Below are 60948 nucleotides of genomic sequence, written 5' to 3' on the forward strand. Positions count from 1 at the left end.
TATTTCTTGTAATCTGTTCTGGAGGAAGTAAAAGAAAAGGAAGATGAGGGAAGATGATAGGAGGGAAAGGGATAAGAAACTCTGGGAAGAAAAACAGATAACAAAGAGAAAAGGAAATATTGTTAGTTTACCAGTAGGAGTGATATTCAAATTATTAGCGAGAGTCTAGTCTGCGCTCCACACAGGGAGAACGGTTTGACTGTCACGAACTGGTCCACTCACACTGCTGCATTCCTATTGAATGTCAGCCTGTTTTCAGTCTATTTTTTTAAATTTTTTAAAGATTTATTTTTATTTATTTATGCATACAAGAACTGGGGTGCAGGCCAGAAGTACAGGGGGTAAGAGGATTACCAGAGACAGAGTGGGGAGCAGAACAAGTGGATCTACTGAAATACACTGCTGAGGGGAACAGTAGGGGAGACAGGAGAGGTCTACTGCTCCATGGGGGTAGCTCCCTGGCTGGGGATCAAACTCATGCTGCAGTGGCTGGTGATAGTTTGATAACTGAGACTTTAGTCCCTGCACCACCAGGGAGGTCCCTATTTTCAGTCTCTCTTTATGAGAAAGGATGTTGTTGGGAATGTTCTGGCCACCACTTTGAGTCTTTATGTACATTATCCTCTCATACAGAGCACATTTCCTTCTGTCCATCTGTCAAAACATGTCTGTGCCTGTCTTCCATGAAGCCTTTCCTAGTTGTCCCAGTGAAAATAAAATTTCTTATCTGTATCCCCTTAGTTGTTCTTCCATATCTCTAAGATAGCACTTATCATAAATGCTATGATATCATTATGCTGCCTCATAAGATAGCAATTGTGTATCTTTGAGGACATGGACTCTACCTCCACAGTACTTAACATGGCAGACATGACATTGGAGTCCTCATCTGGCTGTATTCAAAGAAGGACTCTTTGTCACCACAGGGAAATTTCCAGAAAGTTCTGGAGTTAGAGCAGCCAATTACCTTTTGCCACTTGAGGTTGCCGATATGCTCACATCCAGAATCTCAGCAATTAATTGAGGGGAGAAGAGGCAGATTTCCTTGACCAGTCCCTCTCAGGAAACATGGCGCTCAAGAAAGAGCTGGCCTGATTGCAAGGGATGCCCTCTATTAGTGGTGAAAGCAGAACTAGTTATAGGAACAAGTAAGTGACATCAGAGAGGTTTCAAGTGGTCATACTCTCAGATACCTCAGGGGATACTAGATGGTGCCTTAGCAAAAAGACCAAAAAGTTCTTTGTTTTGGAACATCATGTATATTCAGTATAATCGTTTAGTCATTTATTCAACACTAGTACTCCTGTGGCCAGAAGTATGGGATATTGGGAGATTATAATATAGGATAATACACGTTGTTGGGAAGGTTGCAATGAAATGGTTACTCTCTCAGACTGAAACACACACTGCTGAACTGAATTGAGCTGAACCCACTAGAGGGGTCTGCTCAGGCTGCCATAGCAAAACACCACAGACTGGGCGGCATAAGAACAGAAATTTATCATCTCTCAGATCTGAAGACTAGCATCCAAGATCCAGATGTCAGCAAGGCTGGTTCCTTCTGAAGGCTCGAAGAGAAGGGTTTGTTTCAGGATTCTCTCCTTGGCTTCTAGTTGGTCATCTTCTCTCTGTTTCTTCATATTGTCTTTCCTCTATGCTTATCTGCATCTCGAAATTTCCTTTTCTTATGAGGACACAAGTGTAATAAATTAGGGCCCATCTAAGGAACCCCATTTTGTCTTGGTTACCTCTTCAAAGGCCCCACTTCCTAACAAGATCACGTTCTAAGACAAAGGGATTAGGACGTCAACATTTGAATTTGGGGAAGACATGATTCAACCCTAATACCCATCCACATTTTAGGGGATAATCTGAGTTAAATCTCAATGTCATCAGATAGCCTTGAACTGCTTCTCTGGCCGTGTTGCCTATGGACTACTACACAGCATTATCCTTAGGAGCAAAAGTGGCAAGAACACCAGCCACCACAGCAGAGGTAAAATAAAAGATGGCTTGTTCCTCCTGCAAAGAAGGTCACAGTCTTCCGAACCTGGGCTTCTATTTTCCTGTGTGGATCCCAGCAGCAGAGAGACGGTCACCACAAACAGTGACCGGGATAGCTGACGCTGGCGCAGAGTGCTGCCAAGACAGCCTGAGAAAAGCAGAAGCCCCATCCTTTAACTATGCTGCCCAGCAAGAGAGACTACACATATCTAAATGCCTCTACCGAACCCCAACTGATAAAATCATTAAACAGGACACCACGAAATAAAACATGCCAGTCTGAATATTGAAACTGAATTCTCCAACAAGTTCCCAGAAAGGAAATGTCTCAGTGGCAAACATGTAAAAAATGTTTCTCACATACTCCCTAGTTTCAATCCTTTTCCAAAAAGAGAAGTGCTGTAGCAGAAAAGACAGCATTGAACAAAATGAGGATCTGAAATGTAGATGCACTGTCTTAAATGGTCCATCACACATTAATTCTATCATTAAGTTAGTGCATAATGATAGAGCTATTGAACAAGAAATGATCTCATTTGGGAGTATCTGACTCAAAAGTTACAGTTAAATATAGAGATACAGAGATATACAGTTCAAATTACATGTGTGTGTACATATATGTATATATGTGTATATAGCACATTATACACGCACAAACATATATACATTCAATGATTTCCAATTAGACAAAAACGAATGGGGTCCTGACTATAAGCCTGCCTTTTCATTTGTAAGCTTCAAAGATGTCACTATAATGAACACACTGGGAGAGTTCTTGTGTGTGAGTGTGTACAGTATAAGTTGGCAAGAAAAATTCTGAGGTTAATGGTTGAGAGTGAATGAAAGAAGCCAAGTGATTCAGCTGCCAAATTTTGGTGTAAAAAAAAAAAATACAGGGCTTCCCTTCAAGCCCCAAATGTATCTGGTGAGTATTCTGAACCTCATCAGAAGTATGAACCAAATGACAAATGCATCAAGCTTTACCTCTTAGCAGTCACCTGGCGGAAGTTGTGCAGGATTCACGGGCTAGTTCCTGACCTCTAGTGGCAAAGTTATAATAAGGCCCTCAAATATATCACACTCAGTTCTGAATTATTGTCACCAGTGAGGAGAGAATCTATCCCTGAAGGACTAAGAGGAAGACAGTCACCCACAATTTCAAAGGGAATTTCTCACTTTGGCTCTAGGTGGTTCTGGGGTATTAGTGAACCCTGTGGTTGACTTTCACTTAAAGGCTGATTTCGACCCTCATGCAAACAGGCCTTATGCAAGAACTCCAAAGAGAGCAGTAGTCTTGGCTTTGCATTCAGACTCTTTCTTCCTCTCCCCAGCTTCTTTGGAGTACTAGTGATTAGGAGAAAATACAAAAGCAAGCAGCAAGGACAGGATAGAAAGGTGTGAATAATGGGTGTTGATACTGATACAGCAAAGAAGGACACGTCTCTCTCTGTCCACCAGATCAGTGTTCCCATTCCCTTTTTTACCCTCTAGGTGTAACAACCTTGTTTTCTGACATTCCAAGGGAAAAGACCACAGCTTGGAAGAGAACATCAGACTTGCTGACTGACCACCAGGTCATAACAAAAGCAAGATCAGCCAAATCTCCAGGTACTTGTGTTAGGAGGATGGACATGCGACCCCTTGCCTGCTCTCCCTCCTACCTCCTTGTAACTCTCGATAAATATCCCTGCGCTCTGCCAGAGAAGACGACGTGGCTTTTCAGAAGCTAGTCTGCTGCACTCCTCAACAAATTAAACTAATTTCCTTCTCCTCAAACTGTTTCCTTTTATTGGCCAAGGAAACCATGACCAGCATTCGGTATCAGTAGAAGTACTAACAAGTGCACAGATGTCACTGAGCATTTGCTGGGAAACTCCACAACTTTCATTTCAAGACTCACTTGTGGTGAATTTCACCTATTTAACACATATAGCACACATTTCTAGTCCTTCGATCGTTATCCATGTATGTTACACGGTTCGTTGTTCACTCACCATTTTTCCTTTCTTTTTTTTTTTGTTTTTTTTGCAGGGGGGGGTTGGCTTTTATTGTTTTTTTTTTTTTTTTTACATCGTTGTTCATTTCTAAACAATATTTGCTTCCCCCACCCCCTCAGGTGTAGTCCCCATGGAGTTTCCTTCACCAATGCATCCGTGCACCATCGCCTCAGTCCCCTGTGCTCCTCCCTCCCTCCCTCTGACCCCTCTCCCTCCTCCTCCCCTGCAGGATGTCTCTGGTTTATAATTGTCTATTTTTGCTTGCTGTGTTTTGTACTGTTATTATTTTTTTACACTGATGTCTTATTTGGTTCCCCTATATTCCTGCTATAAGTGAAACCATCTGATATTTTTCTTTTTCCCTCTGGCTTATTTCACTGAGCATAATTCCATCTAGCTCCATCCACGTTGCTGTGAATGACATGAGTTTATCTTTTTTGATGGCTGAATAATATTCTGTTGTGTATATATATGCCACATCTTCTTGATCCAGTCATCTATTTTTGGGCATTTGGGTTGTTTCCAGGTTTTACCTATTCTAAATAGTGTTGCAATAAACATAGGGGTACAGGTGTTCTTTTGAATCAATGTTTCTGTGTCCTTTGGGTAAATCCCTATGAGTGGAATTGCTGGATCATATGGAAGCTCTATGTTTAGTAGGTCCAGAAATCTCCACACAGCTCTCCACAGTGGTTGGACCAGTCTGCACTCCCACCAGCAATGTAGGAGAGTTCCTTTTTCTCCACATCCTCGCCAACATTTGTTGTTGCTAGTTTTTTTTAATATGTGCCATTCTTACTGGTGTAAGGTGGTATCTCAATGTGGTTTTGATTCACATTTCCCTGATGATAAGGGATGCTGAACATTTTTTCATATGCCTGTTGGCCATTTCCATTTCCTCTTTGGAGAAATGTCTTTTAAGTTCTGCCCATTTCTTGACTGGATTGTTTACTTTGTTTTTGTTGAATTGTATGAGTTCTTTGTATATCTTTGTGATCAGTCCCTTATCCATTGTATGGAGTGCAAAAATTTTTCCCAATCTCTCTGTTTTGGTTAATGTCTCTTTTGCTGTACAGAAGCTTTTCAGTTTGATGTAATCCCAGGTGTTTATCTTTTCCTTGATTTGCTTTGCTTTGGGTAATGAGTCTTTAAAGATGTTACTGAGATGTATGCTTTGTAGTTTTTTCCTTTCTACCTGACTTTCTCCTTTCTTGAGATCTCTGTTCTCATTAAGTCCTTTAGTTAGAGTTCTCATCTCATAGGGGGCATGTGAGTGATATATTCTTGGAGCCTTTACATTTCTACATTCCTTTCACCAGAGAAGGTAAGTAATGTTTGAGCGAAGACTTCTTGTGTTGCATTCCTTTTCTCTCAACAGGTGTAGATGTTATTCCACTGTCAGATGCCAGTCTGATTCTTTTATCTTTGTAAATAATTTCTCCTTTCTGTCTAGAAACTTAAGATCTTTCTCTTCAAACCTGGGATTCAGGAACTGTCAGAATTTAAGTTTAGGTGTGTACCTTTTCTCATAAGCCCTGCCTAGAACTCGGTGAGTGCTTTCAACTGCAGATATAAGTTTTCATTCAGCCCAGAAAAATTTGCATCTATTAAATTCGATTTTCCCCATGGAACTCACTCCAAAACTAATCACAGATCTCCTAGCTCTGTCCTTTCTTCTTCCATCAGTCAAAGTACCAACTTCAGAGTTTAAAAAGACATATTAATGCTTCTTTGGATAATATTGGATCATCGCAGATACCAAGTAAATGATCCGATTATAACATTTGGTATCAGAAAGCAGCCTAAAGTGAAATATGAGACATATATATAAGCATGATATATATGCATATATATGTATACATAAAACTTGCAGACTAGATAATTCAAATATAATATTTTTCACTATATAGATGGTTTCCATTTATGATTCAACCTACAATATGTTGACTTTATAATTGTGTGAAAGTGACAAGCATTCAGTAGGAGCCACATTATTCCACTCTTTAATATTATGTGTGTGGCCGTGAGTTACAGCTCCCAGTCAGCATTTTCAACCTATGATATTTTCAATTTATAATACATTTATCAGGATGTAATGTATTATAAGTAGAAGAAAATCTTTTTTAAATATGTATCTTAATGTAATTGTATCTATTTTAACTAACATTCTAAAAGCAATATACTTGTTTAAAAAAAATCTGTTCAGACAATGGAAGTAAAATCTGTCTCTCCTGCTTTATAACTCTTCAGGACCAACCCCTAAGGTAACATGCTCTTTGTAGTTTCTTAGAGAAACTTTGAGAAATTCAAGTGTAATAGGGATAAAAAGTATTACTGTGGTTCAGGGAAGACAGAGGGAGAGGGATGAGAGGGAGGGAGGGAGGAGCACAGGGGACTGTGGTGAATGTGATGATGGTGCACGGGTGCATTGCTGAAGGAAATTCTATGGGGACTACACATCAGACTACACGTCCTACTCTAAGGAAGCAAATATTCTTTAAAAATGAACAATAGGGGCCTCCCCGGTGGCGCAGCAGTTGAGCGCTGGGTTGCAAAGCTTCCCGCAGCCTCTGCAGCACCGGTTCGATCCCCAGCTGCTCCCCGGCCACCAGAGGAGGGTCCCACATGGCGCGCAGACCTCTCCTGCCGCCCGCTGCTCCCCTCAGCAGTGTACTTCGGTCCTTCTGCCTGCTCTGCTCCCCGCTCTGGCTCTGGTGAATTCTCTCACACTCCCGCGCTTCTGACTGTACCCAGTGCTTGTATAAATAAATAAATAAATCTTTAAAAAAATATTACATGTAAAGGAAACTATGACTACAGGCTTCTTTTTAAATAAATAAATAAATAAATAAATAAATAAATAAATAAATAAATAAATAAAATGAACAATGATGTAAAAGATACAAAAAGTATTACTGTGGGAATATTCACAGCTTCCTCTAGCCTCCTATCTACTAACAAAAAATTCTGCTTGCACCCTGACCACTTCCCATTCTTATGCTCCTTCTTCCCACTGCCTGACTCTGCAGATAAGATGAATGGAGAGGAGGGGACTTGCATGTAAAAAGGCTGAGGTAGGAGATTTATATCCAAAAGACCCAGGGCCACACACTGGGGGTGGAGGGGAAGAGAAATGAAAAAAAAAACAAAACAGAAAGATGAGACCTAGTGCTAGCAGAGATAGCAGGTTTTGAGGAAAGGGAGAAAGAAAGTGATATGGAGGCCGGGATGACAGAGTAGAAGGCAGAAAGACTGTGGGAATGAGACGTAAAGACGTGTAAAGTACAAGGGGTTCCATATAATTTCATTGAGGAACAAGAATCAAGATTAGGATTACCTTTACTATCTTCTGAACATGACAGCCTCTGAGGTTGAGACATTAGGCTCCAGGGACTCTTCCGTTTACTCCATATGTGGGTTTGCATGTGAATGCATGCCTGTGTACACAGAGATGCACGCCAGTGGATCCATCTGCATGTCTCCTTATAAAGATCAGAATTAGGATCCTACTCTAAGTACATTTTGCACCTTTTTCTTTTTCTCTTAAACATATAGATTGGTTTGTTTGTATCCTGCCTACTTCCTAAAATGATTTGAGTGAGTTTACAATGAAATGACAGGCATGTGATCTAAAACTGATAGACTCCAAGGACAGGAACCACAAAAATATAAGAGTAAAAGAGAAATTATGTTCAGAAATTCTAGCTAATGATTTCAGAATAAGGAGGAGGGAAGTTAACCCAGGGTTTACAAGGACAGTGAGTATTTCTCACTGTACAGCTCAATTCACTTCATACGTATAATTTACATTCAGGGGAGTTTCATCAACTCTCAATTGTTTATGTAAACAGGGGAGCCCAAATAATTCAAAATAGTGGGTAATTTTAAAGTATATTTTAGTGGTTTTCATGTATTCAGATAATGAACAGAAGTAACTTCAAACAAAGCAGTGACGTTCCATTGCAAAGAATTGTTTCAAAAGATGAGAAACTGCCCCTTCCTGTAAACCCCTCAGCTCCTCCCAATGACCCCATCCATCTCATCTCTCTACTTCCTGCAAAACAGCAGATTAAACCAGAATAATCCTTATAAATCTTTGGTCAAAGTGGCACGGTGGTGAGTCAGATCCTATCACGATGAAGGATGGAGACCAAGCAAATAAAGAAAACATTTTTTAATCCACCCCTGCTTCCAGCAGACTGGCTTTCAATCTTTCTCTCTACTCAGCTGCTGTCACCTTCCTGAGCAATATGCACATAAAGCAGATGATCCAGAAACTGGTATCAGTTCTGTGACCTTCTCCAACCTAGTAACCATCATCTTTTCGTTCAGCCACACATCAGACTCTGTTAGGGGTATCTATACTCTTAGTATCTTGAATTCCAAAATCCTCTCCCTTCCCACAACCTCCTTCCACTTTCCCTCTCCCTCACTCTCCGAATTCTCTGTACCTCCACAGCCCCTTCACTCTCCTCCTCCACCCCCCCCCCCAGCCTATCTGGCTACTCTAGATTCCACTTGACTCCTTGCCCAGTCTGTATCCCTCAGTCAACCATTTCAACCTGAAGCTTACAGCAGCCTAAATTCCTTCTCCCTTCCTACTCACGTGACTCTCTACCACCCCGTCTGCCAGTCACTAACCTGCTTCACCCAACTGGTATCTTTGTTTCTCCTCCCTGAGTCCTGAGATCTGCTGAATAACTTAACAGATACAATAAACAAGCATCAGATTCTTTAGGATATTAGATCTCAGTCTGAAACCTGGTTCTGCTATATATTAGCTGAGAAAGCTTGGGGAAGTTACATCATCTTTCTGAATGTCCACTTTCTAACTTGTAAAATGCTTTCAGCTACATGTATCAGGAAACCCAACCAAAAGTAGCTTTTTGCCCCCATAACAAGGTGGCTAAAGATTGGTTCTAGAATTAATTCAGACTCACTGATGTCATCAAGAATAAAATTCCCTTCATCTCTCTGCTCCGTCATCCTGCAATTGACTTGGGCCTTAGGTTTATCTTTTTAGATACAACACTAGCAACTGCAACCCCAGTTATCACAAAGACACAGTCATATTGAACAGTGGACTTTGTCCAATGTGCCTATGTAAAGTGAATCCTCCTAGGGAACTTCTTGAGTCCCATTGGCTTAGTCATATATCCACCCTTTCACCAGTCACTGGCAAAGGGAGATGGTGTTACGGAGCAGCCCCGATATAAAATGGGTTGCCTGGTTGTGGGTCCTCACCCGTGCGCTTAAAAGGGACTTATTAATACTCCACTACAGGCACACACAAAAGGTTAATGAAAGGTTTATTTACAAGGGAAAGGGAATTGAGGAAATGTACAACTCAGGGAGAAAATAGGGAAATAAAGTCTTTAATGCTTCCTACCTGCTCCGCCAACCTGGAAACGCAAAGGCACTCTGAGAGCTGGCCAACCGCTGCGAGCTGGCGGAGAACCAAAAAGGGAATCCCCTAAAGCCCACGTGTCTGGCTTTATACCAAACCTGGCTGCTTAACCCCACCCTCAGGTCCCAGCAAACTTCCCTTTGGTGGTGATGGGATTTGTAGTTCCCAGTGTCTTTTGGCTTTGGTCTGGAGTTGGGGTGGAGTCCACAAAGCCTGTATGGAATTAGCTTTAGGACATCCTTTCCCCCTAACAATGGCATTACCATGATTGCCTCTTCAACCATAATTCACCCTCTGGAGCTAGAGAGGGGTCAAAATTTCCTCAGCACACTGCCACCAGGTACCTGAACAAAGAGTTGTGACAAGAATATCTATTGGGGGGGGGGGCGCCCCTGGTGGCACAGGTGGTTGAGCGCAGCACTGTGAAGCTGTCCGCAGCCTGTGCAGTGCAGGTTTGATTCCTGGCCGGCCAGGGAGATACCTACATGGCGCACATGCCCGCTGCTCCCCTCAGCAGTGTTTTTGGTCTGTCTGCCTATTCTGCTCTCTGCTGTTTCTGGTGAATCCTCTCACCCCCCCACACCTCTGGTCTGTACCCCAGTTCTTGTATAAATAAATAAATCTTAAAAAAAAAAATCTATTGGGGAGGCCAATGATATCTGCTATATGGGCAGTAATACCTACCCCACAGAGAGGTTATAAAGATTAACTTGGATACATCTGAAAGTACTTAGTGGTGCCTGGAATATGGTAGGCCTGATGGTTTTTATGTACACAAATTCTTTGACCCTTTTTCCAATTCCTCTCACGTTGAATGTGGACTGAAATTAAGTGACTTGTTTCCAACAAAAAGAATTTGGCAAAAATAATGTATGACTTCCAACAGTAGGTCATAAAAGGCATTGCATCTTGTTTTGCTCCCAGGGATTAGCCACTTTGGGGTAAGGTGTCATGTTCCAAGGACACTCAAGTAGCCTGTGAAGAGGCCCATAAAGGGGAGAAACTGGAATCCCACCAACAACCAGGACCAAACTTCAAGTTCACTGAGTCACCACCTTGGAATTCCCGTTCTGCCAAATTTAAATGACTGGTGCCCTAGGCAACATCTTGGGTGCAACCTCTTGAATGATTTTGACTTAGAACCTCCTAGTTAGGCCACTCCCAGAATATTGGAAATTCAGAGGATAATATTCAATGTTGTTCTAAACCATTAATTTTGTAGTACTTTTTTAATACAGCAATAGAGAACGAATATAGATTTTGGCACCTAAAGAAGGTATTGCCATAACAAAAATGAGGGAGTAGTTTTGGAAAACAGCAGTGGAAGAAAGCTGCAGGACCCTTGAGGAGAGAGACTCTGCGAAATCTTAAAGGGCATTGAAGGATCTGCAATAAAGCCTCACGGGCTTTGAGAAGACTGCCGGTAACATAAGGTTCATCAGTTTACTACAATAGTCCAGATAAAATGTATCTTGGTCTTCTCCCTGAAAAACTCTAGGTCTGGTCCTCCCCGGTGGTGCAGCCGTTGAGCGCTGGGTTGCGAAGCTGCCCGCAGCCTCTGCAGTGCCGGTTCAATCCCCAGATGCTCCCCGGCCACCGGAGGAGGGTCCCACATGGCGAGCAGACCTCTCCTGCCGCGCCCGCTGCGCCCCTCAGCAGTGTACCTCGTCATTCCGCCTGCTCTGACTCTGGTGAATTCTCTCACCCTCCCGCGCTTCTGACTGTACCCAGTGCTTGTATTAATCAATCAATCTTGTATAAATAAATAAATAAATAAATCTTTAAAAAAAAAAAAAATTCTAGGTCAGAGCTTCTTAGACCACTCCTCAAAAGTAGTACAGCAGCATGTTAAGTGCACAGGTTTTGAACCTCATTGTCTTGATTTGAATATTGGTTCCATGACCTCTTATCTGTGTAATCGTAGGCAAATTGCTTAATCTCCTTGTGCCTGTTTCTCTCATTGCCTTGTTACATGGATTAAATAAATTGCTGCATGTAAATTTACAAGTAAAAGATGATGTCTTTATGGCATTCAATCCCAATAGGGGTAATTTTTTTTTTAATATATACAAAAGGTTTTATATTAAAGGGCAGGTTTACTATAAAAAGGAGGGAAACAGACACGGTGGGCAGAAAAAGCTGCCCCTGAAAGGGACAGGTTTGTGAAGAGAAACACCTGTATGGGCACAGGTGGGCAGAAGGGCTGCTGCCCCCAAAAGGGTACTTTTTAAGGTATGGTCATCTGCATTAAAGTCAACTGGGGTATTTATTTAAAATGCTGAACCCGACATAATGAGATTAAGGAAGCCTTAGGGAAGGGAGAAATTTGTAATTTAAGCACTTTGCAGATGATTTTTTTAAAAGATTATTTATGCATACAAGAGCTGGGGTACAGTGCAGATGATTCTTGTTCAGATTTAATAAAAGTTTAACCACTATTCTAGGGAAAGACACTCCAGAAAAATAATTTTGACATGCATTATTCCCCACAATTAATTCATTTTTGTTTTCATAAATAAGGTACATGATACTAAGTTTATCGTGGACATGTGATACCTTGGCATACTTTCACATATCCCGGTTGACATGCAAGGATTTGGGGGATAAATATGTCGATTTTATTGCTAGTGTCTGAGAAGTGAATATTGGATAACTCATCATCCAACTCCACTTACTTCTAATGAGCTATTGTGTACTATAGAGGCTGGCAGGTTGTAAACTACATTTCCCAAACATCTCCACCTCTCCCCTTCACCATCCCTTGCAGGTAAAAATATAGTTTCCAGTAATTGGATACACTTTTATGAGACGGAAGCAGAAGTTGAAGGCCGTAGATCTACTGTGATGGCTAATTCTGCTATTAAGTCAAATTGTGAAGATAATCAGGTTTTTCTGGAACACTTTCCCGGTGTCTAATCACCAGCTCTGGCTATGCTGAGAGAGTTGTGATGGTGCCACAGTGGCCATCAGACTCCTCCTCACCTTTTAATTACAGCAGAGGTGGCAGATTTTATGGCAGTTTAATTCCTCAGTGCTCTGGAAGTCACTTCCAGAGCTGATTCCACTTCTCCAACTCTTCTATAAACTTTTTAATGATACTTTTTATAGTAGTTTTTTTAAAGATTTATTTATTTATGCATACAAGAACTGGGGCACAGGCCAAAGGTGGAGGGGTCGGGGAGGGAGGTGAGAGGATTCACCAGAGACAGAGTAGGGACCAGAACAGGCAGACTGACTGAAATACACTGCTGAGGGTAGCAGCGGGCGAGTCAGGAGAGGTCTGCTATGCCATGTGGGTTGCTCCCTGGCCAGGGATCAAACTCGTGCTGCCGTGGCTGCGGATAGCTTCACAGGTTGTGCAGAGACTTAACCTCTTGCACCACCAGGGAGGCCCCTATAATAGTTTTAAATTTAGGGCCTCCCTGGTGGCACAAGAGGTTAAGTCTCTGCATTATGACACAATCCATAGCCACTACAGCACAAGTTGGATCCCAGCCAGGGAGGTGACCCACATGGTGCAGCAGACCTCTCCTGACTCACCCGCTGCTCCCCTCAGCACTGTGTTTCAGTCTGCCTGCCTGTTCTGGTCCCCACTCTGTCTCTGGTAAATCCTCTCACCTCTCCGCACCTCTGGCCTATACCCCAGCTCTTGTACGCATAAATAAATCTTTTATGAAAAAAAGGTTTTAAACATATTCCAAAGCAGAGTATAGTTTAACAACCCCAGCTTCAAATTTACCAAGGCAGACAAATCTTATTTCATAGGTAACCCACAACCATTTTATCTAATATTCAAATAACTTTATGTAAATATTTCAAGATGTATCTCTCCTTCAAAAAGTAAAGACTATCTTAAAATTTAAAACACATCATGATGCCTAAAAAAAGCTCCTTAAGGAATGTTCACATTGCCCGTTGTCATTTTAAAAATTGGTTTTTGCTGAACCTGCACCCAAATAAGTTTAGCAAGTTGCAATTATTTGCCTCTTAAGTCTTAGCATATAGGTTCCTTTCCTGAGTTTCTTTCCCTTTCTGACAAAACTGTATTTGTCCCAGTCTGAATTTTGATGGTTTGTATCCCACATGGGGGTATTTGACATATTTGTTTCTCCTCTGTAATCCCTATAAATTGGTTGTTGGATCTACAGCCTTGATCAGATTTAGGTTCCACTTGGTTTTAGTTTTGCATCACACATGTATTGGGCTACAAATCTTTTCACACAGTACTGTTTTCAAGGTTTACCCATGTTGCCATGTGTACATAACCACCTCTGCTTCTAAACCCTGCATAGCCTTCAATAGCGTATTATCAACTGCCTTCACATTTCCCCCACTCAAAAAGCCCTATTACCCCCAATTTGCTGCATCTTTGTAGCCCATTGTAAAAATTTCTTTGGGACATATCCAACAATGATTGGTGTGCCACAGGATATACAAATATTGAGCTAAGTCTTACTTGATTGCTCTCAGTTCTCTCACAAGTGTTCATTCCCATTAGTGGTGCATGAGTAAAGCTTAATATTATCCAGTTTTGCATTTTGCCAGACTAATAAGTATGAGAGAATATCTCATTATTTTAATTGTACTTATTAGGAATAAAATAGGGCATCTCTTTATTGGCTTATTGGTTTTTTGTTTCCCTTCTGTAAACAAAAATATTGTGAAAGTAGAATTTGACTACTTTCCTACTAGAATTTATTTCTATAGTTCTTCTTATATTAAGAAATTCGTCACTTGTCATTTAGACACTGCAAATATTTTTTCCTAATGACATTCTTCAGTGGGAAAAAACCTTTTTGTCCTCAAATTTATCTCTTGTCTTATGGCTTCTTTCTGGGTTTTTTTGTTTAATTTAAATTTTATTTTTTATATTCCCCTTACAATTACAACCCCCTTATTTTGACCCCAAGCCCTCCTTTCCCCGCCCCCCACCCCCCATAGAGTGTCTCTGGTTCATAGTTGTTTGTCGATTTTGATATTTTCTTTCTTATATTCTTTTTCCTGGTCCCTTATGTAAGTTTTCTAGATTCCTGCTATGAGTGAGACCATCCGGTATTTTTCTTTTTCTTTCTGGCTTATTTCACTGAGCATGATCCCTTCCAGCGCAATCCATGTTGCTGCAAATTGCATGTGCTTATCTTTTTTGAATGCTGAGTAATATTCCATGGTGTATATGTACCACATCTTCTTGATCCAGTCATCTATTTTTGGGCATTTGGGTTGTTTCCAAAGCTTAACTATTGTAAATAGTGCTGCTATAAACATAGGGGTGCTCTTTCTGGGGTTTTAAGTTCCTCCCCACCACTATGTAACAAAGATGTTTTCCAAAATTACTTCTATTTAAGTGGAATCTCAGATACCACATATTAACATGAATACCAATTTCAAAGTTGTCTAATTGTGGGGGAAAATAGCCAATGGCAAACTTAAGAAATATTCTATGTTAAGGTTCATCCAGGTTCAGAAATGAATTCTTAAAACTTATCTTTCATTGCCAATTTTATATCTTTTTCTGTCATTAATTATGTCTTTAATCCTTCAGGATTTCACTTAGATAATTGTTTGGAAAAACACCAGGTTTGATAGAAATACATTTTCTTGACCTTAGGTGGCATGATTCCAGTATCTTTTTGCTTTTAAGTATGTATGTGCTTTAAAAAAATACTTTATCAGGACCTCCCTGGTGGCACAAGGGGTTAAAGCACCACACTGTGATGCAATCCTCAGCCTCTGCAGCACGAGTTCAATCCCCGGCCGGCCAGGGAGCAACCCACATGGCGCAGCAGACCTCTCCTGTCTCGCCCGCTGCTCCCCTCAGCAGTATACTTCAGTCAGTCTGCCTGATCTGTTCCCCACTCTGTCTCTGGTGAATCCTCTCACCCCTTGCATCTCTGGCCAGTACCCCAGCTCTTGTATGCATAAATAAATAAATCTTAAAATAAATAATTAGTTGAGTCCCTTAGAGACAAAAGATACAAGGATGTGAAGCAATAAACCTAACTAATCCATTTATCTTATTCAAAAATGGACTCCTGTTTGCTAGAACAAGAGAAGTTAAACAAGAAGAAAAGCTGTGGCACAGAAATAACATTCTTGTGATTCTTTACCCTGAAATTACAAAGTTATGCATAAAAATACCTTTTAATATTTAAACCACTAATCCTACCACATCAAATGAAAGATTTCCTCACACTGGACTGTGGCTAAAGTATTTTATTAAATTAAGTATGTAATTTGCAAATGGTTTCATAAGAAATTTTAAAAGCAAAGTTATAAAACATTTTTAATAAAAAAGTACAGTTAACAGCAAAATTACATTTTTTTATAGTACAAATAAAAACATTTTGTTTCTGGTATACTGGCTGACATTTTTATAATATATTCTCTAAGATAGCTGCAATATTGTATTTTAACAAGAAGTCTGATGGTTAATTCAATCATTTGTTAATAACAGGTTCATCATTTGGACCATTAAAGTCAATCGCTCAACTTTAAGGAAAATAATATAATTTGTTATCATATAATGTGAAGTTATAAAAGGCTCTTGAAAATGTAGATGTGTTTCTAGCCTGTTTCTCTATTAAATTCTGTAAAGAGGCATTAAGCAATACTGTAAACTTGAATTACACTTTAAAAATAAGCACCATTAACATACATTCTACAAAACTTACTTTTACCTTTTAAATGGCACTTCTGGCCACACAAACATTTAGATGTTTTCTTCTTTACCATGTAAACAAAAATAAGCAATATTTAACCACCACACAGAAAAATTATCAAACTTCACCTCATTGCACAATGGAAAAGCACTTAGAAAAAGCATTTGGAAAAAACAGCACACATCATTTTTGTCTTTTTTATATATACATTGTCATTTTTTTTTAATTGAGAGCAGTTAAAACATTGTCAAAGCAATTTCCTGAGTTCAAATTTTCCAATTTCCAGCTCAGAAATAATTCAATCTTACTATTATATGTGTCCTTTTTCTAAACATACAAAAAATAAGAATTTAAAAAGAAAAAGACTGAAACAAAGGACTGGAAACAATCCAACAGTACTGTTTAGCTTGTCTTCTCAAAAGATATTAGAATACACAGTTTAAAGAATGTTAGGATTTCCACTATATGTCCTATATTTAAAGGCTATAGAATTGCAAATGTATAAAAACACTGATAAGTTAAAAAATATCAACTTAAAAATAACAGAGATATGAACAGCCAATAAATATAAGGCCACCCACTTCTATTTCTCATGTTGAATCAAGGAAGTGAATGGATTTAAAATACTGTTAAGAATCCCCTCAGTCCTATTTCACATTAGTTCTCTTTATTCCCCTTGTAGATATTGTTAAGAGACCACTGAAAGGATAAAACTGTTACTAAAACCTTCAAAATACAGAAATGTTGTACTTTTAAAATACTATCACTCTTGGGAACAGCCCTCTAGAGAGTCATGTGTTGGCACAAATACACTAGTACATGAAAACTTAGATAATCCAAACACTCTTTACTTTGATACACAGAATATTTAGACATGAGCAAGGAGAAAAATTTGATAATCCCCAAACTATCTTTACATTTGGCATATGTGATTTAGAAATGGGCATAACAAGAAAGGAGAGATTATAAAATTTTCTTTCATAATTATGTGTCACTTAAATTATGTCAGATAGTAGGATGGGAGGCAGTTTAGGATTAAACAACTTCATAAAACACTTATGATGCTCAAAATTTGCCTATGTATTTATAAATAATGATTAAGAAGAAATATCACTAGATTTACCAAAATAAGACATAAAATTAAAGTTAATAAAGTATAAAAGCATAGCTTCTTACATTTGATTTCTACCCACAAAATACATCACTTGTTCTTTTTCACTGCTTCACATTAATTATGATATTGAAATAAGTCTAGCTGAAGTGGTCAAAAAGAGATGATCTTTTTAAACTGAGTGAGGAAATACAAAAGCACAAAGAGTGAGTATGCAGCTGCACATACTCTAATAACTCCAGGTTTTAGTATTGTTATTCAGATCTCTTAAATCAGATTGATTTATAAATAGAAATACTTCATTAACTAACAATTACAGTTTTGTAATAACTTTTTAAAAGAATTACTTTTATTTTTAATATATACAATTCTTCTAGGCATTACAAAAACATGTCGAACTGTTGGCTTTTTTCTTTTAACAATTACAAAAAAAGAATGTGAACAATACTTCAATGCCAATGACTAACCATTTCTAAATAAAAAACAATGTGTGTGGAAATAAAATTCAATAATACAGCTCCTCATTAAAAGCATGCTTTTGTGATTTATAAAAAAAACATGGTTTTGAATTTTATTTTCAAGTAATGTTTGTTCTTTTGGGAAATCATTCAGTAATTCAGGATTCTTTCAGCAACAGCCCAAATTCCACCATTTTTGATCTAAATGATTTTTTTAAGCATATCAAAAAGCAACACAATTGTCTGCTAAAGTTATATATGCTGAAAACATTCTCCATTCCAAAGTCAAATATATTTAAGCCACTGCCTCATATTGGAAAATTATACTTTACAACATTAAACCTGTGTAAGTGAAAATATAATTAACACACTAATAGGACATTTTAGTTCACAAAAAAAAAAACAAAAGTTAATGAAAGTTTCCCTTCAGAAAGTTGACTTTTAAAAATAAATGTAAAAAACTTTTAAGATGTAAGGATTCCTTTTATGATTATATAAAAAATGTTTTCTACATTTAAGTTAACAGGATTCTGATTTACTGCTGTTTAGAAGTTACATGCCTTAAATATAAAATATAGCTCTTTAACACTGTCCTGAATACCACATACACAGTTCTAGAAGCAGTTCTATAAAACAGCAACACTTGGTTGATACCTAACCATTTCTCCTTCTCTCAAATCTTTTAAGTCGATAGAAGGTATAAAACTGCAATATAATCTCAGATCCCAACTTTCCTCCCAGAAAATGCAAACACACAAAAGAAAGGAATAAAAGGTCATATACAAAACAGAAAAAAGTACAATACTATGTTTTCCTTTCTGCAGGATATAATAAAATGAAATGATTTTTATGTATTTAGTTTTGAAATCAAAACACATTCAAGAGTTTTTGTTTTATCTCCTTACTAACATTACTCCTTCTATTTCTTCTTTTTTCACAAGTCTTTGAAGGTTACTAACCAGGTCTCATAGCATTTTAAATACCTTTCATGGAAGTCATTAGAATTTTAGTAAAGGTTAAACAATTACTACAAAGGTAACATTTTCTCTCCGAGAGAATCAGAGCACTTCAAACTTTAAAAACTGCAGCTGATAATTTTCTTAGACATTTTGTAATCAATAAAAACCTCTAACATTTTTAACAGACAACATATTTGGTATTTAATTTAGTAAAAAATTAAATTCTTGCACTTTGAAAAACATCATCATAATGTTTTTCTGTTTTATAATGACATTATTTCTAATAAAACTCATTTACTGTAAAACTGACTAAATTACTGCAAATAAAACTAATTCTAACCTACAAACCTTCACACTTCTAAGTCAAGGACATTTATTTTACTTTAGCATGACTTTCAAGCACCCTGGTTTAATTTCAGAGAACCTGCAGAAATGAGAAAAGAATTATTTTAAAGATAAATTTCACAATGATAAAGAAATACATCTTATAATCAATCCCAAGGACCTATGCTAAATATATCATCAAAGTACTCTCCTTTATTAAGTCAATAAAAAGTCAATATTCAGGACCAATATTTATGCTTTTGTTCCTTTTAATCTATTGTAAAAATAAATACAATCCTAAAGCTAAGGTTTACTCCTAAATTAGTAGTTATCACAATTGGAATTTTCTAAAACTGTCAAGCCTGAATTTGACCTTCATGAAAAAGAACATGCTGTATAAAGGATAAGATGATGTCTACATTACTTTATTTTTGTGCATTAGTCAGTGCCAAGAAGAAATCTCCAATATAATAGGTTACTGATTCATCAAGCCATGAAATCTTTCCATTTCCTCAGTCTGAAATTTATTTAAAGAAACAATGGTCTCAAAAATCGATCATTACTCCCAACATGATATGGTTTTGGTGTAACTACCCCTTTTGCTCTAACTACTCCTGACAGAAACGTCATCTGTTTTCAGGCTCAGAATTAAGCTACTAGTCTAGCAACACTTTAATACATGGCATAAACAAAATACGCTACCCTAATTGAAGCTAGAACTGAGAGAAGAAGGGTACTTCATGATAAACCTTCTCTGAGAATATATCTATCAACAGATCTTTATTTTTGGACATTTCTTTTCATTTTCTATTACTGAATAATAATCACCTAATGTTTGTCAGCTCAGATCATTAATGACATTTAACTTATATTTAGTAAGATGCATAAATTCATCTTATCTGGTACATTTCTGCTAACATTTAAACACAACCAAATTATAACTATATTTTAGCAGAAGCCATCAGTTCCTTACAAAACCCACAAATACATTTTTTTCTTTCAATGAAATAAAGCTTAAATTATGATATGGATAATTTGATTATGCTGGATAATACATTATCAAAGAAACCCAATTATATTTTACGTTCCTTTAAGATTTCAAATTTATGATAAAAATTTATCAGATGATCATATCAACAACAAACATCTCCTCCCCACCATTTGTGATTTAATGGACATCATAAATCCAGCAGAAAATTTTACATTATAATTTAAGCATGGATTTCCAAAATCAGATGGCTAAATTTAGTTAACTATTTTAACACTTCACTGTGAGCATATTTCAGTATTTACTAGCTATATATGGGTAACTGCCATTAGCAACAACAGAAATCTATACTCACCTGAAACTATGGCTTGTGAGGTATTTAATGACGGCTGGTTTGATGCGAGCAACTCCTCCCTGGCTGTGGTTTCCTCTTCCCGTAATCACAGAAAGATAGGGCTTACCTCCACTCTGCTTACATTCTGTACAACAGAAATTGGACCAGTTAAAACTCATTTTACATTCTCAACAGAAAGTAAACCTTAACTACTCAAACACATATGAAATCATTTTCATGGATATCTAGGAATTTATTGCTTCAAAAAGACCCAAATTAATATTTCAAAATACATATTTTATCTATGCTGTAAGTATGGAAGATTCATAGCAATTTATCTGCTTAAAGACTATAGTGGGACTTTTTCCCCTATAGGGAGAGAGGGAGATCTTCAGCTCTCTCTGAAAGGATAATGACTAATAATATTAATGACACCTTCCCTGCCACTCCCCTCATTATTAGGTCATTTATTTACACCATCTCACCTTTCAATAATTCACTTACTACTCTGAAAAGGTTCTCTAGTTGATTCACAAGCCTCAAAAAAAGGATATTTGTAGAATGAATTAATGTATGTGTGTAGGCTCCCCAAATTTAGGCTATTCCCACTTTTTCTCACCTTTAACAAAACTACTTAAGCCATATTTTCAGACTTCTTATCATTTAAACTATAAAAATTTCAGTATTTACTTCAAAAAGACAAGGACTATTAAATATGTATATAACTACCAGTATGTCTTACAAAATTTTTAATGGTTCTTTAATATCAGTTTCTAAAAGTGGCTAAATATTTCCCTCAATAGTCTCAGAAAAATGTCTTTACAGTGATTTGTATGAATCAGGGTTAAAACAAATACACAGTGCATTTGGTTGACTATTAAGTAACTTTTAATCTGAAGGCTCTCTCCCCCATATTTTTCTTTACAATTTGTTAGGAAATAGATTATTTACACTAAATTTGCACAGTCTGGATTTTGCTGGTATTGTATCCCCATGGTGCCTTTCAACATGTTCCTCTGTTCCCTATAAGTCTCTATCAAAGGATAGTTAGAACTAAAGGCCTGCTATATTTGCTTCTGGTTTATTTGGGGCAAAAAGACTTCATAGATGGTGGTGGTGTATATTTCAATTAGAAGGTATATGTTTTGGATACCTACTTTAATATTTTTTATTCCTAATCCTTTCATCTTATAACTAAAAGCAAGGAAGGGTAGAGCCACAAATTTTTCCCTCTTGTCTAGTCAACAATACTACCATCTGGTGGGAACTTACAGTAACTACAAGCTACCATAGGTGGCTGCATACACAAGATGGGCTTGGCTTCCAGAAAAGTTTGTTCTTGTTTCAGACCACACATCACTTTACACAAGTTGCTTTAACTCTTTTTTCCCTGTAATTACTTTTAATTGAGATGAAATTCACATAACTAGCTTCATGATTTTAAAATGTAGAATTCAGTGGTTTTTAGGATATTACAACATTGTGCAATGACTACCGCTACCTAACTCCAGAATAGTCCATCATCTCAAAAACAATTCTATAGCCATTAGCAGTCATTCTTCATTCCCTGCTTTCCAGCCTCAGCAATCACCAGTGTACTTTCTGTTGCTATAGATTTATCTATTCTGGACATTTTATACAAAGAGAAATTACACAATATGTGGCTTTTGTATCAGCCTTCTTTCATATAGCATAATGTTTATAAGGTAGATCCATACAGTAGCATTTATCAATAATTCATTTCTTTTATTTTTTTTAAAGATTCATTCATTCATTCATTCATTCATTCATTCATTCATTCATTTATTTATTTAAGCACTGGGCACAGTCAGAAGCATGGGAAGGTGAGAGAATCCATCAGAGCCAGAGTGGGGAACAGAACAGGCAGACAGACGAAATACACTGCTGAGGGGAGCAACGGGCGTGGCAGGAGAGGTCCACAAGCCATGTGGGACCCTCGCCAGTGGCCGGGGATCAAACCGGCGCTGCAGAGGCTGCAGGCAGCTTCACAGTCCAGCGCTCAACTGCTGCGCCACCAGGGGAGGCCCAGTATTCATTTCTTTTAATTGCTGAATAATATTCTATCAATGGATGGATAGACCACATTGCATCTGTTCAATCATCAGTTGATGGACATTTGGGTTGCTTTCACTTTTCTGTTATTATGAATTGTACTTTTAATTCTCTTGTGTGCATATCTAGAAGCAGAACTGTGAGTCATATGATATGTATGCTTAACCTGACCATTTAACATTTCCACCAACACCATATGAAAGTTCCAATTCTCTACATCTTTAACAACACTTACTATTTTCCATTTTATTAAACTTTTAAAATTGTCAGTTATCTTTTACTCAATCTTTTATTCAAGTTTCATTGACTATGGAATGAAAGATAGTACATAAAGTAAATAATCATCACTGACTCAATTCTTGGTCAGAAAGACAGATATTTAACAATAAATTATACAATAAGCTTTTTATAGAGACTGTAATATATATGAAGACTAACAGAGGCTATTTACAGGAAACCTAACAGTCGGGAGGTCAACATACAGAAGCACCAAAACACAAGATGAGATTGGAAAGGCAAGCAAGGGACAGAGTATGTAGGGATTTTGTAGCAATCTGTACTGTCTTATCACAATGTTAATTATTTATGTAACTATTTTATCTACTGCCCTGGACCAGAACACTTCGTAGACAGGGACTTTGTGTCTTTAACTCTTTGATACCTAGACTATAATCTAATTTTTACTGAGTAAATGATTAATTCATCCTTTATAGAAAGCATATTCTTTTATAATACTCCCATAAGTTTATCTTTTCTACATATTAAGCAAGAAATTTTAAACGTTCTTAAATTATCTTTTTTAATCTTTATTATTGTTTTATAGATTTTTCTCCAAGATTTCTAAAATTCTATTTTAAAAAACAACTGGGGAAGTGGGATCCTCTATATCAAAGAATGTCTGCTAATAAACACACAAGGAAACAAATGTTAAACCAACAAGATACTTTTAACATATTTCGTGAAGTACACACAAATGGAAGCATGATAAAGAGTCTCTCCAGAATTTGCAAGATATATCAATATAATCAATAGAAAATTTGTCACTATTACAGTCCTACCTTCAGTTTTCTGCTGTAAAACTGTCATCAAATGTTCTATAGCCTCATCCACATGCAACCCATGGAGGTCTAAAACATTCTGTGGCAGCAGGGAGGCATTGACTTTCTCAAAGATCTCCACAGCAGCAAGGTGATTGGCTTCTTTCATCTTCTGCTCATGGAGACTACCCTAGAATTATAAACACATCACCAGTAAATGCTTTTGATATTTGTTACTCTAAGTAGATGAGGAAGTAAAAAAAAATGCCTCATTTTTGGTAGAACCAAAAGAGAGAGAGAGATAGAGAACAGTTAATCTAAAATTTTAACCCATCATGCAATTGGTTAATAGGCAAGAATTCACCAAAATTTGGTTGAATTTCAGTGAATCAATAATAAAATTCATAAAACTACTGAATCACATTTCTAAAATATCTTCTGGACTGAAAATTATGTGACAAACTTAAATAAACACCTCCTGTTTCATAAGGAAAACACTGGTTTACCCTGTGATAATTCTGGGTCTCATTGATTTCAATGCCTTATAGTCATTTCACATGGTTTGTTATTAGGTGCATAGGGTTATTCCATTTTGATACCTTTGCTGGCCTATCATGAAAAAGTAAGCCATATGGAACCACAAAAATTAAAAGTATATCAGGCATGTTTCTTGTAATACCATGCCAAATTTTGCTTCCCTGAAATATAGTAACGTAATTTTCTTTTCAAACTATAAAAGTGAGGGGGTGTCCAGGATGGCTTAGGGGTTAAGTTTCAGCGGTACCACCACGAGAGGCATCTCATGGCAAAGTGACCTGAGTTTGATCCCCTGCCAGGGAGCTAATGCACTCATGGCACAGCAGACCTCTCCTACCCACTGCTCCCTCAGCAGTGTATTTCAGGCAATCTGCCTGTTGTTGTGCTCCCCACTCTGTCTCTGGTGAATCCTCTCATCCCCCTCCCCCGCACCTCTGGCCTACACCCCAGTCCTTCTATGCAAAAATAAATAAAATAAAAATCTTACAATAAAGAAATAATTCTTTAAAAAAAACCTATAAAAGTTACTGATACATTACTAAAATTTCAAACAAGGCCCTATACAGTCAATATTAACATTCTGCTGTCTTTCCTACAGAAAACTGCTATCTGAGAGAATCTAACCTAAAAGAAAATATGAATTGTCAGAATTCATGGACTGCAATTCATGATAGCACCACGGAAATGGAATATTTCAAAGAGAGATGAAATTCTCAGAAACATACATCTCTTATGAAAATTAGGACACCTTATTTTCATCACCTATTTAATCCATACATCCCCCCCCAAAAAGAACACAATACAAGTATGAATTATCTCAAGATTAGGGCCTCCCTGGTGGCGCAGCAGTTGAACACTGGGCTGCGAAGCTGCCTGCAGCCTCTGCAGCGCCGGTTCGATCGCTGGCCACCAGCAAGGGTCCCCATGGCCGCAGACCTCTCCTGCCACACCCGCTGCTCCCCTCAGCAGTGTATTTCATCAGTCTGCTTGTTCTGTTCCCCGCTCTGGCTCTGGTGAATTCTCTCACCCTCCCGAGCTTCTGACGGTACCCAGTGCTTGTATAAATAAATAAATAAATCTTAAAAAAAAAAAATTATCTGAAGATTATTCAGATATCATAAATGACAAAAAAAGGGTTGTTATTATTATCAGTTTTCCACTTTACCTGCTGGGCATAAAATGTAGCGACATTTTTTTTCCCCATCCGATAAGCTTCTTTTGCCTTGCTGTAGCATTCCATCCTCTTCTGTTGGTGCAGGAAAGCCTCTGCCCTATAGTCATCATACTCTGGATACTCAAAATCCTGGAAAGATGGCTCATTTAGCATATCTTCAGTCTCTTTTGATTTCTTTGTCTATAAGATATTACACAATAGGTAAAATATGAAGAAAGTAGAAAACACAAGTTTTACCTCCCAAAAATATATATGAAAACCAGGTTATGCTATTTTTCATCTTTTCTTATAAAACAGATGCTTCCCAATGTCTACCTAGTAAACCATGCACTTAGTAACTGTCATTAACTTCTTTATGTCATAAAGGATATCCCGTCTTTACTTATTTTAGATGTTATCAAAACATAACCTAGTCATAAAATCAAGCCATAAAATTATCAAAATACAATCTAATCATAAAATCAAAGCAAGAGAAAATATAAAACTCATTTATGGAACATTTTCCAAATTTTAGTTTATAAACCTATTTGAAGGGCCTAGTTATTGAAAGCAATAATAAAACATTTCCATTTAAAAAGCCAATCAATAAAACTGAGTAATTCTCTTTAAAACAGAAAAGGCATGTGGAATGACTACATCTAGTAGTTAGTAAACATCAAAAATACTCTTATGGAGTAGTTTTCAGTCAGCCAACTACCAACTAGTCACTAGGGTAGTATAGACTATTAAAAAATTTCAATGAATTGTATGAAAAATCACCCATCAAGTAATTGCTATCCAAAATTGACCTTAAGAAGTAAAAGCTGGGTCTCCTTGGTGGCTCAAGGGGTTAAGACACAGCCTATGAAGCTGCCTGCCAGCTTCTGCAGCACGAGTTTGATCCCCAGCAGGCCAGGGAGCAACCCACATGGTGCAGCAGACCTCTCCTGGCTCACCCGATGCACCCCTCAGCAGTGTATTTCAGTCAGTCAGCTTGTTCTGTTCCCCACTCTGTCTCTGCTAAATCCTCTTACCCCCTACACCTCTGGCCTGTACCCTAGCTCTTGTATGCATAAATAAACAAATCTTAAAAAAAGTTAAAGTAACTAATTTAAAGCACAAATACAAGTAATTATTATGCAAATTTGCCTCAGTGCTCTCCACAAAATAGGAAAAGTTTTTTCTAAGCAAAATTCTTATAATAATGCATCCAGATGTATCCAGAATATCAAAATTCAATGTTAAAAAACAGCAAAACAGGGCCTCCCCTGGTGGCGCAGCAGTTGAGCGCTGGGCTGTGAAGCTGCCCGCAGCCTCTGCAGCGCCGGTTCGATCCCCGGCTGCTCCCCGGCCACCGGAGGAGGGTCTCACATGGCGCGCAGACTTCTCCTGCCGCCCGCTGCTCCCCTCAGCAGTGTACTTCGGTCCTTCTGCCTGCTCTGCTCCCCGCTCTGGCTCTGGTGAATTCTCTCACCCTCCCACACTTCTGACAGTACCCAGTGCTTGTATAAATAAATAAATAAATCTTTCAAAAAAAAAAAAAAAAAAAAACAGCAAAACATAGTGACTTCTATATCCAAATTGGCGTTTCATCTATACCAGTCTCCAAAGTGCTGTTTGCTGAAAATGCTGCTTACAACAGCAATCTGATACGTTTCTTAACATGGAAGAGGGGGAGAGAGGAATAATAAATTACTATAATTATAATTACTATAATTTCCTTAAAAATTTTAAAGACTTCCAAGAATCAGATGTCATGCCAAGCAATTTAATGAACATTTTATGAACATTCAATCCCGAAACCTCAAAAAATAATTTTCAAGTTTTTAAGCAATTCACATTTTGTTATAATTAAAAGTAAATTAAACAATGTAGGATCCTTGCTAAATTTGCTAATTTTCTAATGGCTGAAAACTGTCATTAATTAAAAATATTAGCAAAGAATATAATTATAATGTACTCTATGATAATCTTTAATACAGATTTAATTTTTATGTAAAATCATTTTATATAAATTACATTAAAATTATATGTATGCATTATGTACTATATATTACTAATGGATAAAAGCACTTTTTCAAATTTCCTACCTAAGAATAGAATTCACAAGTCAAGACAGGTTGGAAAAAACTAGTCTAATATATAATAGTAGTTGGTTGTAAAATTTCATTTGCTAAATTTTGCTCACTTAGTCCCTAAAACTCTAGAGGTTTTAAAGAACTGAAGGAAAATGAAAGAATAAAATAGGGCCTCCCCGGTGGTGCAGCGATTGAGCGCTGGGTTGCGAAGCTGCCCGCGGCCTCTGCGGCGCCGGTTCGATCCCCGGCTGCTCCCCGGCCACCGGAGGAGGGTCCCACATGGCGCGCAGACCTCTCCTGCCGCCCGCTGCTCCCCTCAGCAGTGTACTTCGGTCCTTCTGCCTGCTCTGCTCCCCGCTCTGGCTCTGGTGAATTCTCTCACCCTCCTGCACTTCTGACTGTACGCAGTGCTCGTATAAATAAATAAATAAATAAATAATAAATCTTTAAAAAAAAAAAAAGAATAAAATAAAGGTATTGCTATGCTACTAACATACTATCAAAGTTAAAAATCTGTAAATGAGACAATAGTTGATATATTTTTGCAGCAAATACCCAGCTTATCTTATGAAGGAACACAAGGCGTTCTCTTTTACATAAGAATATTCACAGAATTTATATCCTGTGTCATTCTCTCCATTACATAATCACAAACTTGTTTCATATAAGTGTTTAAATAGTCTAGGAGTGTATGAATTCCATCCCTGATAAAATCAAAGACTTTGGGTGAAAGGGATAATTAAGTTGCTTTCTATACTTTTGAAAAGCCCATAGTGCCTAACACTAAAACATCAATATTCCATAGCATTAAACTTTCTGTTAGTGTTCATACTAAAAAAATGCAAATCATGTTTGGTTTTATGAAAAGAAAACCCTTCATTTCTTTCCTTTAAAAAGGGGGGTGGTGGGCCTCCCCAGTGGTGCAGCGGTTGAGCACTGGGCTGTGAAGCTGCCTGAAGCCTCTGTAGTCCCGGTTTGATCCCCGGCCTCCAGAGAGGGTCCCACATGGCGTGCAGACCTCTCCTGCCGCCCGCTGCTCCCCTCAGCAGTGTACTTCGTCTGGTCTACCTGTTCTGCTCTCCACTCTGGCTTTGGTGATTGCTCTCACCCTCCCGCACTTCTGACTGTACCCAGTGCTTGTATAAATAAATATAAAAACAAACAAATAAATAAACCCATAAAAAAAATAAAAAGGGGGGTGGGGTGGGAGAGATTATATAATGAGAGCTGCTTTTTTTTTAAGTGTCTATTCTCTTTTAAAATAAGATTGGCTTCGGGCCTCCCTGGTGGTGCAAGGGGTTAAGCAACACACTATGAAGCAATACGCAGCCTCTGCAGCACGAGTTCGATCCCTGGCCAGCCAGGGAGCAACCCACATGGCTCAGCAGACCTCTCCTGACTTGCCCACTGCTCCCCTCAGCAGTGTATTTCAGTAGATCTGCCTGTTCTGTTCCCTACTGTGTCTCTGGTGAATCCTCTCACTTCTCCCCCCACCCCCGCATCTCTGGCCTGTACCCCAGCTCTTGTTTGCATAAATAAATAAATCTTAAAAAAAAAATAAGGTTGGTTTTGTTTTTGTTTTAAGACTTATTTATTTATACAAGAACTGGGGTACAGGCCAGAGGTGTGGAGGCTGAGAGGATTCACCAGAAACAGCGGGGAGCAGAACAGGCAGACCAAAAACACTACTGAAAGGAGAGGTCTGCTGCGCCATGTGGGTATCTCCCTGGCCGGCCAGGAATCGAACCTGCGCTGCAGAGGCTGCGGACAGCTTCACAGTGCTGCGCTCAACCTGCTGCGCCACCGGGGAGGCCCTGAAATAAGATTGTTTTTATATCTATCTCACAGTGATGTGGTTTATTACAACTTCATTAACAAGAGCAAAGTGAAATAGTGACTTCCTAAGAATTCACCTAATTAGTGCCATTTATTCTCTATAATACCAAAAATTTCCCATGGCAACAGACTTTTAAATTTTATTAAATGCTAAAGAGTTAGTAGTATTAATAAAACATAGTTTGAAACGTTTATTTCTTGAAAACAGAAGAATGTATCTGGTACCAAGATACGTCCCTTTAATATCTGTAGGACCTCATGGTTCCAGAATATCAAAGACAGACTATTCTGCTCACCAATTTAAAAAAGACTTTTATTCTTGCTCTGACACATTTTGTGTGAGAGTCTAAGAAATAAAGAAAGTCTAAGAAAATCTCCAGAATAACTTGAAATTAGTATTTTGGACAATGCCTCAAAATTTCCTTTTCTGACTGCAACATTTTCCAATCCTCTCCAACTGTGAGCAAGCACACCTTTCCCTCATCACTTCCTCTGTCACCATAATGACCCACAATGATCTCCTGGTTTGGTCTTGAAGGTCTCACCATCATCTTGTACACTCTTTCCATCTTAAAATATACTGTACCTATCATCCATGGAGAACACAGGTATCAGTGGCATCACTTGAGCCCTGCCCCATATATAGTACTAATGTCACATGAATACCAAAATTACATAAGTTGTATATACCTACTAACTGATAGTAAAATAAAGGAAAAAAGAAAGAAAGACACAGTTATCCTTGAGTATTTTTATTAATAAGAATAGCAAGATGATAAGGGCCTATTTAAAAAAGCTGACAGCTATACACGATTAATATACAAATTATATTTCTATATATTTGCAATGTACAGTCCAAAAATAAAGAAAATAAGTCCATTTATAATAACATGAGAAAGAACACTTAGAAATAAATTAAAGACATAAAAAATGTAATAACATGACACCATACTCTTGAAAGAAATTACAAATACCTAAATAAATTGAAAAATATCCCATGTTCACAGATTTATATTTTTAGGATGACAATAATCCTCAAATTATCTACAAATTCAACACAATCCCCATGAAAATTCCAGCTGCCATCTTTACAGAATTGATAAGCTATCCGAAGATTCACAAGGAAATGCGAGGGGCCCAGAGTAACCAAACAATCTTCAAATAACTGGAAACACACCTCCTGGTTTCAAGACTAAACTGCAAAGTTACAGTATTTAAGACAGTGTGGGTTGGTATAATAGCAGACATATTGAAAGTCTGACAATAAACTTACAATCACTTCATTTCCAACAAGGGAGCTAAGAAAATACAATGGGGAAATAGTCTTTGCAATAAGTAGTACTGTGACAACTGGACGTGCAGATGCAGATAAAAGAACTTGGACCCCACCCCCACCCCAAACTCACATCACATATAAAAACTAATTCAGAATGGATCAAAGATCTAAATGCAAGCACTTAAACTGTAAAACTCTTAGAAGAAAACATAGATGTAAATCTTTAAGGCCTTGGAATAGGCAAGAGTTTCTTAGATATGATAAAAGTATAAGCAACAAAAGAAATTGCAAATTGTCAAACTTAAAAACTTTGTATTCTTAAGGACACCATCAAAAATGTGAAAAGACAATCTTTAGAACATTTTCAATTTATCATGTCTGATAAGGGACTTGGGGGTATCTTGTGTATATAAAATACTTGAAAAATGTTAAGCAGATAAAAATTTAGTAGGCAAAAAGGTTATAAATCTATATTTTTTAAAAAGATACACAAAAAGTCAACAAGTATATAAAAAGATGCTCAACATCATCTGTCATCAGGAAACTCCAAATCAACTCACAGTGAGATAACACTTCTATATTAACCATGTCTTTTATTTCCTGTGTTCTGATGGCTTTCTTTGGCATCTGGGGCTTGTTAGGCCCTAGAGAGCTCCACCAACCCTATTTTACCTCTACCCCTCCACCCTTACAGGTTCACTAATTCCTAAAGAAAGTAGACAATTAGTATGCTAATATAACTTACATATGCAAACCAGCCAATCTAGAGTTGGGGGTATGCAAACCATACCCCCAACCACATCCTTTATGGGGTTTTCACACTCCAGACTACCATCCAAATACTCTAATCACCCAGCACAGGTACCAGAAAACTAGTCCTGATGCACCCAGAGCAGGCTGATAGAATTCAAACAAGTCAATGCTAATCCAGCTTTCCTGTATCGCCCATTCCTCCCACAGATATCATACTAAAAGTTCTTGCCCATGTTTGCCCTTTACTCCGGCCTCCTGTTCAATGCTGGTGCTGCCTGATGTGGTAGGGTGGTAGGTGATACTTCTAGTTTCTGGGTTTCTGTGCATATACTACACTTTCTCTTTAACATCCCCACATCTACACATCTTATTACCATACTTGATTAAAACAAATCCCAAATACCCTTAAAACAACTTTGCAACTGCCAGAATTGCTATAATCAAAAAAGAGAAATAATAGAAAGAAAAAGAGGATGTGGAGAAATAACCCTCATACATTGTTGATGGGAATGTCAAATAGCACAATAGCTTTGGTGTAAAAAGGTAGACAGTTTCTCAGATGGTTAAATATTTCTGCCTACAGATTTATACCCTAAGATCCATCATATTAACAACCCATCACTATTCAATTAAGCCTCACACACTACTGTGTACAGCGGACACAGAAAAATTACAGGAATTCAAGTACTTGTTATACACAATGAATGACACTGGAGGGAAAACACATTATTTTGACTAAACAAATATTCTAAAATCAAATACACTATCAGTGGTTAAATTTCCAATCTAGTCAAACTGGTGAGAAAGAATCATTAAATCACCTCAACAAACAAATTTTATTTTCATATGCAATTATTAGTCATTATAGTAAAAATAAGTAACTCCATACCTTTTTCTCCTTAGATTTCTGTGCTGTATGAGAAGCAATATTCTCATTTTGATGAACAAACTCTTGTGCTACAACTGTTTTTACAGGATCTCCTTCAAGAACACAGTTTAGAAACTGCACTGTGTGTTCTAATGAATAGCTGTAGAGAGGGTAAGTATAAATATAAGTCATGTGGAAACCTTAACATAGATAATCCTTGAAACATTTTAGAAAATGAAAAATTAACTCATTTTTAAGTGTTAGAACAGCAAACCAAATGCTCATTGTGTATCCCAAAGATTTTAAAATGACCAGAGAGAAACTTCAAGAAATAGGCTCTCATTTTAAAAATGAATACCAAAAGGCAACATTGATAATTCATCGTCTAATCTTTTATTCCAGTAAGATTATCTTTCTTTCATCTTCTCACCTATACTTAAGTCCCTTGTTGGGTTCACAAATGGATTCAGTTTCCTTCAAACATCATATAACAGGTCTTTAAATTGACAAATTTATTGTGCCAAATTTCACTTTTTACTTATACCACAAGGATATAGTAAAAGAAATTCTAAGAAGGGAAACAGAAAGGAAAATATCATCCTACTTCTCACCCCTACATTATTCAGGCTTTCATAATAATAATGATGAGGTATTGGGTTCAATGAGTCGGAGCCCTTGGGTTACCTCTTACTTCTACCTTTACCTCTTCAGCCAAGTTCCCTTTTCAATAGCATGTGATGAGTTTAACCAGGAGAGGAAGATGTTTGGGTATATCCAAGAAAGAAAGGTTTATTGGAAGACACAAGCAGGCAGACACAAGCAGGCAGAAAGCTGCCTGGATGGGACAGGCGTGTTCTGATATAATTTCTATGGGGAGGGGCTCCTCCTTTGTTGAACTGTTATCTATTGTCAGAATTAGTTAATTTTAGTGCACTGACTAGGTTGATTTATAAGGACAGGAGATTCTCTATATGGCCCTCAATCTACTATCTCCATCTGTGATCCATGCCATATGGTGGAATACAAGTTAATCATCAATAAAACCATAAAGATTAATATACTAAGTGCTCTGAGACCATAATGTTATAACAATAGAAAGCAACTATTGAAAAAACTGGAAAAATCTTAAAAACATGTAGACTAAATAATAAGCTGCTAATAGCAGAAATCATAAAATACCTCAAGACTACTGAAAATGAGACTATAAGGTATCAGAATTTAACGATCTTAAGAGGGAAGAAAGTACAACACAGGCCCACATAAGAAGAAAAACCTCAAACAAACAAATTAATATTATCTAATGCAATTTGAAAAGGAAGAACAAACAAGACCCAAAGTTAGTAGAAGGAAATTAATGAACCAAATCAAAAAGACTATACAAAAGATGAGAGAAACTCAGAATTTGTTCTCTAAGATAGAAATTGATAAAACTCTAGGTAGGCTAACAAAGGTGAACACAGTAACAAAGGGAATTAGAAGTGAAAGAAGAGAAATTACCAGACATCACAGAGAAATGAAAAAGATTATAAGATATTACTATTCCAAAAATACAACAGCCTTCAAGAAATGGACAAATTTCTACAACAACATAGTTTACTAAGACTAAACTAGAAAAAAGCCCAGAAAAGTTGAATAAGCCAATCACAATCATAGAAATTGAAACAGTACTCAAATATCTCCCCCAAACAAAAGCCCAGTGCCAGCTGGTTTTATAAGCGAATGCTGTAAAGATGCAAGTTAAGGACACTTGACCCAACATGGTTTGCAATTTTTCTTACAGTCAAAAAGTCAATAAACAGGAGCATGTTTAAATAAATTACAGTACATTCATTCCACAGCTACTGGTATGCAACTGTTCTTATGGTAGCAGTTGTGGCATTCCTCTGCGGCAAAGAAGCTTATAACATTAAACACCTCTTTCTTAGCAAAACAGAAAGTGGCCATATCTATAACAAATAAGATGCATTATATTTTTGTTTGGCTAAGGAGATGGTCCATTCCAAAGCAAATTATGATTTGTTAAGTGTCCTGGCCTACGATAGAAAAATAAAATTGAGTATTTAAAATAAACAAATGAATAAATAATAGTACTTCAAGAATTAGTTTAAGAATACTATTGAACACTGCAGACTTTAAAAAAGAAAAGAGCTGACCACTAAATATGGATGGGAAAAAAACAGCAAAACTACAAAATAGTACATAAAACACAACTTTTTGGTGAAATATTTTTATATGGAGACACAAAAACAAATAGTGTACACATATGCATACACACATTAGCATAAATATGAGCAAAAATAACTGAAGATGACTATAAATCAACCATCAGAAAACTGCTCACTCTTGACATTTTATATATATTAAATTGGGATGGTTTATAAAACACCTATATTATTTCTGATATCAGAAAAATAAAATTAATAACAAAGCATAGGATATATGATTCAACGACTTAAGAGTAGAAATTACAATCCTTCCACCACTTACTTGTGGTCCTTGAAAATGTCTGCTAGAAAATTTTGGTTAATGGCTGGAAATATCTTAAAAAGCTGCTTCTCTTTTAGTTTAGTGGCACAATCTTTTTCGAACATAAGCGGTTCCCTTTTCTAAAACAAGACAAAACAAAATCATCCTTAAGATGAAATTTTTAACACAAATTACAGTGACCCAAAAGCATGGTTATTTAGTTGCAAAAAGCAATCATACTTCCTTAACTGATTAAAAGCTGAAATTAGTAAATATTTTTGCAATATTTATTTATATGCCATTTTTTGCAAAGTACTTGAAGCTGCTCATAAATATGCACACACACACAATCACACATACACACGTGTACATGTACATATAAATATATACATACTCTCATATATACAACCCCAACACATTCAATCATATATTAAAAAATTAAAATACATGTGTATGTGTTTCTGTATATATATTAACATATATGAACAATCAATTATATATAAGTATATATATAATGTGAATAAACAGGATATAAATAAAGTTAGAGAGTAGAGAAAATAAAGGTAGGACTATAGAATAAAGCTAGCAAGTAAAATTAGTATATAAATTTTTTTTAAAGACTTATTTATTTATGCAGACAAGAACTGGGGTGCAGGTCAGAGATGCGGGTGGTGAGAGGATCCACCAGAGACAGAGTAGAGAACAGAACAGGCAGACTGACTGAAATACACTGCTGAGGGGAGCAGCGGGCGGGACAGGAGAGGTCTGCTGTGCCATGTGGGTTTCTCCCTGGCCAGCCAGGGATCGAACTCGTGCTGCAGAGGCTGCGGATTGCTTCATAGTGCGGTGCTAAACCCCTTGCACCACCAAGGAGGCCCAAAATTAGTATATAAATTAATGCCACAAAATCCTGTACAAATGCTGAAGGTGGGCCACAAATTCAGTTCTAAGCTTCTTAGTGGCCAAAGAAAAGGGGGAAATAAAGATTCTTAGCGTCCATAAAATAAAACAAACCAGTTGCTCAGAAGAAGTACAGTTTTTTTGTAATGAGACCTGAGAGAAATTTCTCCCATGGGCCCTCCTAAAAGGAATGCTGTGTGATGCTGTGAACAACACCTCAAAAACACATTCTCCTCAATGGGCAGAAACTACAATGTACAATTAAGTTGCAAATTCAGGTGACAGTAAACCTCAAAATTCACAATTTTCATTAACATATTTACTCAAAAATAATGCATAAGCATTGTTACTGTTGTCATTTCTTACAAGTCGTATGTGGATCTGTTTAAATTGCCAAATCAAAATAACTTTCCTCAAATGTGCTACTTTAATTCTAAATGAAGATGATAAATATTTTTTAATATTTTTTTAATTTTATTTACTTTGAGCAGAACTGGGGTATAGGCCAGAGGGATGAGGAGTGACGGGATTCACCAGAAGACAGAGTGGGGAGAACAAGCAGATCTACTGAAATACACTGCTAAGGGGAGAAGTGAGCAAGACAGAAGTCTGCTGTGCCATATGTGGGTTAGTTCCCTGGCCAGGGATCAAAGTCGAGGATCAAAGTCCTGGTGCAGTGGCTGGCGATAGTGTCATAGTGCTGAGACTTAACCCCTTGTGTGACCAAGGAGGCCCCTTTATTTCCCTTTTGATTTTTTTTTTTTAAATAAGGGACTTTTTTTAAAGATTTATTTATTTATGCATACAAGAACTGAGGTGTAAGCCAGAAGTGTGGGGGGTGAGAGGATTCACCAGAGACAGAGTGGGGAGCAGAAAAAAAGTTAAATGTTAAAAGCTTAGAAATATGCAACTCAGTTATAAAATTAAATCTAAAACAACAGAGATTTAACATAGATTGCCTTTTTGTTAAATATGAACTTATTTCACAAAAGAAAATCTTCCCATTTAAACCATATTTAAAACATTTTTCAATTCTATCATTAACTTCAATCAGGTCAAATATAGAGTCCAGGCTAGAAAATGTAGAATCAAATGAAAATTACAAAGTAACACACAATAAGCTTGTTTAATATTTAGACTAACTCATACCAAATCATGCTTTTCCTGTAAGGCAATTTCTTCTGACATTATTTCTCTGAGTGATACTTTTTTAGTTTGAGTATTCCAATGATCCGATAAGGACAGCATTTCTGGTGCTGCTAAAGTCTTCAGTAATTTTTTGCCTGTTTTCTGAGATGATTTTTGTTCAGGATTATCAAGACCAATATGCCCAACCTGGAAAGGATCTACAAAAGCAGTATAAATAGAATCAGACCCTAACAATAAATGAACAAACTAGCATTATTCACTATTTACATCTATTTCATAAAGACCCAACAAATGTCATTTTTTACTTTTAGCTTATAAATATAATGTAACTTTGAAGTTTCAAAATACATCTTCACATAATTGCAAGCAAGAAATGGTATGTATAAATGCAGGAATATTTCAAATGAACAATGATCAAACGATCCCTCAAATAGACTAACAGACCACTTCCCAGTATTTTTCATATCACATCAACAGACAGAAAACAGTGACAAGTATATGCACTAGCAAACAGTGCAGGATGCAGTCAGATGGAAGTGACCAGCTGGCCCCAGTCACACCAAGGACTGAAATGATCAATATCTTGGCAAACGGTAACGTGCAGGAGGAACACAATAAATATTGAGGGAATGATAGTTAACAAAGTAAGGAAGCGAACATTCTAAGTTCACAATAACAGGATTTAATGTGCAACATTTCAGCATCTCTAAGAGAAAGCAACACATTCTGATATATTCTTTTTTTTTCCTAGACAGTGGAAGAAACAGTAGATGTACTATCATTCACACCATCTGATATCCATTGGGCTTTCAAATAACTTAAAGTGATGCAACAAACACAGGTCTGAACTAAAAATCTTCAATTTGGAATCCAAGTGTGGAGTGGACAAAAGAGACATCTGGAAGAACTCATGCACGAAAGGATTCTAATAACAGATCTTCTACCCTGTACTAATCACTAAAGACAATGCCATCTAAGACACATTGTCTGGGATCAATTATTTTCAACTTAGCAGATGGATCCAAAAAGCAGGCTGCCTTTTGTGCTCCAATAATACTAACATCAATAAAATATTGAATAACCAAGTATTATTTCAATGATGGTTTTAATCAAACACATTAATACTTTATTGCTCTCAAATGAGAACTGCTTTCTATCATTGACAGCAAACTCTTAACAGAAACTTAAGGTGTTCCACATCATTCATGAAAGTTAAATATTATAGAAACTTTTTTATTCTTTAAGTTTTATTTTATTTTATATCAATATCAAACATTAAATATTTTTTAAACTTTTATTTGCAAGTCAAGATTTTTTATTTTATATATTTTTTACATAATTTTTCACTTTGGTACAATGTATGCATTTTCATCTTGGTTATCGTCCTATAAAATTCCCACCACCTTTGTTTTGATCCTACTCCCTTCCCCCCCTAGTCCCTGCTCTGGTTTATAGTTGCCTGTTGATTTTGATTTTTACTTTATTATAATTAGTCTTTTTCCTGATCCTTATTTGGGTTTTCTAAATTCCTGCTATGAGTGAAACCATCCAGTATTTTTCTTTTTGCAAGTCAAGATTTTTAAGTGACATATTTTATGGAAGCATATTTAAAATTCATACATATATACCTGTTTCAACATCAAGAGAGAACATCTGAAGTAAAGATATATGCTTTACCTTGTATAAACTTGCCAGAGGATACCTCTTCTTGTCTTTGTCGCTCCTAAACACAGACAGAACAGGGGATTAGCAAAGGAGGGTCAGTAGGAAATATGGTATTATTGTCTCTAGAAATCATTTCTCTTTGTGTAACTACCAATCATTATTGCTAAATCTCAGTAAAAACCATAAAATTATAAAGTATAACTACATCTATGTATTTTTTCCATTGATAGAACTTTTATGATGCATCTTTTTTTTTAAGAAGGTAGCTTTTTTTTTTTAAAGAGTTATTTATTAATATAAGAACCAGGGTACAGGCCGGATGTGCGGGAGGGTGAGAGGACTCACCAGACAGAGCGGGGAACAGAACAGGCAGACTGAAGAAATACACTGCTGAGGGGAGAAGTGGGCACAACAGGAGAGGTCTGCTTCCCCATGTGGGACCCTAGCTGGCCGGCTGGGATTGAACTGTCGCTGCAGAAGCTGCAGACAGCTTCAGAGCACTGTGCTCAACCACCTGCGCCACCAAGGGAGGCCCTTATGATGCATCTTATAAAAAACTTCTTGAAATTTAATCAATGAGCACTGCAAGTCTTTAATTTTAGGGAATAAAAACTCACTACTTATGGTTTTCCCCTTAAAAAAAATTTTGCAATCACAATGAACTCCATCATTAATTATATAATTTGGCCAGTCTACAAATAATGGAAAAAGAAAAAGTATCAGCAATCTGTTAACTGGTAAAAGTTTGTTCTCTCTCCAAGTCAAAATTCAATAGAATGTCTTCCTATAACATAGATTTTATTGAAAAGTAAAGGTGACAAAATGTACACAAAAGGAACAGTTTATAAAAAGAGAAGATTACCAACCATCACAGATTCTTTCCATTTCTCATGAATTACTTTAGCAAGATTCAGATCTATATGTACAATACAATCTTCAACTGTTAGAGAACCTTGTAAGAAAAAAATATATATGTATAATTACTATTCATTATAATTGCTCAAAATGTACTCAGGCACCTTATGCATCAGAAAACTAATCCATATTATTAATTACTAAGCTATATTTCTAGTTATTAAATCTCTGGAAATAGTTTTATTTATGTGTTATTGTTTTCAGAGCTCTTGTCTGGTGCAATTACTTACAAAGTTTCAATATATACTATTCATGTCTATTAATCTGTTTCTTCACATTAGTCAAGACTATTTTTTTTTAAAGATTTATTTACTTATACATACAAGAACTGGGGTACAGGATAGAGGTGTGGGAGGTGGGTGAGAGGATTCATCAGAGACAGAGTGGGGAACAGAACAGGCAGACTGACTGAAATACACTGCAGAGGGGAGCAGTGGGTGAGACAGGAGAGGTCTGTTGAGCCATGAGGGCTAGTTCCCTGGCCAAAAACTGAACTCATGCTGCAGTATCTGCGGAGAGCTTCATAGCACTGAGACTTTAACCTCTGCGCCACCAGGTAGGTCCCTCAAATCACATTTTTAAAAAACATTTAGAAATACACTGCATCAAAAATAAGGTAAGTAACTCAAATTACTTTTATATTTCAATTAGCATAATTTTTAAATTGAAGCGGAACCATCAATCTAGTATAGTCACACAAAGACACACATATAAGTAATTTACTTTTTCCTTACCAGAATCAATACCAACAGGGCCAAATAATTCATTAAGCTGAAAAGCCAATTCAGGAGGTAATGCCAGTTCTAGACAGTCTATGGTTAGAGACTTGGCCATCACTGGTGTGGGATTCAACATTTCAGTTTTATCTTCCTCACTAATTCCAGCTGACAAAGTACTCCCGGTCATTAAAATTTTTTCCATATCCTGTTCCTCTTCATTCATAAATTCTTCTGTATTAGAAAGTTTCACATAATCCTTTGGAAGATTTTCATTTTTCTTTATTTCAAAAGAGTCAGTAAAACAAATTTTTTTGTTTAATTCAAGATCTGAAGCGCTTGATACAGAATTTAAAATATCAGACAAACTCAAAGAATGTATGTTGTCTCCAACCTCTGTGACTTCCAGATTCTTTTCCATTTCACTTATGTCTTGAGAAGTGGTAGCTTTAAAAGTACCTGGAAAAGGCTGCTCAATGTTATATAAACCTGAAAGTTCTGCTTGACTATTAGGAAGTGCTTCATTTGTATTTAGATCTATAGTGACATTAGGAAATATATTTGCTATTAATCCAGATTTTTCATTAGTTATAGCTCTTGTTTCTGTCTGTTCTGTGTTTCCCTTTTCTGAATCACAGATAGACTGTACATTAGTATCACTGATACCAATGCCATAGCTAAATTCTAGCATAGAAGAATTAGAATCCTCTAGGATTCCTCTTTGGCTAATAACTTCCTTCAAATTCAATCCCAGAGAAAATGGTCCAATTTGTCCTTCATCAGATGGTTTTTGGTTATTTTCAACTTCTATATCTTCACATAATTTAGTTTCTGAATCTAATAAAAGGCTTGTGGCCCAAATAATATCTTTGTTACACCTCTCATATAAGTCTTTTAGGGCTTCTAATGAAAAAGATCCAAACAGTTTACAAAGAATGTTAAGATTTTCAGATTCATCAGCACTGGTAAGCTCACTTTCTTCAACATAGGTGCTTTTATCATACATTACCCTATATGGAATTGTTTCTTGAGCATGTAATTTTGTGTTAATATTGAAAGATTTTGGTTTAAATCCATCTAATCTTCCTGTTAATACTTTAACAGAATCTGAAGCACTAATTTTATTCTTTTCTATTTTCCATAAAAGAGCAAAATCCTGTGGCTCAGTCTGGGTACACATACCTACTTCTAGTCCAGAGATTTCTTTAGGCTTTCCTTCTGGAAAATCACCTAAAGTTTGTGATCCTACTACTCCAGGAATAGTTGGCCCATTATTCACTAAAGTAAGAGAAAATGTGTGTTGCCCATGAACCGTTTTACCTGGGTAAGTCTTATTGCCATGGGTCATTTCATTAGAAAGTCTTTCAGAACTTCCTAGAGCAGACTCACCCAATGTTTTCATTTCTTCAGTGCTTGTGCCCCAATAGGCCTCATGTGCTGTATATAAGGATATTTCATTCATACTGTCATTAGTTCCAAATTTTAGGTCAGGTTCATTTAAACCAGCTTTTGGCATTCTTGATCTGCGCTCTCTCTGAGCTAAAGAATCAGGTGAAGGCCAGTCACCCACAATGCTGAATGAGGTTTTTTCAGTATTTTTATAAGTATCATATTTACTATTGAAAGAATCTGAGGCATCATCACACTGTGATTTCTTGTCATTCTCTACACTTTCATGTGGAGATACTTGTTGCTGGACATGATCTAAATTCACAGACAAACTATTATCTAATACTTTGCGTGACTGAGGTCGATTATACTTTTTGTCACTTTGCACAGGTGAACCTTTTTCAGTTTTTCGGTTCCTTTTTATCCTCTGACCAATACTCTTATCAACTGGCCAGTCACCAACAAAGCTTGATAGCTCATGTCTTGGGAACTTTTCCAAAGTTGATTTGCTTTTTTGTTTTCCAAAGGTTTTTTTCTTTAACATTACTCGGTCCTCCAATATTTTACCAGATGAAGATTTTTCATTTTGAAGTGGTACAATATTTGAAAGGTCACAGTCTTCTAGGTTATTTTCACCACAGCATATGCTTGGTGACAAGTTCTCTACAAAACCACCTGTGTCGGTTTTACTATAATCTTTTTCGGAAGTCATTTCTACTTGCTCCTCTTTTTCACTTTTGTCTGTTACTTGGACTTTACTTTCAGAATCAGAAAAATACATGTCTGAAACTTCCGGAATGAAAGCACTCTGAATGTCAGGATTCACACCACTTATTTCTTTACTTCCTTTGTTTAAATCTGCATTTGGAAGGTATATAACATTCTCAGATAACACAGCTTCCTGAGTCACTTCAGGTTTCTTCTCTTCAATTAACTCTAGGTGCTTCAAAGACGAGGATAAAACATTTTCTTTCTCGGAGGTAATATCTTCATTGTCTCTTGGGCTGTAAGATTTTTTTTAAATATTACAATCAAGTTTCTTAATGTTGCCATTAATATTATGATTTAAACTAAAGAAATTTTCAACTGAAAGAGAAAGCACTTCACTCCTATTCCTTCTAAAAATTCTAGAAATAAAAAAAAATTCTAGAAATAAACTACATTAAAATTATAAAAGTGAATTCTGATCTTCATTTAATACACTAAAAACACATCGTTTTACTGTATCCCAACACCGAGCACAATGTTTGGCATATAGAAAGCACTCAAACTTTTTTCAAATTGAATAATAAACATGAGATTATCAGTCTATCTAGGTTTGCCTCTATATTACGTGTTTACTACAAAGGAAAATGCTAAAACTTCACTTAAATCAACTGATATGATTTACACAATTAGAGATATGAGAGAAAGGGAGGAAAGCTGTCATTTGAGAAGTCACTTGCTTTAAAACCATCCTTGATGTTTATTTCATATTCAGAGCACTTTTACCTAATCATTAAGTTTGTTTTTAATTTTTATTTAAGTAATATTGTATTATAACACTACATAAATCTGATGTAAGACTACATCTAAACACATAAACATCTACCTTATTTTTAAGATTGTTTGACAATGATTTCACAAGCTCGAAAATTATCACATCTTTTAAAATTATGTTTCAAATTAAAGTTTTATATACAGGAACTTCAATATACCTCATACTTCTGTCTTCAGAAGAATATGCACACAATTCAATACGCTCAGTTTTCTCTGGAACTGAAGAACTCATGATTATTGGCACTGAAACAAAACGTTGATAGTGCTCCAACATTCTTGTTATTTTTTCTTTGCTTACCCCATGAATATTCCGCCTGAAAATTAGTCAGAGAAAGGAAAATTGGTAATTAAGTTAAAAAAATAAATATATATCTCAAAGAAAGTATACATTTCTAATCAATTAAAAATATCAAAGCTTGTTTATTATGACACAATACATATTATTTAATTCTAATTGTCACTTTATTCAGAATATTTTAAATTACCATTTTCTTTATCATTCCATACAAAAAGACTGGAAAAGTCCAAACATCCTTTATCAACTTGGAAAAAGCTAACTGATCCTAATAACTTTAAAAGAGGTCATTCTCAAGCTCTGTAAAAAAAAAAAATCTCATATGAATATGATTACTTCAAGGTTTTAATTAATAACTACTGAGTGAAAAAATTCGACTACAGAGGCTTCTATTTATGCCAGTATGACAGACTAGATGTCCAGAAGGGCCCTCCTAACATAATAAAACTAGATTTCAAGTGAATTAAAGCAAACATACATTTTAATTCATTTTAAGTTGACGCAAAGAAGAAAAAATTCTCGTATTTGAAGTTCTGGATATCCAAGTAAGAAGTGTGTATATCTGTGCTTTCACTAATAGAGACTTACTTCTTTGTGTTTCTGTTTATGAGCTAACATTTAAGTTGAATCTATGGGACCATCAGCTCCCAAACTGGGGGTCCTTTTATTCATACAGCATCTGGATTTGCACTTGCCAGAAGGCCAGGCAGTATGCTTTAGTCTCTACAGGGTCTTGTCTTACCAAAAACATCTGTTGCAATTCTCCTATATGAGGTTGGATCCAGGGGCTAATATTAGCATTTGCCATGTGGGCAAATCTGGCTTTCATATTTACCTACCTCGATCTTGTCTGGTTTCAGATCACAGAGAAGCAAAGAGATAGAAAATATGAAAGAGAGGTTAAGAGACATAGACATAGAAGACAGAGCAAAAAGGTCTACTATACATCTAATGCAAGTCCCAGAAAGAGAAAAGAGTATATGGGACAGAAGCAATTTAAAGAAAAAATGTCTGAGAATTTTTCAGAACCAATGAAAGACACCAATCCCCTGATCTCAAAAACCAATCAAATCTCAAACAAGATAAATAAGAAATTCACAACCAGAAACAGTAGTGGAGTTGCCATTTATCAAAGATAAAAAGATGACATTAAAAAAACCGGAAATTTTAAAAGAACGTTATCTATAATTACAGCATACTTAACAATAAAAGAAGTCAGAAGAGAGTTAAATGCTATCTTCAATACAGAAAATATCAATGTAGAATATACACACCCAACAAAAGTATCTTATAAGAATGAGGGCAATAAAGGGATTTTCAGATTTTTGTTAAAAAAAAAAAGAGACATGAAGGAGGCCTACACTGTAAAGGAAATTCTAAGAGCTGAACATCAGGCAGAAGTAAACTCCCAGATGAAAGGTCTATGATTAATGAAAAATTAAGCACAAAGCAATTAATAACATGGGTAGAAAACAAATACTGTCAACATATTCTTGACATCATATTGTGTAACTTGGAAGTGTAAGAGCTAAAGTGTTTGAAAGTTCTTGAGTTTGTTAGAAGGCGAAACAAATGGCTGAAATTTAAAGTTTGCACAATAAAATTTTTAACATAACCACTGAAAGAATAAAAACAGTGTATAAAATTTCCAAGTTATCAGATAAAAGCCAAAGATAAACAGAGCAGATGTTTCTAAAACCCAGCCATTGTGGTTTCAAGAGATATACCTAAACACAAAGATACCAAAAGGTTGAAAGTAAAAGTATGGAAAAAGATGTCACACTCAAATACTCACTGAAAAGAAATTGGTTTAGTCCTATTAATATGAGACAAATTAGATTTTATAACAAAAATTAATATTAATGATAAAAGAAAATCACTGGTATAAAAATACTAAGCTTATGTTCTTCAAAAACATAGCTTGTGAATGAATATATAAAGCAAAAATAGGAAGAATTAAAAGGAGAAAGACATATTCAACATAAAGAGGAAGATTTCAACACACCTCCCTCACAGATTTTCTTTTCCCTCTTAAAAATTAATCCACCAAGCAAATTTTTTTTGAGCAAAGCTACAGGACATGTGAGCAACAAAATAAACATGATTTAACGATATACCAATACATGAAAACCAGTATACATTCTTATCAATCAAAAATGAAACTTTTATTAAAAAATGGACAATGAATTTGGCCATAAAATTCATCTTAAAATATCAAATTAGTATCAAACTGCAATTAGTATCAAACTGCAAAATCTTATCTATTGCAGTTAAGTTGAAAACCATTTTTTTTAAGATTTTATTTATTTATACAAGAACTGGGATACAGGCCAGAGGGGCAGGAGGGTGAGAGAATTCACCAAAGACAGAGAGAGGAGCGGAACAGTCAGGCAGACCGAAAAACACTGCTGAGGGGAACAGCGGGGCGAGACAGGAGAGGTCTGCTGCACCATGTGGGCTGCTCCCAAGCCAACCGGGAAGCGAACCCGCGCTGCAGAGGCTGCGGACAGCTTCACAGCGCTGCACTCAACCTGCTGCGCCACCGGGGGAGGCCCTGAAAACCAATTTTTTAAAGGATAAATTTAAAAACCTCTATTTATAAACATAGTGCCAAAGAACCCAAAGACTGAAGAATAAAATTAATATTTTTCTAATTTTATTTTATTAAAAAAAATGCTAACAAAAGGAGAGTATTATATACTTAAATTATGGGAACAGTTTATACACTCCCTAGAGAAATTTACAGCATCAAAAGATCATAGTAAAAAAATGACCTGAATCTTTCAGGTAAAGATTTTTCAAAATAATAGAACAAAGAAAAACAGACTTTTTTAAAAAGAACAGAATAGAATAAAAGAGAAGCAAAATTGAATTAAACATAAACTTTTACTAGAAAGATCAACCAAGTAAAGAAAGAGCTGTTTATCTGAATAGACTAATAAAGTCAGATCTCTGATTAGAATAATCAAGAAAAAAAGAAGGAAGATATACATAAATATACTGGGATTGAAAAGGGGAACTTATACAGATGCAGCAGAGATATAAATAATAAGAGAATACTATTATTTCAATAAACTCTTACTAAGACAGTTTCATAAGTAAATCTGCCAAACATTCAGTTATATAAACTCAGAAAAGAGAAAAATACTACTTAATTAATTTCATGAACCTAAAGCCATGATATCAAAGCCACACAGACAAGGAAGGAAAAACTTCCATCTCAATCATTTATACAGATGCAAAAACCCTAAACAAAATATTAGAAAATCAAATCTAGTAATATATCAAAATAATAAAAAGGAATGATGTACTGATATATGCTGTAACATGGATGAACCTTGAAGCATTATGCTAAGTGAAAGATGTTATACACAAAGGCCACATATTGTATGACTCCATTTATATGCAATGTACAGAATTAGCAAATTCATAGAACAGAAAAGCATGTTAGTAGCTGCCAAGGAAGCCGGGGAAATGGAAGTGGCTGACATCAGGTATGGAGTTTTTTTGAAGTGACGTAAACATTCTCTAGCTAGGTAGTGGTCATGGTTGCACAACAATATAAAAATACACTAAAATTACATTGACCTTTAGTTAATACTGAAATTAGCTAAAATTATCAAGAAGAAAATACCCTGACCAAACTTAAGTTAGGGCAATCACCAAGGGAATACATAGCACAAAGCAAAATACATTATATGTCTATGCCCTGAAACATTTTATTCAAACAATCAAATTTTAAAAATGTACTATAGGAGGAGAGGAAAAGAAGTGAAATACCTGGAAAACTGTACATCTGCAACCTTTTCCATCTATATCTCCTCACTTGTTTCCAACATTCTAAAGTTACTAGGCAGGAACAGTAATTTAATCCTCTCAGAAGCACATGGTCCAGACATGCCAAATGTAGGGTCTGTTCTAGTTTCACATACTGCCATTATTATTTTTAACAAGTAATAAAAAAACTGATTAACACACAACTGGAATTTTTCTGACTTTAATTAACTCAATTTTAGGGATAAAAAGATACAAATTCTTTATAAAATGGGGGAAACCCTACAGGCAATACAAAATTGCCACCAATTTTTAAGTGGCAAAGCTGCATGTAATCCATTTTGTTTCATTCATTATTTATAAAGTGAAAAAATCTAGATGGTCTATGACTCATGAAGTAAAAAACATGTTCCACAGCCTCCAAGTTTTACCTTGCAAGTTCCTTTGGTTTGAACCTCCACCATGTGTCTGGTTCCCGAAAAAGGACTTTATATTTATGTTTTTGAGACTACATACAAAAAAAAAAGACAAAAGCATTTAAAAACAATTACTTCTATGAAATTAAAGTCATTGTTTCCAAATTTACGGCATGTTAAAACTGAAAGATTTTCCAGTATTCATGAATGTGTTAAACTGGTAACATGCACAATCTCTTTGACTTAACAATTAACTTCTATAAATGTACGCTAACATTTGTGTAAGAGTAAAAAGACATATACACAACCAGGATATCCAATTCACTATTAATGTAATAACAAAAGAATACAACCAACTTAGTGGCTATTAATATGAAATTAGCTAAATAAATGAAGGTGCAACCATATAATGAAAATATTATACAATCATTTTTGTATTTTGTATGTGTTAATGAAAGAAGGCCCTTAACATAAACTGCTGCAAAAGTAACATACAGAATTTTCACATGGGTAAGAAAGGACTAGTCACATATTTGTACATGTATAGAAACTGCTACAGAGATTATCAAAAACAGTATTAAAAGCATCTATCTCTAGAGAGTAGGCCTTTAGACATTCTTTTTTTTGTGGTCTGCATATTTATCAGATGTATAAATAGTTTTAAAATTATCTTTTATTTTAAATTTTTTTTATAGGGCCTTTCTGGTGGCGCAAAAGTCTCAGGGTCTCCCTGGTGGTGCAAGAGGTTAAAACACAACCTATGAAGCTATCCGCAGCCACTGCAGCATGAGTTCGATGCTAGGTCAGGGAGCAACACATGTGGCAAGCAGACCTCTCTTGACTTGCCTGCTGCTCCCCTCAGCAGTGTATTTCAGTCGATCCGCCTGTTCTGTTTCCTGCTCCGTCTCTGGTGAATCCTCTCACCTCCCACACCTCTGGCCTGTACCCCAGTTTTTGTATGCATAAATAAATAAATCTTTAAAAAAAAAAAAGAATTAAAGTCTCAGCACTATCAAGCTCTCACCCACCACTGCAGCGTGAGTTCAATACCCAGCCAGGAAACTGACCCCCATGGCACAGCAGACCTTACCTGTCTCACCGGCTGCTCCCCTCAACAGTATATTTCTGTAGATCTGCCTGTTCTACTCCCCGCTCTGTCTCTGATGAATCCTCTCACCCCCCACACCCCTGGCCTACATCCCAGTTCTTATATGAATAAAAAATTTTATTTAATTTTTTAAGATTAAAAATTTAAAAATTAAATTTTTCATAGTTTTATAAATTTTAAGATTTTAAATAACTGCTTTTCTATTTTTCTAAACCCTGATAAGGCTATAATCGAAAAACCAGCTCTATAATACTTGTATACTGGATCTATCTCCTCTATCCATCTCTAGGATAATTGGGTTTAGCATTTTTCCCATCTCTCTGAAGGATCACTAGTTTTCCCTCTCTTCTAAACTGATTCCCATCATATTCAGCTATTTCTCCCATTTTATTCTCTCTCTCTCTCTTTTTTTTTTTTTTTTTTTTTTAAAGAAGCGGCACTGCAGAGGCTGCGGACAGCTTCAAGGAGCTGCGCTCAACCCGCTGTGCCACCGGGGAGGACTCACCCATTTTATTCTTAATCCTACTTTCCCTGTCAACTATTTTACCATTTCCCTGCTCCCATTTGCAGGAAAACATCTCAAAATAATTAATATATTCTATCTCCAATTCCCTTCCTGACCTTTCTTAAACTTACTCTAATAGGCTACTCCGCTAGAGTACCAAGAACAGAAACGACAAATTTGTCAACCTTGAAAAATGTTGAGGTTAAATCTCAAGTCCTCTCTTACTTGAACTTTAGCAGCATTTGTCACAGTTCATCACTCTCTTACATTTTTTTTCATTACACACATTGCTTTTCCTCCTCTGTACCAGGTGGATACTCAGTCTTTTTTTTTTTTTTTTTTTGCTAGTCCTTCCTTTTCACCCAAACCCCTTCTCACAACTGAATGCCCAGACTTAGTCCAATCTTGAGCTATATTCACTTTCGTGGCTGGGAAAAACAAACAAACAAACAAAAAAAAAAACCAGTCCATTCCTTGACTTTAAATATCATCCATATGGTAAAGATTCAAATATATCTTAGGCCAGAATTCACTTCTGAACTCCAAACACAAAGATCCAACTATTTACTCAACAAACAACATACTCAAATCCAAACTTTTAAATCCATGCCCCATCTACTCCAAAATTAGTCTATCTAAATCCTTCTCCATTTCAGCTCATGACAACCTTCAATTACATGAGCCCAAAGCCAACCCTGAAATCATACTTGATTCCTGCCTTTCTCTCACAACCGTATCAATTCAACAAGAAATTCAGTTAGCTCTACTCTCACTACACATGCGGAATCTAATCACTACTTACCATCACCTTCACTACTATCATGGTCTGAGTTACATAATGTCTTACTTTACTGCTGTAGCCCTCTAACTAGTCTTCCTGCTCCTTCCACAATCCCACCATTGTCAATGCTCAACACCTCACTTCTGTTATTGGTTAGATCACATAGCCCTATTCACAAGAATCTATAGATGGCCTAAAGTCTAATTAAGCCCCACCAGCCAGCATTTGAGTAACAAAGGGGCTAAGGATGGTGATTATCTTTTAAGAGTTGTTTAAAAAGGAAATATATATATATGACAGAGACTACATGTGCCTGTGACGCTGAAAATATTCACTATCTGGAGTCTTAAGGAAAAATTTGGCAAATCCATGACCTACTGATTTATTATTAAGATTTATTTATTTTTGCACACAAGAGCTGGGGTACAGGCCAGAGGTACAGGGGGGTGAGAGGATTCACCAGAGACAGAATGAGAAGCAGAACAGGCAGACTGACTGAAATACACTGCTGAAAGGAACAGTGGCCAAGACAGGAGAGGTCTGCTGCACCATGTGGGTGAGCTCCCTGGCCAGGGATCCAACTCATGCTGCAGCAGCTGCTTCATAGTGCTGAGACTTAATCCCATGCGTCACCAGGGAGGCACCCATCACCTACTTATTAAAAACAGTATGCATAATGCCGTAACAGAAGTAAGCAAGGATGCCATGAAAGCAGAAAGGACCCAATTCAACTTTTCAGTAACTTGAGGGCTAATTTCCTGGGGAAAAAAAAAAAAATGACTTCAAGCTGGAAAAAAAGAGGAAACTAGCAATGGAAATAGTTGAATTTACAGAAGTCTGGATTTCTCAAAATAGCAAATTTTTAAAAGAAATTGGGGAATAACAAAGGACCACCATGTTTTTATTCTGCCAAGAGCAATAAGTAAAAACAATTAAGTATATATGCACACATACACACACACAAACACAAAATACCATTGTTAACTTTTCATCCAAAGGTATCAAAAATCAGAAGACATCAAAAATCAAAAAACAGATCTCAGAATTTAAATATTAAATCCCAAAATTTGAAAATTGAGTATATTTAGCTTTACAGAAAAACTCATTTTGCTAAAGACTAAAGAAACCTCAGTTATAAACAGTCCAAGGACTGTGCTTGAGATGCACTTCTGGAATTAAACATCTCGCAGTAACTTCAAACCCACTAATACAGACTTATGACAACTTATGGTACAAACCAAAGCAACATATGGCTTCATTTCCCATGCCTGTAAGTTTGTATTATCTATTATTATAGGAGATACTTTCTTCTCAAATGCCTCTTTGGCTGGAAAACACAAACAGAAAATGACAAATTTTTTTAACAACAATTCTAAGTATTATCTTGATATTATAAAAACCTGATTTTGTTTTCATAATTTGAAAATCATAGCTATACACTGATTATGCAATTCTACTTTTTCAACTTTTTTAAATTCAGATTTAATTAACCTACAACATTACTTTCAGGTGTACATGATTCAGTATTTATATATATTGCAAAATAATCACCCGATGAGTCTATGTATTATCATAACTATGTATTATCTATGTATTATCTATGTATCTATGTATGAGTCTATGTATTATCATAACTATGTATTATCATACATAGTTACAGAGTATCTTTTTTTGTGCTGTTAATATCTACTTTCTTAGCAACTTTTAACTATGCAATACAGTATTATTACCTGTAGTCACCATGCTGTACAATACATTACCATGATTTATCTATCACATCACTGGCAGTTTCTATCTCTTGACTCCCTTCCCCCATTTCCTCCGACCCCCACCCCTGAGAACCACCAAAATCTGGTAGAGAAAAATCTATGAGTTTGGTTTTTTTTTTTTCCTTTTTAAGACACCACATAAAAAAAAATATATATATATATAAAAAAAGATACCATATATAAGGCAGATTATATAGTTATTTGTCTTTCTATTTGACTTCTCTTTTAGTATAATACTCTCAAAGTTGTCACAAATGGCAAGATTTCATTTTTTTTAGATGAATATTTCATTGTGTGTGTGCCTATCATACTTTATCCACTCATCCATTAATGGATACTTAAGTTGTTTCCGTGTTGTTGTAACGAGTCTACTCCTATATAATAGCTTTGAGTGTGTGAAAAATTAAAGTATAGGTAATGCGGAACGATAAATACTAAAATGATAGCCTACGGTTGGGAGAGGTTAGGAAGAAATGAGAAGTCACTGTTATTAGGTGTGAGAACTTTTGGGAGCAATTAAAAAAAAGTTCTAAAATTGATTGCGTCGATAGTTGTACAACTCTCTGAATATACTAAAACCATGTGATTTATATCTCATTATCTGTTTTTAAAAGTTCTACCTATTCATTTAATATTATTGCCGTGGCTGTTGCCGCAGTAAGGGCATGTTACACTATTGCTAAGCAATTTTCATTCTCATTCAACCTTTGTATCATTCCAGGGGGTTAAGCATTATGATATTTTACAGATGAAGACACCTGAGAGTATAAAAAACTGGCACAAGATAATAAAACTAGTAACTGGCAAATCCAAGATTGCTCTTCACATCACACACTTCCTTTAATTTTAGTTGTATTGGTATTTTTACATTCCTGAGTTCTCACTAATATTTAGTTGAAGAAAAAATACAGAAAAATGTAACAATGCCTGAAAAATCACCTTCAAAGTACATTTATCATAAAGGTTAAGTAAAATATTGTCTATATATGTTAATAAAAATTCCCCATATAAAATTCTAAACAATTCATGATAAAAATATATTCAGTGAATAAACAGCTACACTAATAAAGAAAATAAGTTTTTATGTATGATCTCTCTGCAGATTCACTTTGAGAAAAAGTCATTACTTTCACACTATCATCTATTAAAAAATGAAACCCATCTAGGAGAAGCTAATGGTTAACAATGCAAACTCTGTTTTAGGAAACAGCATTGCAACCATCTTCAGCAATTCTCAGGCCCCAAGAGAAAATCTGATTTACTTCTGCTGAGATCCCCATTGGTAAAAATCAAACATAAACATGACAGTCAATGTTCTAAGTATTTTAAAAAAATTAACTCATTTGATCTTCCTAACAACCCTCAGACTATCTCATTTACCCATAATTATGTAACATAAGAATTAACAGCTAAAATTTTTTACATATTATAAAAGAGACTTAAAGATAATTAACTTTTTAAAAGTTACATGTTTTTCAAAAAACAAACACTCAGTATATTCTTAATATTACCCAGAATCTGTGATCTATTCTTACCACGATTCTGGTTCCACTCATGTGCTTCTCCTAAGTATTTTACATCAAACTGATATTGTCCATTTATGTAAAAATAATCATCAGTACTAAGAATGATGCCACTTGGATTATCCTCTTGCAAAGTCCTGTGAATGATAAATGAATAATTTTCATTAACTTTTCTTGTAAATTCTCTCTCCAATTTTTATAAGCTCACAACCCAGATATATCCAAGTATTAAAAGAGTGAGAATATTGCAATATTTAAATAAATCATATTAGAAACTCCTTAAAAGAAAGTTTGACTCCCAAGAAAACTTATGCAGGGCAAGTCTATTTTGCTTTATGTAAATTTTTATTTCAGAAACTTTTATTTAATATTATACAGCATCTTACCCTTAACAATAAAAGTTTCAAGATTGACAAATGGTTAATTATGAAGGAACACTAGTAACTGAAAATGCTTTAGAACTCATATTGGTCTTAGAATCCCCTATCTGGTCTACTTCACCCACTCTAAGTACAAGGTCACTTCAAGGTAGGCAAGTATCTTGATACTCAACAGATACTCAAAAACTGATGATAAAATTATTTGTATACTGCTATATATCCAGTGAGTGAGCAAAAAACAACCAAAAATAAGATTACAGTCTATTAATTTAATCTGTTATATTATACAAAGTTAAAATAATTCTGTGGGTTTTTTTTTTTTGACATCTCCCTTTCCTGATTCTAGAATTTATATTTGACATAATTGAGGTACATACAAAAACTAGGCAGACAAAATTCATGGAGACATTACAAATGCTATCATTTTTGACCACTTGTAAAATATCACTATCCTCTCCTCCTAAAATGTGTACAATTATATCTAAAGATATAATCTTTGTGAATTTAATTTTCATAAGTATCTACTAGGTGCCAGGAACTGTTTGGAGCTCTGAGCATACATCAGCAAACAAAAACAAAAATTCTTACACTTAGGGAGTTTACACATACCCTTACCTTTCTAAGACTCCTACTTTATTGTTGTAATTTTTCTCTGAAATGAAGTACCATTGTTTTACATCCTTGCTAGTGTTTGGACAGTCGAGGATTTCCTCCCTCCGGTGTAGTCACAGTAGCACTCCCAACACCCAAGCACCCAGAGTCCTCCATGAAAATCCACTGTGCTTCCCAACCCCCACTCCACTGATGGACACCTCACATCTATGGCCAGTTTTCAAGGGTTGGTTTTGTAGATTGTCTTTGACCCTTTGGTTTCTCTATATTCCTTATAGAAGTGACAGATCCAGTATTTATCTTTCCATTTTAGGCTTACTTTGTAAAGCTCTTACTTTAATCCTCTCCCTTTCTCTTAAGTCTTCCCTTCTCTGATACTTCCTCTTCACACTTTAAACATGTACACATCTAAACCATCTTAAAAAACTGTAACCATTCAAGGACCCCTTGCAACTACAACCCAACTTTCCTCCTTCCCATAACTTCAACATTACCAATATTTCCTTTACCCTTCTGTCGTCCACCTTCACAAGCCAAGAAAATTGTTTTTAAGATATGCATTCATGACCTTCTTTCTAATAAATCCAAAAGCCTTTTTCCACCTCTCATTTTTCCTGGAACTTGCACACAAGTTTAATACTATGGACCGGTCTCTCTGCATATCCCAGTTATTTCTATTCATTCAAAAAATATTAGTAAGTGTCTACTTTGTGACAAGCACTTCTTTTCTTCCCTTCTCTAACTTTTAGTTGTTCCTGTTCCAAAGACCTTGAAACCTAGTGCTTCAAACCTGTGTTACAGCTCTAGTAGTACCTTTAAGGATCGCTTCCATTCCAATCACTTTCATGAAACGCATTTTCATGGCTGACTGTAGTAACCATAATATTAAATTCAAATGATTTATTATTGTTCTATTATTAAATAAAAATAAGAAAAGCTATGTCTACAAAAGAATATGCTTATAAGTGTGTGAGCACAATGTGGATATTTACTGGAAGATAAATCTAGACCAAAAAAGCTTATCAAAAACAAGTGGAGGGCCTTCTGGTGGCACAGGGGTTAAAGTCTCAGCACTATCAAGCTATCACCAGCCATTGCCCAGCATGACATGAGTTCGATCCCCAGCCAGGGAGATAACCCACATGGCACAGCAGACCTCTCCTGTCTCACCCGCTGCTCCCCTCAACAGTGTATTTCAGTAAATCTGCCTGTTCTGCTCCCTACTCTGTCTCTGGTGAATCCTCTCACCCTCCCGCGCATCTGGCCTGTACCCTGGTTCTTGAATAAATAAATAAATAAATCTTGTTTAAAAAAATAATTAAAGGTATCATATTTTGCAATAAAAAAAATCATTTAAAATTTAAAGTTCTCTGATGGCCAGTGATTCATCCAATGCTCTCTTCCTTCAAATCACACATTTCTGAAAGTACTATTTAACAACATGCTACAATTCAAATTCCTAACTACCAGTAGAAATTTTGTAGTTAAGATTTCCTTGAATTCAAAATCAATTATAGGTCTTTATAACAAGTTGAGCTCATCTTTCCATCAAACTATTTTTCTTAACATAAGGTTATTTCTGTTTATTTTACAAGGTCACAATCTTGGAATCATGTATAATTTCTTCATCTATTCTGACTCAAAATTGATTATTCTGAAAGAATTCAATAAAAACTTCTGGAGAAAGTGGTGTTATAAGCTACAAAGTTAGGGGGAAAGAGTAAACAGAAAAGTTTAGGGGTCACTAAGCATCTCTAGAAAGCAACAGCATTTCACATTTCAAACACCCTGTTATAAACGCAGAGATTCAGATTTATGCATTACTTTTTTAAAACTGAATTAAACTTCATACCTTGCCAAAAAAGATTTTCCTGATCCTGGAAGCCCTCTGAGAAGAACAAGAACTAGTCCAACATAAGATGTCTTCTTTCTTACAACCTGAGAAACTGGAGTTTCCTGTATTTGATAAGCACTTGTTCCCTCTTTATTCCTCCAAACCTTTGTTGGGGAAATAACTGGTGATGGAAAAGTATAGTTGACAGGTCTCCAGTGTGCAGCTGTGGTTACAACAGGAGCTACAAAGCCATGGTTTCCTTGAAAGAGGTCAAAGGTAGGAATCATTGGATTCCACATTGGCGGAGGTGGTGGAGGAGGAGGCAGCAGCAGAGGGAGAGGGGTAAGTACTGGGCAGTAATTCACATCCTTCCCCGTTGGTACCAGGTCAGCGTGTTTGTGTGGCTTGAAACTAAATTCTTCAGATGGTACAAACACATCAGGAACAGAAGTAGATTTCTGATCCCCAGCTATACCTGGTAAACCAAGCGCTGGATTTTGCAAAGTGAGGTTTAAAGGTGCCTGAGGTTTGTTGGCATCCAAATCTACAGGGTCTTGAGAAAACTGAACCTCAAAACCCTCAGATTCTAATAGGTCTTTCTGTGGATGACTAAAATTACTGCAGTCCCCGGTAGTCTCATTTGCTACATTTAGAGAATTACTGAGAAGAGAATCTTCCAATGTCAAGGTGTTATCCTTTATAAAACTTTCAGACTCATTAGAAGCTGAATGTGAAGTTAAGGGGTTTGAACTTAACATAGATGCAGAATTCTCTAAATTTTCATTGCTCAAATCTGTATTTTGTGTAGAAAGAATGGAAGTCATACTACTTGAATCCAAATTTATAAATGCATTTGTGCCACTAAAACTATTAACATCTTGCAAAGGCAAAAATGAATATGCCTGGTCATCAGTAGTGTTCAATTTCTCAAAAGCATTCTGTATTAAGGAATCCAAATCTTCAGTTAGCTGCATGTCCAAAAATGAATCCATTTTTGAATCTTCAATCTCTTCTTGAGGGCACTTTTCCATTATTTCACTTCCCACTGCACTGACTTGGTTCCCAGAAGCAATGCAGCTTTTTGAAGGAGATTCTTCTATCGTGGCATCAGTGGCAGATAATTCTAATAGACAATCCATGGCATTTTCAACTATACAACAATAGAACAACAATAACAACAAATATATATATGTATTAAAGAAAGTAAAATGTAATTTAATTAAAATCCATGTAAAATTTTACAGGATTCTGTACTAAATGGAACATAGAAAAAATTGTAGTCGTTTTCAATAACATTTTATTAATTTAACAGTCTATATTGTGAAAGAGCTAAATGATGAACAGGCACTGTTGTTACTTTCAGACACCAATAATAGGTTACTAAACTGCCATCAAGTAGATATTACCTGACAAATTTTTTAGTAAATGTAAAAATATCTGTAATTATTTGGATTAATTTATAAAGATCTTAAAACAAGTAGATTTATAAATAAATACTTACTTATGCACAATCTATTAAAATTAATTTCCTGATAGTAAACTCCTAATAAACCTTACTGTCTATATGGTCCATGCTATGAATTTCACTTAATGCAAAGAATGTCTGAGCATATATTCCATAGCAGACATACTTTGTACAAAGTAAGACAGTTTTTATTACATTTAAAGGATTTTTGCATTCTAATGAAAATAAAAATAATTACATTATAATACAGATTAAATGATAGACACCTTTAATAATATACAAATATTTATAGCAGTCTTACAGGAAAGTAAAGAAAGTTTTCTCATTTTTTTGTCAGGGGTTAAGGAAACAGTGAAATGAGATACAAATTGGGGAGATTAGGCATTGCAGGTGCCAGGATTCCCTGTGAGCTGGGACTTGAAGATTAAAAAGAAACTTATCGGATACAGAAGGGAAATGCAAAGCCAGTCTTGAAAATACAAAGCATGTTTAAAGTATTAAGTTGGTTAGAGTGTAGGTACAGGATAGTAATGGAGTTAAAACTAGCAAGGAAGAGGGATGTGACATTAGTAAGGGTTCTGCATGTCATGTAAGAAATATAATTTTGTTTTCTGAGGGAACTTGACATGAAATCTCCTGTCATAGCATTTGGTTAGAAGCTTTATAAACATCACCTCAATGAATCCTCAAATAATACTATGAGGTATAACATGCTGAGCAAATTAATGATGAAAATGAAGTTCAAAAAAATGAAGTTCAAAAAGTACATTAATTTGGCTCAAATCACACAGATAAGTGATAGAGCCAGAACTACTATGTCTGACTCCAATGCTGAGCTCCTTCTGTTACAAATAGTTGGCTACTTGAATTGTTAAGCATTTGGAATTTGGAGCTTTTTTGTTTAATTTTTGTGAGTTCTTTTAAGGAAAGTAAATATGGAAACAGTACAGTAGCTAACAGCTCTGGCCTGGAGTCAGAACACTGGCAGTTAAATCCCTACTGTTGGTTCTGACACTCTGAACAAGTTACTTAACTTTCCTACATCTTGATTTTCTCAGTTACAATATGGGGTTAATAAAAGTACCTACCTCATAGGGTTGTTGTGAGGATTAAATGAGATTATCCATGAAAAAAGTGCTGTGCACAAGGACTGGCACCTAGTAAGCACCCAATTAATGTTCCCTTAAGAAGAAAAACAAAGAGGGATTGGAGGGAGTAAACCTGATAGAGAGACCAGTTAGGAGATTATAGCAATACTACAAAGGCTAGAAAAAGGAAAAAGGAAAGGAATAGAAAAGAAAATATGAGCTATTTCTATGAAAAAACTACATGGACAGAAAATCTGTAAAAGAAAATATCAACCAGAAAATTTTAAGTGTATATAATAAAAAACAGTAGTGAGTCAAAGCAAAAGATCAAGATGTAACTGTAGTCCATGAAAGAAGAGTCCTTAGAGTGTTCAAAAAAATTAAAACAATAGTATAAAGCAACAAAAAGCATATAAACAAACAATTCAAACAAGAATATAAGAATTAATGATCATGGCAGGGGAGGATGAGGGAGAGGGATGGGGGGGGAGGAGCACGGGACTGAGGTGATGGTGCACGGGTGCCTTGGGGAAGGAAACTCTATGGGGACTACACCTGAGGGGGTGGGGGGAAGCAAATATTGTTTAAAAATGAACAATGATGCAAAAAAAATTTTTTAATAATATAAATAAATAAATAAAAATGAATGATCATGTACCAAAAAAGCTGAACATTCCTCTTTATTAAAAAGAAAAACACAAATTAAGGTGCGATTCTATTCCCCTTAAAAATACTATATAATAGTGAGAAAACTGCAGTGAAAATACCACACTTATACAGTATATAAATCAGCACACTGCTTCAGGAGACAATTTAGCAGTATGTTTCCAAAGAGCCACAAACTGCTCTTATCCTGTGACACAAAAGTTAAACTTTGAGACCAAGAGAAAAACATCAAAAGAAACGGCTGTTTGTACCAAAACATTCTTGGCAAAACTAGTTATTCATGAAAAACTGAGATATAACTAAACAAATTACAATACAACTCAGTGGAATATCAGAAAACTATTAAAAATAAGGATTATGGCAACACTGAAAGAATGTTCAAGTTTCAAATACAGAACACATTTCATCAAAGCTATTATTCAAACTACCCAAAATATTAGTATCATGAATAAGGCATAAAGAAGAGCTTATAAAAGAGCAATATGTTTTTTGTAAGGATAGTATTTCTCTTATAAATTCTCATTGCTATATTAGAATACATTGAAACAAATAAATTTTAAAGACATCAAAATTAGTAAATACTGAAATCACACTTATAAAATTTTATACACTATCATTTCTCAGTACGATGTGGACTGATAAAAAATGGTTTTCTACATACATAACCTAACAGGATAGATAAGATATGCTCATGTCATAGTTCATGAAATGAATAAAAATGGAAGTTCATCACCCATTAACAAAACTTCCCAAATCTGCAATAAGAGTAATACCAAGCACCAACATTTATTATACTTATCCAGTCAACTTTGATAGTTCCCCACTGTCTGCAATCATACTTGTAAACTATGTAGTATAAGTTATAAGTAACTTAATAAAGACTTCACAAAATAAAAAACAAAAAGCAAATTCAATCCTTACTTAAAATGTACTATTAAGTACATACTTAACACGAGAGACCCAGAGAGGTCAGGTAGCAGAATTAGAAATCCAGCCCAGTTTCTTGACCTCAAAGGTAATATTCTGAAATGACATTGTTCCACTACCCTCAACTCTTAATCAGTTCTTATTCCCACAATTATAATTACCTTTTCACTCAATAAATATTTACTGAGTCCCTAATATGAGTCATTTGCTATTTCAAGAGTTGGGAATACCGTGTAAAATAAACCAAATTTTAAAAATCTCTGTCTTTATGGAGCTTACATTATTAAGACAGTGGTTTTCAACTGAGGAAGATTTTTGTCTCCCAGGGAACATATGACAATATGTGGAAGCACTTTTAATTGTCACAACAGGGACAGGGAGTGCCATTATCATCTAATGGGTACAGGCCAGAGATGCTACTAAAAATCCTACCATGGCATTGAGCCACTCACAACAAAGAATCATCCGGTCCAAATGCCAATAGTGCCAACCTGTTTCTAGAGGGAAGAAAAAGAAACAAAACAGAACATGATATCTATACATACACCTTACATCTAGAACTATAGACTTCCTAAAGGAAGAAACTGTATTTTTTCATATCTCTCATAACACCAAATTCTCATTCCTTGACCACAGCAGATGCCCAATAAAACAGAAATGAGTCATTTTTCTGTATTACTACTGGACACGGCTTAGTATAGTAAGTCTTCTTATAAAATATAAAGAGTTCAAACTAAACTTTTTCTCACCTTTGAAATCACATTCAGAAAGCATCAAATACACTACATCAGGATCCAGATCAGAAAACATCTCTGACATACTGGTGAAGAGTTCCTCCTGATTAATTTTTGTCTCACACATGGAAGGGAGAGTAGTGGTTGCCTCCTCATGACTAGCAACACTGGATACAACTTCCTTAGAGTTTGAAGTCTTCCGAAAAGGATTTCCCCCAAGATTTTTCCTTTTCCTTGGCATTCTGACTTTCAAAACTAAAATGTTTCCCTGTTTGTATTTAGGATGTTTGATATTTAAGTCATACCTCAAAGAAAACAGGGTTAAATATCTTGCACAATCCAGCAGTAATAGGACCTAAAATAGAAAGCAAGTAGAAACACTGAGACTACATAGTTACATTTCTATTTCTAAAATCGGAATGAAATCTTTATTTAACGCTAAGAAAGTACCATCAACTCTGTCAGCAAAACCAAAAAATA

At 35.9% G+C, this 60948-nt stretch overlaps 1 protein-coding gene across 1 annotated transcript; it reads right to left on the minus strand.

The window, feature by feature from the left end:
• Positions 1 to 18973: 18973 nt before the first annotated feature.
• N4BP2 (NEDD4 binding protein 2) lies at positions 18974 to 60730 on the minus strand (the record flags this gene model as incomplete). The annotated part of the gene is made up of 16 exons (XM_084233311.1): positions 60484 to 60730; positions 55607 to 56738; positions 52775 to 52899; positions 50709 to 50797; positions 47092 to 47168; positions 42750 to 42905; positions 39682 to 42056; positions 38899 to 38984; positions 38045 to 38090; positions 36368 to 36564; positions 34340 to 34458; positions 31874 to 32012; positions 25054 to 25242; positions 23373 to 23541; positions 20263 to 20386; positions 18974 to 19019 (listed from the first exon to the last, which is right to left on the minus strand). The coding sequence occupies exons 1-16, from the start codon at positions 60707 to 60709 to the stop codon at positions 18974 to 18976; spliced, it is 5295 nt and encodes a 1764-aa protein (XP_084089437.1). The 5' UTR covers positions 60710 to 60730.
• Between the last annotated feature and the right edge of the window lie 218 nt (positions 60731 to 60948).

The sequence above is a fragment of the Talpa europaea genome (genome assembly GCF_964194135.1).
Source record: "Talpa europaea genome assembly, chromosome: 5".
Lineage (NCBI taxonomy): Eukaryota > Metazoa > Chordata > Mammalia > Eulipotyphla > Talpidae > Talpa > Talpa europaea.